Below are 72,089 nucleotides of genomic sequence, written 5' to 3'. Positions count from 1 at the left end.
ATTAAAAAATAGGCACCATTCAAATAGAGATTCCATATGTAGGCACACACCCAAATTGTGGCTTGGCAGTGTGTTACCAAATCACAATGTGGGTTTGGTACACGCCAAAATGTCTTTTTAAGTTGCAAAATGTCAGATTTGCAATACAGATCCTTGGTGACAGGAAAATGCCTTAGTACTTCTGGCCCAGTGTTCTGTGCCGCACCACCCTGTGCAAATGAAAAGACAAAATTCCAATTGTCTGTCCCACCTGCATGGTATACGCTCATTGAACATGTGTGTTTCTCTGCCACATTGCCTGGTTGCTGCCTGTCTGGAGCCAGATCAGTAACTGCCAAGACTCTGCACATTACTGTTGTTGTCACATGTCCTAGTGCTGAACAATCTTCCCAATAACATGCTGTCAATAATTTGACATAGCTCAGAAAAATCTATTAAAAGGAGAAACAGGTGGCCCTTTTTTACTAGTACCGCCATCAACATTTGATAGCTATTACTAATACACTGTTGAGTGGTATAAATGTGATTCACAATAAAACACTAATGCTGCCATCTGCCATTCCCCAACAATATATCTAAACACTGGTACATTTGTTAGATATTTGTGTCCTGTGATCAATCATGAACTTTAACACCTGCCCAAAGTATGGTGAGGATGAATTACAGATCTTAGTACATTTATGTTATTGGAAATACACCAGCTCACAATTCACCCACTAGGTCTAAAGCCAGCCTGCTTTTCTAAGCCTTTTTGGGCAAAAGTTTGGCGATGACATTCATTTTTTTGGTACATAACTGAGACTGGTATGAGCAATTGATGATAGACTTTATTTTGAATTGTTATACATGCAATATTTATTAGGAAGGATGATAGCTAAGGAATGTTTACAAAAAGAAAGATATATCGCCTTAAGTGACTGGATAAAATATAGTGAAATAAAACAAAATATCCGAAAGCGAATTTTGTTCCCCTTTGACATTTCGCTTTTATTGCCTATTGGCTGCTAATCCAGTACCTGCGTATGAAAATTTTATTTCTTATCACAATTTTCTTTCGCTATTGATCAAGCACAAAGGGGCATATTACCAACCAATAGAGATAGTTTTTGTCTCTAACTTGTTTAGAGACAAAAATTATTGCCGCAAATCGGCGATTTTTATCGCAGATAAACTTTGCTATTAGCAAGGTTTATCGCAAATGCGATAAAAAACGGCCGCAATGCATGAATATTGCTGAAAAGTCAGTGATATTCATGCATTATCGAGCAAATGCTCTTAGCCATGTTATCCACCTCCCATTGGATAACATGGCTAAGAACTGCTCCTGGGCAAGTGTTAGCTTTTGGAGATATTCGCGCTTAGCGCGAATATCTCCAAAAGTTGGTAATAGGAGATAGCGATGTTAGCGACTGTTTTCAGTCGCTAACATCTTGGCACGCCCACTTTGCATGTCATTAGTGATAAATATCACTGACATGCAAAGCGGGGCCCAAGATGATCACTATCTCCTATTAGCTGTCGCTAACTGGTGTTAGCGACAGCTTGGTAATAGGGAGATAATTTTATCTCCGCTTTCTTGGCTTTTAAAGCCAAAAAAGCGGAGATAAAGCCCCTTGATAATATGCCCCAAAGAGTTCAATCTTGGTTGTAGCACATTGGTTTGCCACTCTTGTCTTTATCGATGTTTTTTGCAAGCAGCACTATCTGCTTGCCACAGTTACATGCCAGACTTTATTGGCCTCCTGTACATTCGCAATCCCTCTGAACTGGTAAATTAAAGGCCAATTAAAGGCTTTGCAAAAGCTGGTACCTTTTTTTCCTACATACTAAAATCTTTTAAGTGCTTTTGAATCACTAAATATGTTTAGAAAAGGAAGATAAATAGGTATTTAGAAGGGGCATGTTGTACTCGTCCTTCCAAATACTGAAACACTGTGCTATGTATCAATATTTTCAACTTAAATCGGATGCTAAAACACTGAAGAGTTACTGAGACCTCAAAGGAAGTAGTAACCCATTGATTTTCAGACAAACATAAAAAAGTAAACTTAAATTTCTAAACACAATTATGTTTCAATTACCGAAAACAGGCTGCTTTATTTACCATAGACGGTGGTTTGATTGATGACCCCAGCAGGCCACCACCTATATGTCTGTGTCCAAACCATCCTACCAAGAGCATACCAACAGCCCGCACCAGGTGTGGTGCAGTCCCTTTGGGGACTTTGGTGCTCCCCAAATGGACCCTTCACTAACTCTGTAATCTCAATTCTATAGTAGCGATTGTGACATTCTAGGTAAGAATGGCAGACACGGTCAATATGTTAAGGTTTTTATATAAAGAATTATCAAGCAAAATACATGAAATATATAAATAAACATGGTTAGCAGTAAAGAATACAGATCAAAGTACAGAGAACTCTGGGGCATATTATCAAGGGGGTGCGATAATATCGCAAATCGCGCTTAGCGCATCTTTTTCTATCGCTGAATCTTATCGCGGAGATGGCACGCTATTAGCAACGTTTTTCTCCAATGCGATAAAAGATCCAGCAATATCGGCGAAATCCACCAAAAACATAAGTAAAACAGCAATAAAACTTTTATCGCTACCATAAACCTTGATAATAGGCAGGGGAGGATTCAGCCTTAGAATCCACCTCCCATTGAGAATAATGGCTAAGTCAGGATTTTAGGAGGTGTAAAAATACCTGCGATAACCCCAGTTAGCGCGACTTTGTACATCACTAACCGGGGCAGGGGCCGCATTGCTAATAGGCGTTAGGTCTATTAGTGACTGTTTCCGTGGTCTTTTAGTCGGGTACACCTACTTTGCATGTCATTAGCGATAGGTATCGCTGACATGCAAAGCGGCCCCCAAAACGGTTGCTTTTGCTAGAAAGCTGTGGCTAACAGCTGTTAGCGACAACTTGCTGATAGGGTGAGAAAAATGTTGCCGCTTTAGTGGCAAAAAGTGTTGCTAAAGCGGTGATATTGCCCTTGCTGATATGCCCCCCAGTAAAGGTCAAAGCAAAATCCAGCAAAGATTCGTTTTACAAGAGTGGACATGAGGATCCAGATTACAGAGAAAATAACGGCCTTTTACAGGACTTGAAACAAAGGATTTCATACATTACTCAGCAGCCGCATGTTTCTCAGGATATGCACCAATGAGGAACAGGTAAGAAGAAATGTTTTACTATAGAATACATACATGGATTCTCTCATAATACTATGCATTGAATTCACTTGCTCTCACAGTTTAATAAAGCACAATAATTGACACATTTTATAAACAATAGACTAAGAGAGTTGGGATGCCCTTAGTTAGGTCAGCGTGTTGAGAACTGTTTTTTAATGCAAACCTTGCAATTCTTTATTTGCAGCTGGGAAACAACAACATCACCTGAAATGCTGCAACATCAATTCATGATGGAGCAAAGCTTAAGCTCGGTTGATGTTAGTGCAAGTCCAATTTCTAGTACATTTAAAGCTACAAGAAGAAACAGTTCTCACACACATAAAACCTCCAATCGGAAATGAGTAGCAATTTGTGATCTATTTCATTAATAATCATGAGGTAAGTCCAATTGCAATCCACTTTAATTCCTTATTTTTTGATTCTTACTATTCATAAATAGGTTGCCACACACAGTCATTTAGTAGTCACAAAACGTCAGTATCCAAATTGTGATGCTTTTTGCAACCACATTAATTATGCATGTGGACCTTCAATACTTAGAAATTCAACTGACAATTAGATTTAAACTAAAGCTTAGCAGGGGATCCATGATTTTGGAGAACACATTTTGTATTTGATCTTAAATTCATGTGTAGCACTTGCTATTACTTTATTCCGACATGTGTAGCGCTTGCAGTACCTTTATTTCAACATGTGTAGAGCTTGCTGTTCCTAAATGGCAAATGTTTTTCTAGGTGAAAATAGAAAATGTTTAGGACTGTTCCTTGTGGTTGGAAGGGTATGTTCCCCATTAAAATGCTCCATGTGGCAACTCGGCTGAGAGATCACACTCTTTCCATGATTACAAGCAGTGACATGGCTACACACTATTCCTATGTAGTTCCAAGACCTTCCTTTCTATTTGATCCAGAGGGGCAGATTTAACCGTTGGTGGTCTTTACTTTGTCTGTCCAGGTGGCCGAGAAGTATATGTCCACCACTCTGATGAAACATCAGAAGGCGACCCAGCTCTGATATCGCGTGCTCACAGGAGCTGCAGTTACGGCATGTTTCTCTCGTCTCTTTTGGGTTTCAGAAACACTTTCCCAAAGTGAGGGCTTGTTTCAGAAAAACCAAAAGTAAAAAATAATTGCCCTCACTTCAAAAGGACAGGAAAAATTGATATCAGACTGTGTGATTTAACGTGGGATGGCGGTCTGATGCCCTTACTCCGACAGACAGCCTCTATGCTGTCAGGCCTTCTGAGCAAGCTTTTTGATAGCAAACCCAGCATGGGCATCTCCATTGGAAAACTGATGGTCCACCCACCACAAAATAGAGCAGTGAGACCGGGAGTTTAAAAAGTCTAAATCAGTCTTGGAGTCTCTAAGAATAATGTATTGTCTCTGACATTATACTAGCATGGGTTAGAAAGAATTTTAAATTCTGTAATTAATTTGTATTTTTAATGAATTAAGAATTTTGTTTTAATTTATCCATATAAGAAATAAAATGCAATTTCAGTAGGATACTTTTTAAAGATAAGGATCTGTGGGTGAAAAGTGTAAGGAGCATCAAACTAAATATGAGTTAAAATCTGCATGGGCTAACAAAAAGCATTCACTACAGTCTAGTTTAGGAGAAATTGTAGAAATGGGCAACCTTCACAAGAGCATTAGATGATGCTAAGAAAACACAATGACATTACTTAAAATTAGACAATAAACTATACTTGCAAACTAGAGGGAAAAATAGGGTACTGTAAATATCATAGACAACAGGTAGCCCAAGTAAACTGAAATTAAATCATAGCTTTAGCCTTCTCTCTTCCCACCAGAATTACCAGTTGCTACAGTATACTATTACGGGTTTTTTTCCGGGTCTGGTGGCTCAGCGGACAAATGTATCATACAATGCAGTGGTCTCTGTTTCACCTCATGGACACAGGTTCAAATCTCGATGGGTTCCCTCAGTTTTTTATCCATCTGAGGTGGATAAAATGAGTACCATTGAGTTGGTACCAAAAAACATATGTTATTCAGCAGCAAGATGCGTACAGGTGAACGTGAGCTTTACAAATACACATGTTATGTTATTTAGGTCTTGCACTTCTTATCCTAGGTAATTTGGGTACTTATGTGATGTCATGGTGTTCTTCAGAAATATTTCACCTTGTCTCTTTGAATGTCAGAATATCTATTGAACAGAGGGCTTGAAATCCACACATCTGTAATGTGTGTGTGTTTACTAGTAATTCGCAGGCAGCTATTTATACCAGTGGAACTTTGCTCAGAGTAGAGGTAGTTCAGGAGAAGATTATTAGTAAAGCAGGACCTGGAATTAGCATTGATGATGCTTGGTGCAACAATCTTTGTTGTGCCCCCCCATGAAATTCTTCTACATAGATTCCTTCACTACCACCCATCAACTTTGGCCCTTATCTCACCTTAGCCCACTCTGCCAATTCTGTGATTTCTTTCATAGCTCCGCTCATGCAAGCAAATCAAGTTTCACATCTTTAGGTGAAAGGAATAACCTCAAATCACACACACCCACACATTTATGCGCACACACATACACACACAACATAAAATCCTCAACACAAACCAAGAGGAGGAAGCAAGTACACCATTTTGGGAGAGTTCACATATTTTTCAGGCAAGACAGAAATAGGCCCTCTCCATTTTAAGGGAAGGTACAAGCTCATACCGCATTGAAGTTTCGTCCACACTTGCAGATACATAAGTATGCCAATCTGTTGACTTGGTTTGTGGGTCAATCTTTACCCTATGATTTATACCATTAACCTATTAGGATTCATTGAATTCCTTATAACTCAAGCAAGTTGTTAATAATTATCTCTAATAAGTTCTTTTCTTGTAAGAGTGAAACATACTGGCTGTAATTTTTTTGATTGATTACTAATCCATGTAAAATAAAAATTAGATGAAAGGGACTTTGACATCACGAATAATCTTTTCAAGACCCTACAAACTAACACTTATGTACCTAGATCTAGAACCCACAAACACACTAACCTTTATCAAATCCATTGACTTGTGTGAGGAGGGAGAAGCCACTCTCAAGAATAGGATCACACTTTGGGTTCACCCCCAGGAAAACTAAGTCTATCCTCTATTATTGAATGTCCAATCAAAACACCTTTTTTATTCAAAAAGCTCTGTTCTCCCATGCACCTTGGGTGAACGCACCTTGGGTGAACACTCAGATTGCGAATTTCACTGGGAAACATGTAGACAATGGCATGGAAATACCATTTTTTCTCACACTTTGGTTTGTCTGAGAATAGCCTGCTATGGACAGTTTTTTGTTTACTGCCTTGAAAATTGTGAGGTTTTCAATTTTGATGCTGCGCTGAAATAACGTTTGACAGTATAATGGATGTATGCATCTCCTCAACAGACTGAAAATGTTATGAGTTATTTTTTATTTCTTCCACCAATCCTGAATCCATTTTTTATTTCTTAGATAGCACAGTCTTGACTCTTTCTCCTTCCTCACACCTACGTATCCCTCACTCTGACACACAATCCTATGGCAGTTGCTCCTCTTTTTTTCTTGCACCTGACTTCTCTTACCCACTCCTTCCAGGGTACCCAGCCTAGCATCCAGATGAAGGATGTGCTACGGTGTTTTCCCTGAGTATCCATGTTATGGCCTGCCAGGACCTTAAGCCTGAATCCCTTTCTTACCAACCTAATTTGCTAACGGTAATAACACTTCAGTCACTCCTACTGTTATCTTGAAATTAAAAATCTTCTACATGAGATTATTGATTGATGTTTAGTCACTGGATTCCCTATTTCTGTCTTTGGGTCACTGTGCTTCTGGGTAGACCCATAGATCCATTAGTACAGAGTCTCTGGATTTCCTTGAGTTCTGTCTCCACTACACATGGGTGGACCTCTTACACCTGCTACTGTGGTGATATTCCTACCTCCACTGCTGAAAGATTGATGCCATAGGCATCCTACTCTGGTGGCTGTTATATCTTTGGGTTATGTCACCATCACACCTGAGAACCTACAGGTCCACTACTGTGTTGACTGTGGTATTTCTTAGGTCTGTCTCCAGTGTTCCTTATTTGACCTCCTGCCCTTCTACAGTGCTTTTTATGGCATTTCTTTGGGTTCCTCCTACGCATCTCTTGGGTGGTAAAACTGACCCTCTTTGAGGTGTTCCTGATATTCCTTGAGTTCTGTATCTACAGCTTCAGCTGCTTCCGTAGTCATTGATAACAGCGGGCCAAACCACTGTCAGTTGACCCCAGGCATGTTCATTTAAGGCTACATTGTCCTTGAAGAGGGAACATTTTGTATGGTAATTATGGTGTGCATATGCAAAATCATCACCACAGATGCCCTATTGTGGTGACTTTGATATTCCTTGTTTCTTACACCTACTAGTATAGTGTATGATATATTTCTTGCTTTCTGTCTCCACTTCTGGTGGATACAATCAAACCACAACTCTTGTGGTAGTGGTATTTCCTTGGGTCCTGTCTCTACTGCTCATGGATGACTACTCCATGATTTACTGCTATGGGGACTACTGTATGCAGTGGGTTATGTCTTGGAATTTGTCTGCCCCGCTCTAAGGTGAGCTTCATAGAGCTGCTACTGTTGTTATAATAGTATTAATTAGGTTCCATTTCAACTGCTCCTGGATGGACCATAATAAATCTATGAATGATGTAAAAGTAGTTGGTTTCCAGTGAATACTTTCAGAGTTTTCACTTTTGTACCCCATGTTTAGGGCCACTGCTGTGACATGGGAGCCCCTAATGAAGTATCTCTCACTAAGAATAATGATACTCTTGTGAAAACGTTTCAGCTCTAATTTCCACTGACCACTTTTTACAATGAGGTCAGCTACTGTGAAGCAATGGTATGAGGTTCTGGTAGATTGGCGTAAACATGTGCGCTCACATATGTTCACACATGTAGGCTGGGCATGGAATACTGTTATCTAACATGGCTTCTGCACACAGGTGGCAGATGGGGCACAAACTCAAATTAGTACAACTGGGACTGCACAATCTAATTTTAGTTATAGTATAATTTTTTGTACTGGGCACTATCTGTATAAATTGTGTTATAATGTAATAACAGATTAGCAAATGATACAAGGAACCGAGTAACTGCCTTGCATGCAAATTGCTGAGCAGCCTTAGCTGGCAGATCAAAGTCTCTTCCAGGGAGATTATTTAAGACCACTCCTTCTGGTAGAAGGGGCAGGGTTGGTACCTGTTTAGCTGTCAGCAGCAACTCCTAGTAAATTTGTTTAGCAAATGTACCCACAGGTGACAAAGGAAGAACAGGCAGAACTCTGACTTCAGTCACTGCAGGTGTTTTTTTTTAGGAATTGGAGAGAAAAACTTAGTTCGGAGTTGGCTGAGCTTTCAGAGGGTGAACATCTTGAAACCTTACTAGAGTTCAGTAAAGGCATTGAAATGATAGTCGGCCAATACCTGCCAGTGAAACTAAGGGATAGATTGATGGTGTGGCTCCAAGAGGTTGGGTAGATGCTGCACAAACATAGGAAACTTTGCCTACATTTTCAAGTCCCTCCATAGTCTCCGAGTCTGCCAGACAGGTACAATCCCAGCCTTGCTTACACACACATAACATAAAAGTGGAGAAATCTTGTTTGAACTTTGGACTTTATGATCTCTCTCCATGGCTGGTTGCACCAGCTCTGTGTCTCCATCCCAGACCCAGTAGAGGGTGAATACAAAGATGGCTCTGTGAAGAATGGCTTTTTGACTACTGTGGATTGGGCTTGTTATGGGTGCCCTGGTGAGTTGGTACTGAAAAGTCCTTCTGAATACACCGTCACACTGCAAGTGGCGGTATAACTGGCTGGCTTGTAGTGCAGGCAAGTAGAGTGAATCACCACTGAGCACCTTAGAGACTGCTGCCAGAAAGACCCCAGTTCAGGCAACTACCAGATCGGACAGGAAAGCATGGCTATACCCATAAAATGGTGCTTTTGTAAAAGAGGAGAAAGGAGCAATAATAGAGGCTGTGGTGGTTGTTATAAATTCTTGCTATGAAATTTGGGGCACAGTAGGCTTCAATAGACTGCTTGTAGTGGCTAGCTTGAACGACCAGAAGCAGAACCCCACTCAAATTGATAGAGAGGTGGTCTGAGTTAGCATCATTCTTTTTTACTCATTCATCCTCTCATGTACAGCTGTGAAGCCTTCCTTGTGAGCTCCCTTCTTTCAGTTCTATTATCTTTCACCTCTCTCTGTTCCAACCGCAGGAATGCACGTGTCTGGTGCCACAAACTGAACTAGGTGAAACGGGTGGGCATGAGCAATAAAAGATGACTGGACAGCTTCAAGCAAACCACTTAGAAGTTTTGTACCAGGTGCTAGACAAGCCACAGGGAAGGTACACTACACATTATGGGCCTGATTCACAAAAGTGAACGTATACGTTTGTGCAAGTTTACTCTTTTTCGGTATACACAAAACTACAATAAAATGGTAAGTTTACGACTGTGGAGACTCCACCGTCAGGCAGATAACTCCACGTATAAAAATATAGGACAGGCCTATCATTTGATACAAACATGTGGGGGACGTGGTTTGACACCGGACAGGAGTGCAGTGCCAGCTGAAGTTCCTAGATCCGGAGCATGGAGTGGCGGTACGGAGGTAGTTTTCCTCACAGGAAATGCTTCAGCTTTCAACATAGGAAGCTTAAAATGGGTAGCTGGCCCTTTTACCACAAAGCTTTGTTTCAATGAAGCTCTTCTGCACCACACATGTGGCTGCCATTTTGTAAGTGAGAGGTGAGTGATGAGCAAAACTACCTCATTTTGAATGGAGTACATTTCAGCCTTATTTAAATGGTCACCGAATGAAGTATAATAGGTGGAGGTAACTACTGTGCCTATTTTGAAGAATTATTTTTGTTTTTTCCACTAAATGTGTGACATTGTTTTACCAAGCTGTGAGGATGTATTAATATCCTCTCCTGGTGCACTCCTTCTCGCCACAGCTGACTGACTCTATATTGTTATACTGACTTCCTTGCAATATAATGGTGTGTGCTCAAAAACTAATTTGCTCTGCTTTTTATTCCAGTGAATGAGCAGACTAAGGAATCTTAAACATCCCCTCAAGCCCCCTGCGGGCAGATTTTTCAAGCTCCCTCCTGGGTCTTTAACATATCTTAAAAAGAAGGATTCTCCATCACATAAAATATCTGCTTCCTCTAGTTTCTCAGCCGCACCCCCCAATTCTTCACAATACAAACCTGGCAAGACATCAATAAAAAGACTTAAGAAGGACCTACCACCCCCCACAAAATCTCCTCCTAATGCTTTATTGGACTTACTATTGGAGGAAATTAGGGTCCTATGACCCTTTATGGAGGAAACTAATGACAGGTTGTAGAACCTCAGTGATACATGGTCTCATATGGAAGTGCGATTATCTAATGTGAAGCAGCAAATTTCCAACTTCAACTAAAATTCTTCCAAAGTGAATTTTCTTCAAGAGCAGGTAGTCACCTTACACAAACAGGTTGAGGACCTGGAAAATTGCAATATAAGAAACAATCTTCAAATGTATGGTCTACCTGAAGGCACAGAAGGGGGTGAATCCTCTTTCATTCTTCAAAATCATTTTGCCTTGGATATTGAAGCTAATTGAGGGCCCTTCACCCCAAAATCTAGCGGGCATATAGATTGGGTCATCCTTCTAAGGTTCTGACCACTTCTAAAATGCCCAGAGGAGTCATTCTGCATTTTTTGGAGTACAGTAAATTAATGCATGTTAGCTCAGCGAGTATATCCTGGTGTGGTCGTACTTTATTTTTCTCCCACGACTATGCTAAAAGTACTACAGACTGATGAAGGGATTTCTTAAACATGCGACCGATGCTTCACTTTCTCTATTTTGGGCTCTTTCTCTTTAAAGTCACATATAACAATAAGATGACAACTTATGAGGATCCATCTCATTTACAAGCTTTTCTTGCAACATGTAGACCGGAGAATATGGACATCACCACGCCAGCTAATTCGTCAAAATATTTTTTATGTTTTTTATTCTTATTTGTTCCATATCAGAAGCAAATAGGCTATACAGGATTGTTATGTTGCTGTTCATGCTTTTTCGTTTGACTTTACAATGTAGCAATGTTGAATGATATTACACAATATTTAAGCTAACTTACCATAATGTTATTCTTATTGCAGGAGGGCTTTCTTGTCCAATATTCCTGTCTCCAGTTTCGTGTTATACTGCCCTTCATGGGCCTTCTTCCCCTCTGAGGTTTGGATGTCCCGTCTTTTCCATGTGGTCCCCCTTTCTAATCAAAGTATTTGTAGGTATGTTTTCTTTTTTTGTTACCCTTTTTGTTCTTTCCCTTTCTTTTCCATCTCACCATACTTTATTTCTTTCCTCTTGCCTCACTTTTTTGACTCTATTTTCTTCTTCCCTATTTATTTCTTCCATTGTACCGGACTAACTGCTGTGTCACACGCTTTTTGTGATGATGTTTTTTCTATCACTTGTCAGACTCTTTTTTTTTTTACCTTATCTTTTTCAAAAGTATGTCTGATTGTATTCTCCATTTTGTTTCTTCTAAATGGTTTTAACATTAGCATCTTGGTACCTCAAGGGTTTGAACTCCCCAATCAAAAGACTAAGGGCCAGATGTAGGTGGCCGTTTCAGGCCATTTACCGACCGGTAACGGCCGATTTTGGCCGATACCGATCGGTAAATGGGTGACAGGTATGTAGGGGGCATTTTTTTACCGATTCGGTAAAATTACCTAATCGGTAATTTTACCGATTCGGTAAAATAAAAATTCGGTAAATTTACCAAATCTGAGGCACCCAGATGTAGGTGGGACTCTTCTGAGTCCCAGAGGCCTTACCGAATCGGTATTTTACCATCAAATCCAATTTGATAGTAAAATACCGATTCCGGTGTGCATGCACATGTGTGCATGCACACCTATGCCATGTGACAGGCAGACCTGCCCTTAGGGCATGTATGCCTGCCAGATGGCACCCGAGCCTGTTTTGGGGGGCCAGAGGGTGTCAAAGTGACACCCCCTGCACCCTTGTGAAAATCGGTATTTACCGATTCAGTAAATACTGAATCGGTAATGCCCATTCATTCCTATACCGAATTTTTCCGATTCGTTATTCCAGCACATCTGGAATACCTACATATCCACCCCTCAGATTTACCGATTCTTAATTACGGAATCGGTAAAATTCGGTAATTTTCGGTAATTAAGAATCGGTAAATCTATTTGACCTACATCTGGCCCTAAGAGTCTTAAAATACTTGCCAAAACGTAATGCTTATATTGCTTTCTTGCAAGAATCCCACCTCACAGAGAATGAATCTATGAAATTACGTAAAGTATGGGTGGGTGAAGAGCTTTTCTCTCTGAGTAATTGTAAAATGAAATTAAGTTATGATTCTATGTCACAAATCTTGACATGTTCAACTGATATCTCTAGAAACAGATGCAGAGGGGAGATGGCTATTACATAAATTCTGTATTGATAAGGTTCCAATTGCTCTTTTTAATGTTTATGGTCCCAACATTTCTGATTTGTCAGTTTTGTTCTAATATCTCTCAGAAAGTCCTACTACACTCTGATGATAGCCTAGTTTTAGCGGGTGATTGACACTAGTTTGTTGATCCCTTTCTGGATAGGTACTTATCATCTCAGTACATCCCAAACAAATCACAAAAAAATGTGCACATGCTATTAAGCAACATCATTTTACAGAGCTTGGCGATTGTGCAACTCCACCCTAAGGGAGTATACATACTTTTCTCTTGTACACCACACACAATCTCGGATAGATCATATTTTCATTTCACACCCTCTCACTCAATCTTTATATGCAGCAAATATTGGTTCCATCCTAATCTCTGACCATGCTCTGATCTCTGTTTATCTAGATCTTATACCTAAACACGTCTCTTCCAAAAGATGGAGGTTTATTAACTCCTTGTTTTTAGGCACCACTTTTACTTCTTTCTTTCACAAATAATTTCATTTTAATCATACCAATAATACCCCTTTTCAAATTATATGGGATGCTTTCAAGGCCTCCCCTTGTGAATTTATTATTAATTATGAAGCTAAGAAATGTAAACTTTATCAGGCCCAGTCCAAACAAATATTTGAAGAGATCAAGCTCATCGAACACTATTATTACACCTCACATACACAACACTTATTACAACAACTCATCAATGCTAAGCTACAATTCATCAAGGTCTCTACTGAAATGTGTCATCCTAACTCCTTAAATCTAATGCCAGTTGTTATGTAGGCCAAAACAAATCTTGGAAAGTATGAGCAAAATACCTCAGAATTAAGCATAAAAAAAAAATACTCATAGAATCAATTACATTGAATTCAAGAATTTTACACTGATTTCTACATGCTAGAGCATGTACGATCAATCAGATCCTAAACTCTTATAATACATGTCCTCTGTTCAAAAACCCAACTTCTCCCAAATAGTTTTCTGATCCTTAAAAAAATGAATATTTTGCTTAGAAAGTTACATCTTGCAATACTTTCCCTTAAAAAGGACAAAGCTCCAGAAGGCATTACAGCTGAATTTTTCATTCACCTTTCCAAACTCCTTCTTCCCAAATAATGTACTCTTTTTCACTCCTTCATTGATTCTCTCACCCGATCTGCTTCTTTTCTAGATACACTCCTTTGCCTTATCCTGAAAGATGGGAAAGATTCCCATTATTGCTGGAATTATAGATCTATTTCTCTTGTTAACTTATTATAGGAATTTCTCTAAAGCAGTTGCTTCTATGTTAGAATTCTTTCTTCTGGATCTTTTAGAAAAGGAGCAACCTGGCTTTGTGAAAGACAGATACCTCTTAGACAACACCCACCTGTTTACTGACATTATTTCCAAAACTGCTAGCATGTCTCAATCCCTGACAGCCATTAACTTGGATGCCAAGAAGGCTTTTGATTGGGTAAATTGGTAATTCTTATTTCACACCATCAATTGGTTTGGCTTTCACCCTTAAATCACCACTTACTATTTCTCTTTTATACTCCTCTCCTCAAGCTGCCATTTGTGCTAATAGTGACCTCCTCATACTTTACCCTTGTTAGGGAAGTACATCAATGTTGTCCCCTTTCTCCGTTTCTTTTTAACCTGGTTCTTGAACCATTCCTGTCTAGGATCAGGCAAAACACACACATACATGGCTTCTTGCATAACACCCTACACGGTAAATTAGCCGCATACACTGATTATATTTTGTTATTTATATCAAAATCTCATTCTTCACATCCTGATTTTTTGCAGAAGTTGTGTCTTAAGCTTTTTTTCTGGCTATGAATTGAACCATGAACCAATACACCTTGCATGTTTTTATTTAAACTAAAGTGTGATTTTCCTGAGTTCGCTAAATACTATAAAGCCTTCATATCAAAATAATCTCTGAATTGGATTTCACCTTCCTAACCATACACCCATTATGGGTAGATCTGGAGCATGTGTACTTCTCGCCTATTTCATTTAGTGAATTCTTAACTTTCATGCGAAAGGCCCAAAAACTTTCAATCCAACCCTATCTTCAGGAATACTTCTAAATGACTGGCTTCCATTAGTTCATATTCCCTGGCAGACTTGAGATCCTTTTTAGACTTTACCATCTGGCATAATCACTATACAAATAGAAAATAGACCTATTTTTTGGTCAGCTTGGAGGAACAAAAGGCTAGTTTGGATTAATCAATGATATACCTAAGAATCTAGCATGGAAAGGTGATCTCTCTATCACTTTAATTATTTCAACCTGTAAACAGACTTTGATCTAAATCAGGAAATCCTCCCAAGCAGCAAAACAGAACAATAACACTTTTTTCATATACAATAATATTTTTCTAATACCTACTTTCCTACATAAGATTAACCCAGACACTCCGGATACTTGCTGGACATGTTTTACACAACAAGCTGACCTGAAGAACTTGCCATTTACATGCCCTCTTGCTTCCTTTTTTTGGATACAAGTGTGGGATCAAACTAATTTTATATTTAGTTCCAGCATACCTTACTCTATTTTCAATGTGTTTTTTCGAAGAATATCTGATGTATGGGCAAACGTTTCATTTAATTGTGAAAATACTGGATCCCTTGTTAGCAATTTCTATTCAGGAAATAACTCGACCCTGGAAGGATGTTACGCAATTGCCATCTTAGGCAAGGTGGAATGCAGTCTGCTATTATCATAGATTGAATACTTCTTAGATGTATCCTATATCTCTCTTTTAAAACGAAAAGACCTTTGGGTGCCAATTATGCAGTTCCTTGATAACACTGCAAATGTGCCATTTACCCATTTGCCTATTGCTCAAAATGTCCTATTCTGGTTGCATTATTTTCTCTATCTATTATGTACCACTTGTTAAATATTTTTATTATTGTTATATATTATTGTTTATCGTCTACGTGCAAACAACACTTGTTTGTTTTACATGATTAATGCACATACTCTCCACTTTCTTTTCTCCTCCAATACTTAATTGCATTTTGTTAATCAAATGTACTACTTCTTAAGTTTCCTATGATCGTATCATTTATTAAATAAAATTCGAATTCTTTAAAATGCAAAAACAAAAAATTACACCAACATGTTTGTTTACCTTTGTGAACGAGGCCCTTAATAGTAACTGGAAAAAACAATGGCTAAAGGTACGTTATAGTCAGGTGAAAATGTTAGTTAAAGCATACCATTTTAAAAGTAGAAATGACTAGAACTCAGGTGCCAAAGTAACTATAACTCGCTCCCGACGATGCGCAGTGTCATAAATGAAATCATTTCAGATGTTGCAGTGATATTTTCAATGATACCATAGAACATGTCATGAATGATGTAATATGGGAGGTAATTAGCAGTGTATGGCGAGGGCACCAGTTATAGTTACTTAAGGCAAAAGTTATATTTATTTGAGATAACTGTAACTGGTGAATTTCAGTGGCTTTGTTAAAGTGGTATGTTTTAACTGACACTTTCACCTAACTATAATGCCCCATTAACCTTTGTTTTTTCAGTGAATTTCTGAAGTTTATTTAATGGGTAGTAAGACATTATTATAATTACTACCGATAACATCACTTTAACCTTTATTTTCAGAGTGAATTAAATTTAAAAAAAGGCAGAACCAACAATTATTTTCCTATGTAAACATGGTCCTAACTATAACTACACAGTGGCGACCGCCATTGGGTAATATATATATATATATATATATATATATATATATATATATATATATATATATTTCTGCTCAAATTCCTCCGTTTGCAAACAAAGAATTCTCTGCACTCCCGGGGCATATTTTCAAAAGGTTGCTTTATTCAGACAAGACACATATATATATATATATTTTTTTTTTTTGACGAAGCTAGTATAGCGAAATGCGTCTGTCTGGGGTGAAGGGGGGTTTGCAATAAACAATCTTTGAAGTCGGAAACCAGTGTGCTTGCCATTTTTCAACTTGAAGGAGCTGATCTGTGCTGCGATAAATATCTATACTACTATTATAAAGAGAGAACACAAACCTTTGAGCCAGGTAAACTAGAAAAGTAATGCACCAATCACTACACACAATACACCATTTGAAAGGGGAGATGTAGCAGAAGGACATAGGCTATAGATGAAAAACAATATACATTTAAAAAAGCAAAAATGCTAAAAGTGGAAAAGTAGTCCATTGCGGGCGTGGTCCAGTGTAAGAACGTGGCCGTGGGCGTCGCAAAGAACAAATGTGGCCAAATACAAAGCAATGCCAATTGCTAATAACAAACAGCGTCCAAGGTAAAGAACAACACAGATACATATGCCCAGACAGCGTCCAAGGTAAAGAACAACACCAATACATATGTCCAGATATAGCGGAAATGCGCTTAATATGCAGAAAACGGAAACGTAATTTAGGACGCACATTTAAAAAAAAATAAAAAAAAGCAGAAATAGCATTTAGGACGCACATTTTGAAATAAAAAAACATACAGCAGAAATTGCCTTAAAACTCACGAGGTGCGCGAAAACTCACAACGTGGGCGCTATAACAATAAGAAATATACATAAAGGAGTTACCCAGACAACATTCAACAGCGGCCGTGACTTGCATTTGCATCTACAATGACTGCCTTCCATTGAGACGCAAAAGACGTCACACAGAAGTCTTCCATTCACACGCAAAAGACGTCACACAGGGGGCAGGATTAAACGGGCAGAACACCAATGGCAACGCTAATAAAGAAATAAACACACAACTTCGGCAAAAACACATCACAAGTCTTCAACCATTGGACAACGACGTCATGGGGGGTAAACAGGAACAAAAGAAGGCACATTTTATTCACGGACAAATGCGAACTGGGGCGAAATCTACAGACTATCCTCAAAGAACAAACTAATACTTACTAAATTAATATAAACAAACAACTGGGAAAAATCACACTAGCAGGGCCAGGACGTGCACACAGAAGACAGGAAACGATTCAGAAAGTGAAACGCGATCAGGTGACACAGAATTAGCAAAAAAGGATTAGGAAAGTTTAGACAACAGAAAGGGCTTGCACACAAATCACAAATAAAACACAGTTTATGAAAACGAAGACCAAGGAAACAGCCTTACAGAGCCAAGACAACTAGGCATATTCACACGAGCAAGGCCAACACTTGCACACAGAATTAACAAAAAAGGATTAGGAAAGTTTAGACAACACAAAGGGCTTGCACACAAATCACAAATAAAACACAGTTTATGAAAACGAAGACCAAGGAAACAGCCTTACAGAGACAGAACAAATTCAATTCAACAGTGCAAGGGCTTGCAGAGACAATTAACAAAACGAAATGGACAATTTCTGGAAGGCATACCAAGCATACAACAAGGAAAAACACTTCGAAAGCCTCAAATTAATCAATTTAACAGTGAAAGGGATTGGCCAAAAAATTAAAATAAAAAAAAGACACATTATTAAAAGCAGGAAACACACTTTAAGCGCCACAAAACAAGGCGCCATTTCTTCAGAGAGAAACGCTATCAATGATTGATTTATGCGTTTTTACATAGCGCGGAAATTACACGAAGGCGTCTTTATATAGCGCCGACACGTTCATACATAGCACTGAACTTAGCCAAAGGCGTCTTTATAGAGCGCCGACCTTACCCAAAGGTGTCAGAGCGCATCACAGAACTCAAACATAAGGAGCACATTACACGAGAAGAGATTACAAAAGCTCACTTTAACATACATAAGGGAAACATTACAATTGTGACCAAACAAAATACATTAGGTAGCAAAAACTGACAGGAGGAAACACTGACAAGTGTGCAGGTTACAATTGTGACAAAACAAAATACATGAGGTAGCAAAAACTGACAGGAGGAAACACTGACAAGTGTGCAGGTTACTACACAAAAAAAAGTACAATTAGAGGTATAATACTGCAATATATGCTACACACTCAGGCACAAGAATAAATGTTACGTAGCCAATGGTGGCACTTGTGCAAGTATCAATAGCAAACAAAATGTGACAGGTAGCATACTGTCTGTTACAAGGGAAAAGTGGTGTGTGCAACTAACAGGATTAAAACATAAGGAGCACATACTGTGTGTTACAAGGAAAAACTGGTGTGTGCAAATAACAGAACTGAAACATAAGGAGCACATTACACGGGAACAGATTCTTCACAGAGAAACGCTATCAATGATTGGTTTAAGCGTTTTTAAATAGCACAGAAATTACACGAAGGCGTGTTTATATAGCACAGACACGCTCATACATAGCGCTGAACTTTGCCAAAGGCGTCTTTATAGAGCGCCGACCTTACCCAAAGGCGTCAGAGCGCATCACAGAACTCAAACATAAGGAGCACATTATACGTGAAGAGATTACAAAAGCTGACTTTTACATTCATAAGGGAAACATTACAATTGTGACCAAACAAAATACATGAGGTAGCAAAAACTGACTGGAGGAAACACTAACAAGTGTGCAGGTTACTACACAAAACAAAGTACAATTAGAGGTATAATACTGCAATATATGCTACACACTCGGGCACAAGAATAAACGGTACGTAGCCAATGGTGGCACTTGTGCAAATATCAACAGCAAACAAAATGTGACAGGTAGCATACTGTCTGTTACAAGGGAAAAGTGGTGTGTGCAACTAGCATGATTAAAACATAAGGAGCACATACTGTGTGTTACAAGGGAAAAGTGGTGTGTGCAACTAACAGAACTGAAACATAAGGAGCACATTACACGGGAACAGATTACAAAAACAAACGTTAAAATACATGAGGGAAAAGTGACAATTGTGACCAAACAAAATACATGAGGTAGCAAAAACTGCCAGGAGGAAACAGTGACAAGTGTGCAGGTTACAAGATAAAACAATGTACAATTAGAGGTATAATACTGCAGTATATGCTACACACTCAGGCACACAAATAAACGTTACGTAGGCAATGGTGGCACACACATTACTACGCAAAAACAATTAGGGAAAGCAACAGTGAACATCAACGTAAATACATTACTCTCTCTTTTGTAAATACTTAAAACACATACATTTCAATATGGTGAAGAGGAAAACACATCTTTCACGGACTACATATAAAAAACGCGCAAACACAAACAAGCGCATAAGACTAACAAACACAAATAATGAGGAAACATTACATAACATCGATGCACCATCAACCTCACATCTTCCACAAACAAACAATATAACACATTCACAACGGCATCATAACAGTACTCCACAGCCAACAACCTCTAATATCACACACGCTAACAACACTAACAAAACCAACAAAGACAACACTCACATACAAAAACAGCAAACTTTACTAACTCCAAATATGCAATCGCAACAAGAAGAACATACAGTACAACACACACACACTCTCAGATCTGCATTCAACTACAACCCACTTCATGACTACTGCAACAGTGCACATGTCAAAATTGGAGACATGGACAATGTCTGTACTCACTGCAACACACTTAAATGGAAGGCAGAACCTAAAGGCCTTTGCTGCTCATCAGGAAAAGTAACAACATTCAAGATCCACCGCCACTCATTAGACAACTACTAGATGGCACTCACACACTTTCAAATCATTTCTTAACAAACACACGCCGTTACAATACTCTATTCCAAATGACATCCTTTGGTGCAAATGAAGTTAGGGAAGGAAATTTTATGCCAACATTTAAAATACAGGGACAGTTATACCACTTGATTGGAAGTATGCTTCCAATGGAAGGGAAAACGCCACAGTTCCTACAAATATATTTCCTATCTGAACAACAGCAAATAGACGCACGCTCACACATTGTGCCAAATTTGAACAAAGACCTTATACAACTAATACAAGACACATTGCACCATCATAACACATACATTCGTTCACTAAAGTACAACTATGAAATAAATTCACAAGAGGAAGATTTGCGCATTATTATACACGCTGATAAACGGCCAACAAATACACATGCAGGAAGATATAATGCACCAACTACCGATGAAGTTGCAGTTCTTTTAGTCAACGAGGACAAGGGACCACGCGACATTGTATTACATACCCGAGAGGGAGTACTACGCAAAGTATCTGAATTACATAGATCCTATGATCCTTTACAATACCCCATCCTATTCCCTAAAGGTGAAGATGGTTATTGTCTCAATATACCACAAAGAAACTCTGCAACAAACAAAACTGTTACATGCATGCAGTACTATGCCTATACTCTTATGGTTAGAAATACAACTTTTAATACCTTGCATTGGTTCCGCAATCTCTTCAATCAAAACATTGTAGATATGATGGCCAAAATTATCACAGAAAGACTCGACTTTATCAGGCACAATCAAAAAGAACTACGCGCAGACAACTACATCAATTTAAAAGATGCTGTCAATCAAGATCACAAGGTACAAGCTCAAGACATTGGACAGCACGTTATTTTACCAGCAACCTTCACTGGATTACCAAGGTACATGCACGAAAAAACACAAGATGCTATGACATACGTCAGGCACTACGGCAGACTAGACTTATTCATTACATTCACTTGCAATCCAGACTGGCAAGAAATTAAAGATCAACTGTTCCCAAAACAGAAACCATGCGATAGACATGACATAGTTGCACGGGTCTTCAATTTAAAAGTTAAAACACTAATGAAACTATTAACACAACAGGGTATATTTGGATCTGCTAAAGCTTACGTATTTACTATTGAATGGCAAAAGAGAGGACTACCTCATGTACACATACTATTATGGCTTGAACCAAAAATTAATGCCGATGACGTTGATCTCATTATCTCCGCAGAGCTGCCTGATCCTATTAACGATCCACAACTATTTCTTATTGTCAAAAAAAACATGATACATGGTCCTTGTGGTGAACACAACATTCTTTCACCGTGTATGAAAAACGGGATTTGCACCAAAAAATACCCACGCCCTCTCATTAATGAGACAGAAACTGGGGTTAACGCCTACGCCATTTATCGTAGGAGGAACACCGAACATGGTGGACATACTGTCACAATGACGGTTAGAGGACAGGAAGTCACTGTCAATAATCAGTGGGTTGTTCCATATTCACCACTACTCTGTCGCACTTTCAATGCTCACATTAATATTGAATACTGCCAATCTGTTAAATCTATCAAATATATTTGCAAATATATTAACAAAGGCTCGGATCAAGCAACTTCTGCTATTGAAAACAAACACAATGAAATAGACACATATCTAAATGGACGGTATATTAGCACTTCCGAAGCAGTGTGGCGCATTCTAGAGTTTCACATTCATGAACGCCATCCCACTGTCACACATCTAGCTGTGCATCTTGAAAATGGTCAAAGAGTCTATTTCAATGACAAGAACATTCTAAATGTAGCACAGAACCCAACGCCCACAACGCTTACTGCCTTCTTCCAATTGTGTGCCAACGACAATTTTGCAAAAACATTGCTATACCAAGAAGTACCACAATATTATACATGGTCAAAATCAAGTTTTAAACGGCGAAAACGTGGACAGCAAGTATTAGGACACCCTGGTGTAAAAAAAGACTCAGCTCTTGGTAGAATGTACACTATTCACCCAAACCAATCGGAGTGTTTCCACTTACGCATTCTTTTACAACATGTTCGCGGACCTACAGGCTTTGACACTCTTTTAACGGTTAACTGACAACTAATGCCTACCTATCAAGCAGCGTGTAAAGAACTTGGACTCATTGAAGACGACCAACATTGGAAACATACATTAGGTGATGCTGCACTTTCACATTCCCCATCTAAGCTACGTGAATTGTTTGTTACTATTCTGCTGTTTTGTAACCCATCTGATCCTCTCACTTTATGGGACCAATACAAAGAAGATTTGTGTGAAGATATACTACACAATAGGCGTCAAGAAACAAATAATGAATCAATACCAATGAGTAATGACATATTTAACCAGGGTCTCATACTAATTGAAGACTCGGTGTATGTACTAAGTGAAAAAACTTTTAAAGATTTTAAACTGCCGCAAACAAATAGAACTATACATACACCATACAACCATACTGATTTTGAAAACTCTACAGAGAACCTACTGCAATACGTTGCACAACATTTGCCAAACTTAGTGCCCGATCAAACAATTGCTTACAACACCATTGTTGAAAGTGGGGAAACAAAAGATGGAAAAATATTCTTCTTAGACGCACCAGGAGGGACTGGGAAAACTTACTTAATCAATCTAATACTTGCCAAAATACGCTTTTTAGGACTATTGGCTCTGGCAGTTGCATCTTCTGGAAGAGCTGACACTTTGCTAACTGGAGGTAAAACAGCACACTCCACGTTTAAACTACCTTTAACTGTTTCCATTGAAAATGAATCCACTTGCTCAGTAAGCAAAAACGGACCCTTAGGCACCCTGCTTCAAAAAGTGTCTCTTATTATGTGGGACGAATGTACTATGACACACCGCGCACATATAGACGCCGTACACAGAACTCTACAAGACATTAAAAATTGTCCTACAATCATGGGTGGGGTCACTTTTGTCTTTGCAGGTGACTTCCGTCAGACTCTTCCTGTTGTCCCAAGAGGAACACGGGCTGATATACTAAAAGCATGCTTAAAAGCATCATACCTATGGGACTCCGTACAAACTCTTACCTTACGCACTAACATGAGAACACATTTAGGAGGTGGAGATAATCTCTTTGCTGATCTTCTACTACAAGTTGGTAATGGAGATTTACACAACACAAATCATACAGTTAATATTGAAAATTTAGGGACGGCTGTCTCGAACTTACAGGAACTCATACAATATGTATACCCAAACGTTCACAATATTATTAACAAAGACTACCAATGGATTTGTGAAAGAGCTATAGTTGCACCCAGAAACACAAGTGTCAACCATATCAATGAACACATACTACTTCAAATCCCAGGGGAAACAAAAGTATATAAATCCATTGACACAGTATTAGATACTGAAGACGCAGTACATTATCCTCAAGAATTCCTAAACTCACTAAACCCTTCGGAACTTCCACCTCATGTACTCCAAATAAAAGTTGGCATTCCAATCATCTTATTGCGAAACCTACATCCGCCAAATCTATGCATTGGAACCCGACTACAAGTTAAAAGTCTTTTACCTTATGTCATTAAAGCAACTATTCTATCTGGCCCTGCTGCAGGCCAGTTAGCTCACATTCCATGCATACCCATAATACCTACAGATCTACCATTTCAATTTAAACGTTTGCAATTCCCGATTAACATTGCCTTTGCTTCTACCATTAACAAATCGCAAGGTCAAACATATAAAGTTATAGGCATCGACTTACGAGAAGAGTGCTTCACTCATGGCCAGTTATATGTTGCACTCTCTCGCACCGGGAATGTGCAAAATCTATTTATTCTACATCCTCATTTAAATGAAACTAAAAATGTAGTTTACCGCGAAATCTTACAATAATGACATACTTCATCTGTAACAACATTACACACTTTACTTTTCATCCCCGGACAACGTCGGGACGGGCTGCTAGTATATAAGTTTTTTTGCTTGAAAACGTTTCTTAGTCTCAAAACAGAAGGGGCCTTTGTTGTTGGAGCCTTTCAGGGGGCACATCTGAAATTGAATCCCACGCTGTGGAACTATCAATCAGGTAATTTTCACTGTAGTTCCCCTTGGCTCTGTAGCAAACGTTTTCAAAAGTTTCCAAACTTTTTCCTGATGCACAAGCAACCAATCAAGAACACTTCTAAGCTCCCAAGGACCTCAGGGGAGTCACCTAGAAACTTTCAGGGTAACTAGCAAAGGCCAGAAAATGGGAAGGAGCAAACTTGCACGGTGGTTCCACCATGCACTCATTTTCAGACACAGAAGTAGAGGGCTTGATCAGGATTGGCTACAACAGACTTACACAATGTCTCCATATGACGTTGATATCAGACAGTTGAACTGAGGGCATGAGCTCTGTGTCCCTTTAAAAGACTAGCAATCAAGCCTCCCTGCATCATCTGAGTGTTTGAAGGCATATTCAACACCAGCTATCCCTGGATAACATGAATAGATATCATGCGAAAGGATTATTTTAAGCCACTGCGTTTTGGTGCGGTAACCAGTTACATTACCAAATGTTTCTTGATCTGTTTAAAATGAGGTACATCAAACACCGTTATCACGCAATAGTGGTATGAGCTAATATCACTTGATGAGCTGATTGGGTGGCTATCCTTTTGCTAGGGACAATATGCCTGAACTAGAGGGGGAATCTTTCTGACTAATATTGGTGACAAAGTAAATATGGTATTTATCGAGTATCTGCATCCCATAACAATTATATGAGTAAATACCCCTTGAAGTGTTTAGTACTGCATTTGCCAGGGGAAACACACCATAACTATTCTTGCACAACTATTGAATGAGTGACTGTGGGATTTACCGAGAATATTTGTCTTGCAGTTTCTGACTATAGGGAGATGCTACCCTGCAGCCCACCAGTTGAGAAATTGCCTAAAATATTCAGGGGAAACTTTCTGAAAAGGGAAATATGTTTTTTCCTCCACTTGTTTTTTTTTCACATTCATGTGCAGTGCCTCACTGTGTACTATGATTTGCATAGATATGCATGAAAGGAGATCCTTAGGCAAAGAACTATGGGCCCGATGTAGGTCGGTCGGTAACGGCCGAAAATCGGTATTTTCGGCCGTTACCGATCGGAATACAGACAACGGGATGTAGGAGGCCGAAATCCAGCGAAATCGGCGATTTTACCGAATCGGAAAGTCACCGAGTCGGTCGGATTCCGAATCGGAAAAAAGTAGTAATCGGAAAAAATCTCCGATTCGGTAGATTACCTATTCGGATTTTTCCGATTCCTACTTTTTCCCGAATCGGAATCCGACCGACTCGGTGACTTTCCGATTCGGTAAAATCGCCGAATTGGTATATATTCCGATTCGGTGAAAATCCGATTCCATGCAAAAACCCTAAGATGATTTTGCTCCAAATTCGGTATTTCAGAGTCGGAAATTACCATGGATTGGAATCAGGTGGTAACCAGGTGCAACCTATAAAAAAGGACCCAAAATGCAGTTCTACTTGCAACATGGCAGCTTTCTATGTCATAGCTAGACGGCTACGGCTACAGCAGGAAGGAGAGAGGGAATGGCAGAGAGAGGAGCAGGTGTACAGGCAGAGGGTGACCCTGTGCATGCTGACAGATCCAGAGATCCTACAGAGGTACAGGCTGGAGGCAGACACCATCAGAGACCTCATCAGGGACCTCCAACCCCTGTTGCAGCACCCCACCCCAAGGGCACATGCAATCCCTGTGCAGGTGCAGGTGCTATGCTGCCTACACCTGCTGGCGTCTGGCAGCTATCAAAGTGTAGTTGCTGTGGCAGGAGGGGTGACCCAGAGCAGCCTGTCAAGGTTCTTCCACAAGTTCCTTGATGCCATGATCCAGAGGATGGCCCACTACATTTCCTTCCCTTCCACCCATGCAGAACTGGCACAGACAAAAGCTGAATTTTATCAGATGGCAAGATTCCCCCACATCATTGGCTGCATAGATGGCACACACATACCGATTTGCCCCCCTGCTGACACCGAATACGTATACCGCAATCGGAAGTCACGGCACACCATAAATGTGCAAGTGATATGCAATGCCAAGTGTGTGATCACTGACCTGGTTGCAAAGTTTCCGGGGAGTACCCATGACTCCTATATCTTCCAGAGTAGCGGAATTTATGCACGGCTGATGGCAGGGGAATTTGGCGAAGGATACCTCCTAGGTAAGACACAGTGTCAGACCCCCATAACCAAAATTGCAGTGTGAAATACATGTATGCATGTGAGTAATGTTACCCCTTCTCCTTCTAGGCGACAGTGCATATGCCCTACGCTCTTTCATTCTCACACCTTACCTCAACCCCTCAACACCCAGCCAAAGGAGGTACAACCGTGCCCACAAAAGCACGAGGAACGTAGTGGAAAGGACCTTTGGCATCTGGAAGAGCAGGTTCAGATGTCTGCACAAGAGCGGAGGTGCAAGGCAATATACCCCCATCACCTGCTGCAAGATTATTGCTGTCTGTGCAATGTTGCACAACCTTGCAGTCAGGAAAGGCACTGAGGTAGAGTTATCCGACTATGAGGACCCTGACGATGACAATGCTGTCCCACTACCACTACCTGCTGGAGTCTCTGCACCATCTGACGGCAGATACAGGCGTCAGGAGATCACAGACAACTATTTCTGAGTGAGTACAGATGCACAAACAGGTCAATGTATGTGTTCAGAAATTAAATGTAATAATGTTGCATCAACGTTACTGCACTGATGTGCAACAAAAGAAAAATTAAACAACAAGGGGTAGGAATGTCCAATGTCCGGGTTGCCTCACCCGCTGTGGCAGTCCTATTTTTTGCTGCGCTTAGCAGGCCCACTGGGATGAACCTCACCCCCTTCAGAATGCCCTGCAGCCTCAGCTGAGCGCCTGCTGCTCTGGCGCGGCTCTGACGCAGCGCTGGCCGGGCTGCTGCGGCTGCTGCTGTCCCCAGCCTCGCCCAGGACGGGATTCACTACGGTGTTGGAGATGAGTAGTGTCTCCATGGCTGTTGTTATACGGCCCATGCCCCTAGTGACCTCGGACATGTTCTGTGTGAGGCTGGCCTCCATGTTTGCCCCACGTTGGCATAGCTGGGCAGTCGCAGCCGCAAGGCGGTTGAGTGACCTGTTCGTGACTCTTGCATCCCTGCGACGACTCAGCTCATGGTCATCCAACCTGTTGCAGAGCTGGGTGATGGCAGTGGTCATTCGGCCAATTGATGTTGCTATTTCCTTGTTGCTGTCAACGAAGGTCTTGAAGCCCTGTGTCATCTCACCCATCTGCAGGTTGTGCAGGCGCAACTGGCGATGGCAGGCCAGGATGGATTTCGCCTGCATCCTCTGTATTGTGACCATGCTGGTCTCCAGCCCTGCGAAGACGCTGCCTCCCGGTGCTGGTATTGGGCTGCTGGTAGCACGTGGCCTACGTGGAATTCTGCTGCCCTGCTGTGTGTGCTCTGGTGTCGCTGGTGTCACGGGGTCTTGTGCAGGAGCCTGACCCGCTGCCCCCTCCATGATGACTAATGGAGCTACTATTCTCCTCCGGGCCGGGGAAGTGGCAGGTGCAGGGTGGCTCAGTGGTGGTGTGTTCTCCGGGGAGAATACCAATGAGGGCGACTGAGACAGGCGGGGGGAGTGTGGAGTTGTGAGGGAATGTCCTGTGTCCTCCTCATTTGCCAGGGCACAGCTGTTGTCCTCCTCCTCCTGTGCTGCTGCACTGGTGCTTGCCACCGCCGCACTGGCTGTTGGTGCTGGAGCTGGTGCTGGAGCTGATGCTGCTCCCCCGCCTGATGGTGCCCCTAGGTACAAAGAAGCATTTGTCAAGTGGGTGCTAATGTGTTCCAGTCACAACTATTAAAGCATTGCACGTCTCATTACAAACACGTTGATGCTGTATTACAGTTATTTATCTCATGCTTCTGCTGTGGCATTTTTGGTAACTTTTGCTGAGTACATTTAGCTAGATGCATTGCTCATGTCTGTTGCTAGCAGTACTGGCCTGGGGTTTGGTTGTGCATTGGGTCTGTATGGGAGGTGTCTGGTATGGTGTGTCAAGTTGCGCATGCTTCTTACCTGTAGCTGTAGCTCGGGATGAGCTATCCAGGTCCCCAATTCCCACGACACTGGCCCTCTCGATGGTGGTCGCCACTAGTTCCTCCAGCTGAGTGAGGGGTGGCGCACGGTTTGTTCCTCCTCCAGTGAGTCCAGCCTGCTTGTGCAGGTCGGCCAGTTTGCGCTTGGTCACGCCACGGATGTCATAAAACCTCTTCTTGAGGTCGTCTAGGCTCCTGTGGGTGACACCAACTGCATTCACTTTCTCCCCAATGTCGATCCACAGCCTCCTCTTGGTGCTCTCCGGGACAGTCAGGGACTGCCTGCCATATAGCTGGGTGTGCACCCTCACCACCTCCTCCACCAAAGTTTGTAGCTCCATGGTGCTGAATTTAGGATTGCGCTTACGCCCTGCCTTCTGGCTCTCTGTGCTGGTGTCCATGTCTCTCAGGGATCCTGCTCACAATGCTGCTCTCTCTGTGTTTGCTCAGCTCAGGCAGCTTTCCAGAAAGTTCTGATGAGTTGCACCTGCCTGGGTTGCCACACCCTGTGGGGGAGGGTGCTTACAGCTCATTGGCTGATGTCTTCAGTGTCACTCAACCTGCTCGGCAAAACGGCATTCTCCGATTCGGTATTTTCCGATTCGGTATTTTCCGAATGTGTTCAGTAAATACCGATTCGGAATGTATAATGCCTTCCTATTGGCCTTTCGGCCCATGGGGCGTATTTATTATTCCGATTCGGCGTTTACCGATTCGGTTGGTTCCGCATTTTTTTTTTCCGATTCGGACTTGTCCGACCCGGCCTATACCGAATCGGTAGTTGGCGATTCGGTACGTATCGACTCTCGATACCGAATGCTGCCGAATCGGTATTTTTCCGATGATTATTTCCTACATATCATTTTCCGATTTTGAAATACCGATTCGGTACGGATCGGTATTTTAAAATCGGTAAATGCGTTTTACCTACATCGGGCCCTATATGATTATATTGGTAATTTTTGTCTTTTAATTTTGCTTTATCTACTGAAAAGTCCAATAAGGAAGTTACAAGTGAGTATTTTTCATTAACTTGTGTGTCTTTACGTCTGTCCAAAAAAGGGACATGGCTAATAAAGGGATCTATAATTGCTGGTGAAAGCTACTGAATAGGTTGGGGACAAGCGATTGGTCGAAACATGTCTACTAAAAGCATATTTCAGAGTTGTGGGCCAATCCTAACCCATTGCCAAACTGTAGAGTTTATTTTTTAACTCTTTCAGGGCAGCCAAAAATAAATGTATGGTGTGGCTTATGCCATAGGTAGTTTAGACTATAGACATTCCTGAAACTTTCCGATCCCTAATTATAATGTCTCAAGCTCTTCAAATAAATTTTGAGCCCATACGTTTTGAACCCGTCCAATTACAAGAACGTGTCTAGGATATGGAAATGCCTGACAAGGAAGTAGCCATAAAATTGAAATACCCTCCCACTTTGAATTATACCTCGAATACCATTGGTGAGCATCAATCCATCTATCTTTTGATGCTTCCATCCATCCTTTCACCACTCCATCCAACCTTACTTTACCAATCTGTCTATCCAACCTTTCATCATTACACTCTTCTTTTCAACCATCTTTCCATCTACTCACACATCCAACCATTCATCCATCAGTTTCTCATCCATACATCCTTTCATTGTTATCCATGCATCATTTCACTCGCCTATAATCAATGTACCCATCCATCCTGACTTTTCCATCCATCCACTCTCCAATCCAGCCTTTCATCCTTCTTGCTAATCTTTCTTTCAACCACCCATGCAAATGCTTTTTTTACACTTCATCCATCAGTCCTTTCACCTTTGAATTCATCATGTAACGCTTTTGGCCCTTCCTTCTTGTCAAAAATGATTTCTTTTTTTCATACGTCCTTCGTTTCAATCTTCCTTTAAGTCCTCACTATCAGTTGCTTATGGAGTGTAATGTGGACCACATGCAAGGAATTAAATGGGCCCGGCTGATATGTGGATTATAAGATACAGCAGTGGACAGAATTGGTGGGAACCTCGGGCTTCTGGGCTCTTCTGCCAATTAACCTGTTACACCAATCGAATATACATTCCTCCACACTCTTTCCTTCTCTTTCTCTCATCATCTTACCTTTTAGGCCTTCTTAACTATGAATGGCTTCACATTTCTGACCTCTGTTATGGTTTTCCCCTTCTTTGTATTTTGGTGTTTTTCAGAGCTTTTATTTGCAGAGTTGCAGTTAGAACAGACTCATAAATAATTGTGTATAAACAGCACTCGACATAGGTTGTGCAAGTGGAGTGTTCACAACAACACTGAAGCCGGATGATGAAGCATGCTCAAGATGTGGGCTTCTGTCTACAAAAATGGCAACTCCTTTGCATCATAGTAATATATAATGTAGTTCTTCCAGGTGCTCGCTATACCATTTGGGTGATGTTTACCCAGCTCATTGTCTGAATTGAAGTCCCTACGTGAGTTAATGAGGGTGCAACTAAATAACATAACGAGATTTAAAGGAGCAAAACAAAAAGCATGCAATGACCAAAATGAGATCATTGCAAAGAGAGGTTGTCTCCCCAGTTTGCAGAGAATGTGGCAGGTAAAGGTTAAGAGTATGTGAATGATATAGGGACAGATATGTTAATGGTGCTAGTAGGATATGGGACATGCTTCTAAAAAGTAAACATTGCTCTTATGGGCCTTCAAATCTATCCAGACATACGGGTCTCTATGTGTTTTATATAAACAGATTGAGAAACATTGCTAATAAATACATTGTTGAGTTAAAACGTACCTCTGTTGTGAGATAGCATGTGTGTGCAAACTCTATAAGAGTTTGGTGGGTGAAATATCTGCTATGTACGATGTGCGAGTAACATGCAGGTAAGAGGTTCCACTGCCAATGTGATCTTTTGGTGGGTTGATGCATCTGGTATATATGTTGTGCTGCTATATAAATATGTGTGTGTGTGTGCATTTAACATGGTTCCTTTATTAAAGATATGTGAAACGTCATGAACCTAAATCCAAGGCACAGAACAGAGCTTTCCAGAGATAGTCTTAGGTCATCAAGGACATTTGAACCATAAGGTGCTGTATAGACAGCAGTATTGTGTACTTGTGGTCTGCTTGAAACTAGATTACGAGAAAAAGAATGTGATGAGAAAGAGGGAAACAGGACCATGTTATTGGAGCATTGCTAGGCAGCACACACTTTATGGTACATTTTGTATTCTACACATGTTTATTTAATCTTATTTAGTAATTGAAGGTCAGAGAGATGAAGCTATTTCCTTATAATCACTCCATTATTGGTCTCAAAGTGAAAGTCAGAGTATAACCCTGGTTCACAAGTTTCAAGGACAGCTTTAGTACGGATGGATATAGTAATATTTAAAAGCTGTTTTCCGAGTCTGGAGATGGGGCACAGGGGCAGACGGGTAACTATTGTGCTGCATGTTCCATTACTTAACTCTCCATAAAAACGTAAGATGCATTCCAACCTTCAGCAGCATTGATTGTAAGTAGAAAAAGGCTTAAAACATATGTGCAATGGCAAAACATATACCTGAAAATGTAGGGTCATCCTGCTAATGAGGGACAGCCGGTAAGCAGGAACAGGAGCTCTAATCTAGTTACATTCTTCTCCAAATAAAAAAACAAATATCCAGAGAGCTATGCCATCTAGTTTAACCGTGCAGGCACTCTCCATCTCCCTGCATGGGTCCAAAAGGATAAGAGCTGCTAAACAGAAACGAGTTTCCCCTGGGGTACCATGTCTCGTCAGCTTTGCATTTGTCTCCTGATTCTCCAGTGTTAAGTCCAACTATTCACTCACAGACTTACTGTTAGCTGCCACTGCTGGTACCTTCTGCTTACCAGTATCCACCTCCCTTGGAAGATAGGCCATACGACTCCATCTATCTCACCCACACTGCTGGTGCACTGAGTGGCATAACAAAACTTGAGGGGGGCCCCCTGCAAGGTACAATGAGGCTCTCCGCTCCGGATTTAATCAGGAGCTCTCGGGTCAGAGTACTGAGCTGAGGGGGTCCACGCACCGCAGGGGCTGCGGGGGCCTGTGTTACACCACTGGGTGCACTCTCTGCAGACCCAAAAGAAGTGGTGAACATCAGACTGCAAACACATATTATAGGAAAATATCAGTCTCAAAGCAGGATTTGGAGAAAATGGCAGAATAAAGGGAGCGACCATTTTTGCCTAGCATGCCAGACAACACATAGCCCCCTCTCCCTCCACACTGTACCCTTGCTGACCCACTTCAGGAAAGGACTCAAGACCTGGCTCTTCAACTAATATCTGCAGCACAGTGCCTGGATACCCCCCTGGGTGATTCATTGCGCTATACAAGTACTACTTGATTGATTGCCCTAGATGTTTGATTTTATTAAATGTAGAGTGCCAACACACAGTTCAACAACTGCTTCCTAATTTTACCTCGACAGGCAAACCTATTCTTTATACATATTATCAGACTGCCAAGGCATCCACATGAGTACTATCTTTTAAAGATTCTGTTTGAACAAAAATATTACCCAGCCATAACATCCCTGGCAGACAGTCTGCAGTTCTTATAGAAAAAAATATATTTTTTTGTAACTAAGCATACATCAAAAGAGCAAAAACATTCAACAAATTCACTGCAAACACTGATATCCTTCTGAATCCAGAACAGACATCATTAGAGTTGCAGAGTGCCATGGAGTGCAAAATGATCTGATCTTAAAATTCATGCAGAACAAGGAATATAATGTACCTTGGAGTCATTGACTGAAAAGCTAAATAAAACTAAATGGAGAAAACACAAGAAGTTGGCAACTGCGGAATGCCAACTAGGGAGCCAGCCAAGTATCTGTCAGGCTGGGGAGATGTGATTTGTTTCCTACTTCACAAGAAATGCAATTGCTTTATTTTGTACTTTCTGTAGATGCTTAGTGACTTTGCCCTAAAGAGCTAAGGACACAGAGCACATAATAGCAGGCAACATTTAACAATCACTACTATGGGCCGGATTCTCAAACTACACTTTCTAGTACATTTTGTAGTTCTACAAAAATACTACAAAGTGTAATTCACAAACTATGGGCAGAATTTTACGTCTTGGCACTCCCTATAGATATGTGCAGAGTTCTCTGTCCGACTGCGGTGTCTCTAGCAGTGGGGGCCGGATCAGGTAAGTGCGATGCGGCGGGGCAGAGCGGGGTGAGAGCGGGTAGAAGTCAACAGACAGAAAAGGTATAATTAAATAAAAAATAATACCTATTCCATCGTCTGTCGACTTTTCCCTTCCTTGCCCCGCCCCACTGCACTTACCTGAGCCGGACGCCTTTCTTCTCCAGGTGCGTAGAAATGCACACTCATAAGCATGGAGAATGAGTCAGCAAACTCTGCATGTAGTTTGTGAATACTGAAAATGTGTAAACTTACCACAATGCACAGGTTCACCCCTCAGAGTCGGAGTTCCTTTATTGTTTCAGCCAAATTAGCCATACAATAAAAACATAGAATATAATTAATTAAGTGCAAATAGTGGTGGCACTGTCGCAAATGCATGCACATAAAATCTATTCAGCACAATTCATAAAACATCAGGTAAAACAGTCTTAAAAAACCAAGTTCATTTTATGCCCTCATGATGGACAAAACACTGTGGCGTTAAAACAATACTGATAATTTAACTGTGCCATTTGTAATTTTCTCAGAGAAGCCACCAAGGAAGAAACAGTTTATACCCTGCAGCAGAGAGGTAATCCTGGTTCATCTCAGCTGAGGTCTTGTTATTTTCCATGCTGAGTAAATGTATGTCCAACTGCAAGGTATATTTCCCTTGATTCAGTCCCATTGCAGAGTTCAATGGCTTCCTCGCAGCACTGTGTGTTGTATTTTGAAACAAAGGATTTAAAAAGTGCCTTCTGTGCTGCAAGGTGTTGGTAAACAAAAGCATGAAGTCAGCGATTGTGTCTGGACCAACCAAAGCGCAGTTAAAGGTGTCTGAAATGTAGTCCACAGTCTCCGACCACTTTTTAGTGAAGGACAGTACCTGCAGAGTGCCAAGTCTGAATTTGATATATAGAGATCTTTTTTACGCAGGAAAGGTCCCATCAATTAATATAAGGTTAAAAGCCAGGCTCTAATTCATGATATTGTAAAGAGATTTTTTTTCCTAGCCACATCCTCTAGCTTTGCATGGTCCCAAAATTGTATTTTTACCATTATTAGGGAATCCTTTTACATCTGCTCAGGTTTCAACCATAGATGTTCACAACCAACGGCAGTGAGAATGTTCTTACTGTGCTCAAACCATGGTAGGGAGGCAGGCTCTCTGCGTCTTTGTACATCCTAGAAAGCTTTCTGGGACACTGTCAGGATGGGGTTGGTCCACACCTGAATCCAGTAACAAATTGGTTTTGGGGCTATGTGATCTTCTAGTTTGACCATGCCCAGTTGTAATCTCAATAATGCCAATTGCATTCATTGGCCAAAACAGATCATTCATCTCAAAACTGATTTCTCAGTGGTTTGTAAGGCCACCGTCTTCTAATAGCCCTATATTTCCGCAACACACATACTTGGTGTCGCTGCTTTTCAATTATATGTGGTTAGTGCCGGCTTGACCAGTGTTAATTAGAATTTTTAAAATTGCACCTCCGTGTTGGATCAGGGTTACTTTGCTTTTTCTTAATTCGTCCGCCCAGTTAAGGTGATGGTCTACAAGGTGGATATAACCGCCTCAGAGTCAGGCCCTATGTGTGTAAGACAATTAAGTCTATTTAAATACAGGCAAGCCAATTGCTTTGGAGTATAGAATACAAACAATGAATAAAGTAGAAGCATGTGTATCCAATTCAATATGCAATCTTAGCAAAATAAGTTGAAAAAAGCAACTGTACATTTTTCTTCTCCCCAGCTCATTGCTTTAGGGCCCTTGTCACACATTCCTCCGAACACTTGCTGAGGGAGATGTGAAAAACAATAAATATATGCTGTTTGGTTATTGCTTTAATTACTATACAATTAACATCATAATCTATGTCATTTCGTTTAGGCCTGGGCAGTGAACTCCACTCCATTTGCGGAGTTTTCAGAGTCTTCTGCCCTTGGTGGTCTGCGGAACTTGCGGAGTGCAGAAAACTCCACTCCGCTTAGTGCAGCTGATTGTTTTCCCCACCTGCGCTCGCGAACGGTAATTTAGTGAGCGCAAGCTGACACTCAGGTTGAATTTCTAACCGGGCTGCAGGAAAAAGTTTGCACTGCACTCCGTCACTTGCAGAACCCCACATAGATTGTGTGTCACTTTGTGGAGTTCCACGTAGAAAAAATATGCAAATTGCTCACAGGCCTGATTTCGAATAGGGACAGAGTGTGTGAAGCAGGGGAACCATTGTTTCATCTACTATAAACGTAGGCCCTCAATCCACTATAGATAGTAACTGGAGGGGGAGATACCATGTCCTTAATTACTTATTGCAGACAATTTGCCCACCTCAGTTAATGATTATCTTCAGTTTTTGGGATGTAATGGGAAGTTGACTCTCTGATTACTGCATGATGTTCCCCAATTCTGGCCTTTTTCTTTGCACATTTGGCACCTCTTTTGAACATGTAGAAAAAGGTGCAGAAAAGCATTAGGTTTTATAAAGTGCCTTCCCACACCTCATAGCACGTGTATTTGTGTGGGGTGGTTCCTCCTGTGTAGTTACCACTCCACAGAACTTAGAATAAGGGACTTAATAGTAGAATTGCCAGATTGGGTCATTGTTCTTGCTGTACCTACAAGTGTGTCCTTCCCACTTGCTTCCTTTTTTGACTGTTGCCAGCAGTAGATGGCGTCTGTGTCTTGTGCTGGGGCTGAGCTGCGACTGGTGATCTTGGAGACCTAGGGATTTGTGTGTTTTCTATGGCAAATAATCCATGTTATTGGTAGATGGTCAAATGCAGTGTGATTGATTGGAATTGCTTGGTATTTGTATAAACTCAGCACTTTGATGAAACTGAGAAGGCACAAATGGATGCGTTGTGCCCTAAGAGCTTTATGTGCAAAGATATTTTGTGGTCATATGCTTTGCAAGTCATCAAATCACAGCGTTTGTGGATGCAAAAACCTATTTACTATTTCAAAAATCCTTTTATGAGAGTCCGAAAAATCTTTGACTTTGCGTGAAAGGGTGGCCCTACTCCTAGCTGAAATTCAGAGAGAAATGTATAAATGGTGTTGACCTCAATTGCAGTCACAAACCACTGAACAGAAACTAACTCCTCAAAGGGGTTGAAATCTGATTTCCAAAGGGGAAGATGTCCTCATAGAACATCTTCTTTGGGAATCAGGATGTCATCCTCAGGGGAAAATGGCATTGTTCTGGGGAACCAACGCAGGCTGTCCTCAGGCCTCCATCTCTGCATTTTCAGCCAATCACAAGGAGGTGCAAACTATGAACTACCTAATTAATAGTCACCATGCAGGTTATTTTGAGACAATCTTCAATTCACAATGTGCTGGCCGACCAAGGCCCAAATGTTGCCACCATCCACTGTGGAAAATAAAGGAAAATAGGTGTTATTAGGCATAGTCGTGACCTTCGTAGGGAATTCTGTAAAACTCAACATTACGGGAACCATGCAAGCTGCACCAGTCTGCATTTCAGGCTGCCTCACACTTCAGAAATACCGCAAGATTGTAAAGTTCTTTGGGTACCAGTTGACTCTGTCCGAACACTGAAGCGATTCTCCATGGCATGTGAGAGGGAATGGGTCGATTTTTTTAAAGTATAGTTTTGACATTCTCCAAGTATTTTGGGTTAGGCTACAAGCTGGCATCCACCTAAAAACTCTGATTCACTTAAGTGCCTGGTTTTCAGGAATGCCCAAGGTTGGTAAGGATTAGTTGGTAGCAACCAACCTAGAAATCAAATAGTGCGTGTGAAGTGAGAGAAAATTGGGCAACTTAGGGATCGCTGCTCATCGGGTTCATCTCTGAGCCTTATCACAGACAATGGCCTTCAGATGTGCTAATACTGTATATTGGAAACATAACCTGTACACAAGTCATGTACTGTGGAATTTACTGCAAAGGCCACACAAATCTGAAGACAGGCGCACAGTAGAATTGGATCTGGGACCAGACCTTCTCTACTGGCCATTCCTTGTGGCCGACTGTGCATAGCAGGAGTCGTAGGCTTGCTGGGTACAGGCATACTCCTGATTGGGCATGGCCAAAGTCCAGGTAGTGCAGGGATTGGCTGCACATTGGACAGGGCACAGATGTACCACAGTTCTGGCTCTTTGACCAACCCTTGCCTTAAATGGCTAAAGTACATGCACAATAGAGTTTTAGCACACAGGAGGCTTCCACATGGACTGACCATAGTGCAAGTCCACCTTCCAACCCCTATGGCACATGGCCAAAGGCTTGTTGTTTATAATAAAGTAGTACTCTATCTCAAAATGAAACTAGAAGGTCTTTATCTCTTATATTTTATGAAATGATTAATTTGAGTAAATATATCTGACAGATTTAATATTATTTGAATTATGGTAATATTGATTTTTATTTCGGAAGTTTATCTCAAATATTAAGGTCCAATTACATATATATCAGTCAAAAGCTGTCAGTAGTACAAACCCAACTATGAAAATGATAAGTCAATATATTCTAAGCAGAATGGATTCCTTGGTTTAGCCAACCGATCATGATTTAAAAATAGGGAAATACTGCAGTGAGTTGCCCTTCTTAAAGAACATAAAAACTCCTATACAAGGCCTATGTCTCCACTTATGAAGATCTATGGTTCAAAAATTTTACCCTCAGTTTTGTATGGAGCAGAGCTATGGGGTTTTAGTAATTTAGACCCTTTAAAAATGGCCCAAAATAAACTACTCAGGGCGGCAGTAGGACTACCGCAATCCACACCACGTATACCCCTTCTCTATGATCTAGGGTGCCAACCAGTGGAGGATATAGCTAGATACAGACCTATAGCGTTCTGGCGCCGTTTGTGGACGACGCCAGAACTTTCGCTCTATGCGAAAGCTTGTCTGGAAGTAAAGGATCTTCAAGGCTCCAATAAGATTGGATGGTTGAGAGACCTAAGAAATACCCTATATGATATGGGGCTGGGGGACTTGTGGTCCAACCCAGACACAGCTACTTTTCCCACAAAAAAATGCATTGAGAGGCATGTACTGGGAGAGGATTGTTTGTAAGAGGCATTCTATAATGACAGACGGTTCCCTCACAGCGTCCTTTGTGGTAGTGAAGGATGCCAGCCATTTGGAAAACTATTGGGATGTTATAACTAGACCTATGGACCGTAAGCTATTCCACCAATTTAGAGTAGGGTCACTTCCTCTTAGGGGCCTAACCAGGTCCTGGGGTCATGACGGGTTTGGTCACTGTCCACTGTGTCCAGAGTTGGGCAAAACAGTAGATCACTTTCTCTTTGTGTGCCCTTTGTATCGCGCACCAAGGACAAAGTGGTTACGCCCAGTTTGTAGAATACTGGGCACACGCTCAGCTAAAACAGCCAGAAGAATTTTAAAAACAGATACATCAACACTGGTTGTAATCGGGGTTGCAAAATTTCTGGGCTGGGCATGGATCCTACGGGCAAGGTTGATCAAGGCCCCTTTGACTGCTGTGTAAATTGTCAGCTGGAATAGTAGCCTGCTGTGCCAATGAATGAAATGTTTTTATTGGATTGGTTTTATAATTGTTCTTAATGTGTAATGAAGTCTTGACGATGTGATTTAATACTATTCTTAGTTGTTTTTAACTATATATTAACTTATTGTCTTAACATATTGCTCACATCTCTCTCATGTAACTATTTTTATTGTAATTTGGTACCTACTGGTTATGTAAGTTGTGTAGCATGTCTTTTATGATGAAATATCGAATAAAGACTTCTTTGACTTTGACTTTGACTTCTTACTGCAGTGAGTTTCTTCAAGGCTAGAGCCACATATTTAATGGCAAGATTGTCACCTTAAATCCTAATATTCATAGAGGATCGTGGCATCATAAGCATTGCATGGTTCTATCACGTTTAAAGTTCCCTAATAAAAAAAAGAAAATTAGGGGGTTGCTACAATCTGAAGTAGGAAGGAAGGCTGCAGGAAGGTGTTTCATGGTAGAATACAGTTCAGAATGTAAAAATATCATGCAACTGCTCTGAATTGCAGTGTTGATGAAAAGGAAGGACATTATTGGCTTATGACAATCAAGAGTCAGGACCACATGGGCTTCTTTGATCATACCCCAAAGAGAATCAGCACTTATTGCAATGAAGTGTCTAGATTAGACCATCATATTCAATGGATAGTCCCTTAAACTGCAGGTATGCAATGATTCATATATTATGTCCTTTAAGAACAGAATTCTCTTTAACAAACCAGAAAAGTCGAATTAAAGTGGAGTCCATTGTGATTGAAGTTTTCTAAGCTATCTCTTCAGAACTAACATGCATTATCTAACAATAAATCTCCTGAACTGTTCATAAAACGCTATTAATTCCAGGTAGATAAAGAACATGAAAGCGATCTCTTTTAATATGGTTTCATGATTTCATTTTATAATCTGGAATTGTTTGGAGTAGGAAGTTAACGGGGAAAATGTTAGGAGGATTGTAAATGTGTTTACGAAATATAGACTTGGGGGCAGATGTATCAACATATCCCAAATGAGGAATCACTGTTTAGAAATCGCAAAATGGGATGTATGTAAGAAATCGCAATTTTTTAGCGATTTCTTAATCTTCCTTATTTGCGAATTCGCAATTTGCGAATTCGCAATTAAGGAATAATTTCCCATTCATTCCTATGGGCCAGAAGGCCCATAGGAATGATTGTGAAATTAATCTCAAGTTGCGATTCGCAATTTGCTAATCGCAAATTGAGATTAATTTCAAGGGTGCAGGGGTGTCTCAAGGACACCCTGCTGCACCCCTGAAATGTACCTGTGTGTGCATATGGCGCACATACATGCCCTATGGGCATGTGTGTGCGTCACATGCCACTTTCAAAAATGCCAAATTGTGCTTTTTTTAAAGAATTCACAAATTACCATCAACTACAAGTTGGTGGTAATTTGCGATTTCTTAACCAAAATTCGCAATTCAAAAATGCTACATACATAGCATTTAAGGAATCGCAAAATTGCGATTCCTTAAATGCTATGGCAAAATAAGGGCCTAGATGTATCAAGCCTTTTGCGAATCGCAATTTTGGCCTTTGCGAATTGCAAACGGTCTATTTGCATGTTTTGGCATGCATCAAAAATTCGCAAATTAAGGAATCTTTAAAATTTGCAATTCCTTATTTTGCCATAGCATTTAAGGAATCGCAATTTTGCGATTCCTTAAATGCTATGTATGTAGCATTTTTGAATTGTGAATTTTGGTTAAGAAATCGCAAATTACCACCAACTTGTAGTTGATGGTAATTTGCGAATTCTTTAAAAAATGCACAATTTGGCATTTTTGAAGGTGGCATGTGACGCACACACATGCCCATAGGGCATGTATATGCGCCATATGCACACACATGTTCATTTCAGGGGTGCAGCAGGGTGTCCTTGAGACACCCCTGCACCCTTGAAATTAATCTCAATTTGCGATTAGCAAATTGCGAATCGCAAATTGAGATTAATGTCACAATCATTCCTATGGGCCTCCTGGCCCATAGGAATGAATGGGAAATTATTCCTTAATTGCGAATTCGCAAATTGCGAATTCGCAAATAAGGAAGATTAAGAAATCGCTAAAAAAATAGCGATTTCTTACATACATCCCATTTTGCGATTTCTAAATAGCGATTCCTTAAAAATCGCTATTTAGAAATCGCAAAGGGGTATGTTGATACATCTGCCCCAAGGAATAGCAAATCTTATAGATTCCTTATTGAGAATTTTTGATGCATGCCAAAACATACAAATAGACCGTTTGCGATTCGCAAAGGCCGAAATTCTACGAATTTCGGCCTTTGCGATTCGCAAAAGGCTTGATACATCTAGGCCTTAGTTTTAGCTTCCAGTACCTGGGTTACAAATATGTGTGCCACACATTGTGAGAATGACTTAATTGTAACAGAGTAGAAACATTATTTGAGAATTTTCATTAAAAGCGGAAGAAACCCACTCGAGCCACCAGAGTTAACAATAAAAGCCAGTATGGGGAGGAGGGTTGGAGGGTGGGATACAGTGGAGGGTATGTGGGAGTGGCAGAATAAACAGACCCATTATAGGCTGAACCTTTTGGAAGACACCAACCTATTCACATTGAGGGCCAGATAAGTCCTTTACTGTAGTCAACCGCAAAATTATATGTTGCCCTGAAAACAAAATCAATTCACTTGTTGACCTCTGTATGTTATGATCCTTTAATCAATTCAAAGAGGATAACAGTATATCATATTCTAATTCATTCATTTTGTAGAGTAAAGTTTTTAAATCACATCACAAATGCTTAATGAGCTATATCTGTGCTTGGCACATGGTAGTGGTCTGGTCTTGGTTATATTGAGTGTAAAAGTTTCAGGCTAATTTTATGTTTTGCTTTTACTCTTTTTTACCCAGGATGGTTGATGTCCAATCAGTGTAAGTCTGCTGTATTCACTTCGCTCATTTGTGTTGGATAAATGGCACAGATTTCATTATTTGTAAACCATGAGTTCTCTAGACTTTCTGGTCAGTGCAGGACCTTGTCTCCATCAACCAGCAGAGTATCGCCCGACACATTCAGAGATCATGCTTTCCTCAGTTGCGTAACATAGGGCTCCACAGCCCTTGCAATGCGGGCGCCCGAGCTCCAGGGAGACCTCTCAGCATAGTACTCTGGCCTGAGAGATCCTGATTGAGTCTAGAGGGGGGCGCCTCCATGTACCTTCCAGAGGGGCCCGTCAAGTTTTGATATGCCACTAGCTTGCCTAGCGGGGATTTTGTTTGCTAAATGTGCATTTAGCAGTGGGGCAGATGCACTTGGAACAAAGCTGAATATTGAGAGGGTTACCAAACTGGTGCAACTCTAAATATCCCCCAGTCCCTGAATCAATGTACTTTTTATTGCATCCTATAAATAATGATACCCTGGAATACATTATTTATCAGGTGTAATTACATACAGATTTTGGTGCTTACCACACCAACATCCACATGGTATGGTACATATCATACACTTCCCCCTGTTAATGTCCGGCAGCCTTAACCTGCTGAAATGTATTGAAGTGTGGGATTTTTAATCCACATGGAAATTACTGGATATGGTAAATCCCACTCAACTTCTAATTCCAACCCCTGTGTGCATGTATAGCGACAGCTTTTCATAGTACATGTCTTCAAATTTCGGCAGCAGTAAAAACAGGTTTTGGATAACTTCAGGATTCAGTCAAGCACCTAGATGTGATCATCGATGTCACTGGCCATGCCATGAGTGATGTAATATGTGAGGTCATAAGCAGTGTAGTACAGGGGCGCAGGTTAAACTTAGCTCAGTTAACTATAACTGGGGAATTTCTCTGGTTTTGTACGAGTGAAATGTCAGCCTAACTATAATGTCTCTGAAACCTTTGTTTTTTCAGAGAATTTCTAAGGTTTTATTTTATTCCATTTCCTAACTATAACGTCCCTGTAACTTTTGTATTTTTCAATGACCGTCTAAGGATTTTTAAATGCTAATTTCTAACTATAATGTCCCATTTAACCTTTGTGTTTTTTCTGTGAATTTCCATGTTTTTTAAAGTAGTAGTCACACTTGCAGAGTGGTGGAGAAAAGGGACGGGCCTCCAAACAGCTCTCAGGAATTACACTGTGTAGGATTTACAGGAGGTCCCAGGAGGGCTTCTTGGCCCCCAAGATCCCTCAGGAGTAAAGTGGACTTAATCCCCCAACCAGTAGTGCGCCAAGAGCTGTGTTTGCAGTGTATTGGAAAAAGGGAACATGTCTTCCGAACACCTCTTAGCAATCCTGCTGTGTGGGACTTACTGTAGGTAACAGGAGGGGTAGTTGGCCCCAAGGATGTCCTTGAGGGGCAACTACCACTCCTGTTACCTCTAGTAAGTCAGACCCCCCAGGATATAGCGGCATGAACTAGTAAATTCAGCGGCACAAATCAGGACATTTAGCAGCACAAATCTGGGAATTTAGCGGCATTTTATTTTGGGTTTTTTTCGACAGCAAACACAGATATCTTATTGTTTGAGTTATTTTACAACATGGAGTTATGTATATTTTGTTTATTTACAATTCAGGCCATTTGTTTTGGTTAATAGACTACATATAGGACATAACTTGTTACTGAATAAATGGCCACGGAACATGTATGCTTGGCATGTTAATCTTGGCCATGTACGTCAAGTTCTTCTGAGCACTCCAAATCTAGCCCAGTATTGTGCTGCTGGTTATAATGCAAAAACAATAATGCCCGGATGGATTGCTCTGAAAGGGACTGTCGTCTGGATGACAGAATAATTTTGTAGATGCTGTTGCTCCTTTCAGCTTTTGCAGAACTGGTCACACAGTCCTTGTACACAGCTGCACGTTGGGAAAGAGCTGGAATGCGGTCAGCCAGCCCACACCAAAAGAGGTCCGTGTCAATCACTCAAGAAACAGATGCCTGCACTGCTTCTGGGCCTACATTTTCAAAGTAGAGGCGAAGCTCCTGAATGGGAACTTCGCTCAAACCAGGGATGGCTGAATATGCACTCTTCTCATTAGGCAGGATGCAGAGTCGCGCAGGATTGAAAAGGCGCACTTGTTCCAAGAATTGTATGCCTGGCTGGGCCTCCCCTATGTATTTGCCCACCTTTTCCAGTGAATGTTTAAAAGCTTCATTAAGCTGGGCTGTTATCTTTTTTTTCTGTGCCAGACTTAATTTTGCCCCTGCAGTGGTCTGTAGAAATGGTTGTAGTGACTCCACAGTGAGGACTAAATTGTTTGTTAGGTTCATGTGGAGGTCCTGCAAATAATCATATACCTTCATGGTCACTGGTGTCTGACTCTGGAATAACTCCAGCAGGTTTAAAATGCTTTGGCATTTTTCTGCCACAATGTCCAATTGGACTTTAATGCAGTTTCTTTGGTCGCTGTTCAAAATCTTCTGTAGATTTTCAAGGGAATCTGGGGGAGACTTGCTGAGTTTCATCTCAGACTCAACAAACCCAGCATAAGCCTCAAAGTGCTTGCAGTGGTACTGGACAGCAGCAAACCAAGAATTTCAGCGGGTACTGCAAGGGTCAGGTGCCACCCGTGCTTTCATCCCATGGTTCTCAGCAAGATGGTGCAGGTACCTTCTCTTTCTGCTACCGGCCATGTAAAAGATGCGCGAGAAGTACAGAAGGAAAGCATTTAGCTCCACAAAAGGCTTCCTAAATGACTCTCCAACAAGATTCATTATAATAATAATAATAATAAGGGAGTTTTCTAGAGTGCGCGGTTACGCCTAGCTAGCGTGTCCCTGCGCTAAGACAGAAAAAAAATACCTCATGCAGGCAGGCCGCAGAGTCAGCTAAAGTTATCGTGTGTAGAGATGTGTTTTAGCTTCTTCCTGAAGTCGGTTTCAGACAATTCTAGACGAAGGTCCAAGGGTAAAGCGTTCCAGCCCTTCGCCACCAAGTAGCGAAAGGATCTGCCTCCTGTGCGAGCCTTTCTTGTCCTAGGGACCTTTAGTAGGCCACCATGGGAGGAACGCAGCGCTCGCGTAGGTTCGTATCTGGAGACCAGACTCTGGAGTGGTGCTGGTGCCCTCCCATTAAGGATACGGTGGCAGGTACAGAGGGCCTTAAACTCGACCCTGCTCTTCACTGGAAGCCAGTGAAGAGTCTGAAGGGCTACTTTGGAGGCCGATCTTTTAGGAAGCTTCAGAATGAGGTGAGCTGCCGCATTCTGCAGTACCTGGAGACGATTTAATACCTTACTGGTTGCTCCTAGGTACAGTAGGTTGCCGTAGTCCATGCGCGATGTGACGAGGGCATGTACCAGCATCCAGCGGGCAGACATGGGAAGTAGATCTAAGACCTTCCGCAAACTTTTTAGGACGCTGAAACAGACACCCACCACACGGCCTATCTGAGGTCCAAAAGACAGATCAGCATCAAGCCAAACTCCAAGATTCTTGGTTTCCCCACAGGGGGTTGGAACCTCGCCTAGGCAAGAGGGCCACCACGCCGACGACCACACAGATGGACTCCCCCCACCACGAGCACCTCGGTCTTATTGCCATTCAATTTGAGGCAATTGGTGGACATCCAGGTTGCCACCTCCTGCATACAGGTTCTGAATTGGTCCACCGCAAGACCGGGTGCGCGCGATAGGGAGATAGCCAGCTGCGTATCGTCAGCGTAGGATACTATGTGCAGGCCATGACCCTCCACTATAGAGGCCACTGGGGAGACATATAGATTAAACAGGGTGGGGCTCAGGGACGAGCCCTGGGGCACGCCTTGTCCCAAACAGATCTCCCCGGAATAGCATTCACCCTGGCGGACCTGGAAGCCTCTCCCCGTCAGGAAGGACTGGAACCATCTAAGTGCAGTACCCGATATTCCTCCATTATTCAGATACTGTAGCAAGGTGGTATGTGCTACAGTGTCGAATGCCGCACTTAGGTCCAGTAGGATGAGGGCCATGGTCTGCCCTTCAACCACCCCCTGGCGTAGGGTCTCCACTGCCATCAGGAGCGCAGATTCAGTAGAGTGGCGGGGACAGAAACCAAACTGGGTGTCATGCAGGAGGACAGCCTCCTCCACGAAATCCATCAGTTGTATGTTAATCGCTTTTTCTGCCACTTTAGCCAGGTAGGGCAGAAGGGAAGGGTTCTCTAATTTTTCGAAACTGATATTTTATTTCTTCCTCAAGGGTAAAACCACCGCCTGCTTCCAGTCTCTAGGCACTATCCCAGTCTTAAATGACAGGTCTAGCAGGTGCCTGATGTAAGGTTCCAACACTGGCAAGCTATTGGCTAGCCGTTTAGGCATGGTGGGGTCCCGAGGGGATCCGGACTTCATAGATTTACATATCTTTAGGAGGTCCTCCAGGGGTGGGGTAACGAAGTTAGTCAATCTGTGTCTGTTTCCCCAATCCCTCGGGATTTCCACGAACTCAGTCCCTGTCATAGGGTGACTAGAAAATGACGAGTAGATTTTAGCTACCTTTTCGGCAAAAAAGTTTGCGATCCTATCACAAGATCCTGCTGAACACTCATCCAGGGCAGTAGCTGGTATCCCACACGAGAGAGATTTATACAGCCGAAAAAGCTCCCTCGTGGAGTTGCCAGCCTCACTGATTCTGGTGGCATAGTGTACAGCTTTGGACTTTCTAATTAGTCCATGATAGAGTCGCCTCTCAGTTAGATAAATCTCCCTGGTTTCCGTTGAAAAGGCCACTCACCATTGCCTTTCTACTCGCTTCAATGCTGCCTTTGCAGCCCGCTGCTCATCACTGTACCACGGGGCAGTTTTCTGAGTGCGACCACCTACTTTAGCACAAGAGAGTGGAGCCGTACAGTCAAGTGCCTCGGTGATACGTTTGCAGAGATTGGAGTTAGCAGTGTCCGCATCATCCCCCCCCGGACTTCCTCCTCTGATGAGTGCCGCACCGAACTCTACCTGGGAGAAGTTTGCCCATCTCCGCCTAGAGTGGTATAGTGGTGCTGGCACCAATGATCTTGTCCCGGGAATGTGTACGGAGAATGGTACCAAGCAGGTGATGTGTATGGAGTTTGTATACAGATTCCTCAACACCGTGTTGTATGCCTTGAGCATGTATGCCGCGTTGTCAGTGTTAAATGAAATAACGTTCTGGAAGTCTATGCTGTACTCTGTGAGCACCTTTACAACAGCTTGCGCTACAGTCCCATGGTTGCACTGTGATAGGAAGACTGTGTCTACCAGGTGGGTATGGATATGACCGGCACCCTGCGGAGAGACTACTGCAAATAACACATTCAATACACACCGCCCTTCGACATCTGGTGTTTCATCAAATATAACACTGATCTTCTGATCTTTCAATAGTTCTTTCAGCTCGTTCTTGGCTCCTATATATCTCTCTGGGAGATAACGTTCTTGAAGCTGAGGACTTCCAGGTATCGCTCCACCATTCCGTACTCGCTCGTGGAGAAACTTGCGCAACACAGGGTGGTCGGTTTTGCGCAGCGGAATGTTCAGCGCTGTGCAGACATTAACCCACTCACTTATAATTTCATGGTTTGAGGCACCTGCAGCTGTGCTCTTTGTGAATAGCGAGTTCACAGTCATCTGACGTGCACGTTTTGGTGAAGATTGAGGGTCAGAAGCATCTGAGCAGCGCTTCAAGTGCTTTTGGGACCGCACATGCATATCCACAGTGTGTTTCCGGATGTGGTCCACCGCCACATTGCACACACTGCAAAGCAGCACGCCACCATCAGCATGCATCACGGTACTGTAGTCTCTGGCCCGATCTGCTGCGATTATCTGGGTAGGCAGATGTGATCGGTGCTTCACAGGCTGCAGAAACTTCTCCATCCTGCTTTTGTTGTGGTGGCTTGTTGCTCCCTTGGAATACAGAAGATCTTGGGGTTGTGGCGCAGTCAGTTAGCTCACCTACAAATATATTTGGTGTTACTAGATGCATTTCAAGGGGGGGAAAGGCAATTGTTGAATGGTAAGTTAAGAAAGCACCGGGGATCAATGATTAAAAATGAATGCAACAATGAAGCACTACACATGGCCAAAAATTGGAAAACTTTTTTGGCCGCAACTGCAATGGGAAATGCCGAACAGCGTTGAGCAAACAGTGTTAAAACAGCAAGGTTAGTCGCCTACAATTATATTTGGTGTTAGATGTGTTTCAAAGGGGAAAAAGGCATTGCAATTGTCGAAAAAACCTAAGGCAAAAATGTTTTCCGCAAAACAAGCAATCCTGGCCCTAAGTGCTTGCAAATAAAAAATACTATGACAAAGGTTGCATGGCTGGAGAAAATGGACCAAAAAGAGCACGATCAGCTACCTGCAAAGAAAGTCAAACCTAAGCGCCGAAAACCAATTTGTACAAGTGTGTTTTGTAGGAGCACATAAGCTAGGCGTTGACACTCAGGGGAGGAGAAGTATAGGACCAGTCAAGTGCTATCTGGTATCTACGGAAAATCCTACAATTGTCCAAAACCAAAATAAAGAATTATGAAAGTCCCCAGAAGTGTACAGAACCCCAAACTTACCAGCGCTGTGCAGCAGGCTGCCCAATTATGGCTCTTGAAACAGCAGATTTTTTCCTCCGAGACTCTGCAAAAGAACCAAAATAAAGATTTATGAAGGTCGCCAGAAGTGTACAGAACCCCAAACTTACCCGCGCTGTGCAGCAGGCGGCCCAATTCTGGCGCTTGAAACAGCAGTTCCTTTCCCCATAGATGCTACAAAAGACCCAAAACCAAAATAAAGAATTATGAAAGTCCCCAGAAGTGTACAGAACCCCAAACTTACCCGCGCTGTGCAGCAGGCGGCCCAATTGTGGCGCTTGAAACAGCAGTTCCTTTCCCCATAGACACTACAAAAGACCCAAAACCAAAATAAAGAATTATGAAAGTTCCCAGAAGTGTACAGAACCCCAAACTTACCAGCGCTGTGCAGCAGGCGGCCCAATTCTGGCTCTTGAAACAGCAGATTTTTTCCTCCGAGACTCTGCAAAAGAACCAAAATAAAGATTTATGCAAGTCTCCAAAAGTGTACAGAACGCCAAACTTACCTGTGCTGTGCAGCAGGCGGCCCAATTCTGGCGCTTGAAACAGCAGTTCCTTTCCCCATAGACACTACAAAAGACCCAAAACCAAAATAAAGAATTATGAAAGTCCCCAGAAGTGTACAGAACTCCAAACTTACCAGCGCTGTGCAGCAGGCGGCCCAATTCTGGCTCTTGAAACAGCAGATATTTTCCGCCGAGACTCTGCAAAAGAACCAAAATAAAGATTCATGCAAGTCCCCAGAAGTGTACAGAACCCCAAACTTACCCGAGCTGTGCAGCAGGCATCCTAATTCTGGCGCTTGAAACAGCAGTTCCTTTCCCAATAGACACTACAAAGACCCAAAACCAAAATAAAGAATTATGAAAGTCCCCAGAAGTGTACAGAACCCCAAATGTACCCGCGCTGTGCAGCAGGCGGCCCAGTTCTGGCGCTGAAAACAGCAGTTCCTTTCCCCATAGACACTACAAAAGACCCAAAACCAAAATAAAGAATTATGAAAGTCCCCAGAAGTGTAGCGAACCCCAAACTTACCAGCGCTGTGCAGCAGGTGGCCAAATTTGGCTCTTGAAACAGCAGATTTTTTCCTCCGAGACTCTGCAAAAGAACCAAAATAAACATTTATGCAAGTCCCCAGAAGTGTACAGAACCCCAAACTTACCCACGCTGTGCAGCAGGCGGCCCAATTCTGGCGCTTGACACAGCAGTTCCTTTCCCCATAGACACTACAAAAGACCCAAACCCAAAATAAAGAATTATGAAACTCCCCAGAAGTGTACAGAACCCCAAACTTACCAGCTAGGAAGTGTGAGAGTGATCCCCCCCAACAGTATACATAAAAAAAAATAATGACCCCCCCCCGGGCCCGCCTCACACCGGGCACGCGGCGGGACCCAAGGACCAATACTTTTTTTTTGTATTGCCCCCGGGGCCCGCCGCGTGCCCCATGTGCGGCGGGCCCCCACAGAATGTGGCCCCTGGGCCCGCCGCACACCGGGCACGCGGCGGGACCCAAGGCCCAATACTTTTTTTAAAAAAATGTGCCCCAGGGGACCGCTGCGTGCCCCATGTGCGGCGGGCCCCCACAGAATGTGGACCCCGGGCCCGCCGCACACAGGGCACGCGGCGGGACCCAAGGCCCAATACTTTTCTTTAAAAAAATGCCCCTGGGCCCGCCGCGTGCCCCATGTGCGGCGGGCCCCCACAGAATGTGGCCCCTGGGCCCGCCGCACACCGGGCACGCGGCGGGACCCAAGGCCCAATACTTTTTTTTTTAAATGTGCCCCAGGGACCCCACAGAATGTGGCCCCTGGGTCCACCGCACACCGGGCACGTGGCCGGACCCGAGGACCAATACTTTTTTTTTTTTAAATGTGCCGCCGGGACCCGCCGCGTGTCCCATGTGCGGCGGGCCCCCACAGAATGTGGCCCCTGGGTCCACCACACACCGGGCACGTGCGGGACCCGAGCACCAATACTTAAAAAAAAAATGCCCCAAGGGCCGCCGCGTGCCCCATGTGTGGCGGGCCCCCACGGCATGTGGCCCCTGGGCCCGCCGCACACCAGGCACGCGGCGGGAACCGAGGGCCAATACTTTTTTTTTTTTAAATGCCCCCGGGGCCCGCCTGCGTGCCCCATGTGCGGCGGGCCCCGACAGAATGAGGCCCCTGGCCCGCCGCACACCGATCACGCGGCGTGACCCAAGGCCCAATACTTTATTTTTAAAAATGTGCCCCCGGGGCCTGCCGCGTGCCCCATGTGCTGCGGGCCCCCACAGAATGTGGCCCCTGGGCCCGCCGCACTTCGTACACGCGGCGGGACCCAAGGCCCAATACTTTTTTTTTTAAATGTGCCCCCGGGGCCTGCCGCGTGCACCATGTGAGGCGGGCCCCCACAGAATGTGGCCCCTGGGCTCGTCGCACACCGGGCACGCGGCGGGACCCAAGGACCAATACTTTATTTTTTTTAAATGCCCCCGGGGCCCGCCGCATGCCCCATGTGCGGCGGACCCCCACAGAATGTGGCCCCTGGGCCCGCCGCACACCGGGCACGCGGCGGGACCCGAGGACCAATACTTTTTTTTTTTTAAATGCCCCCGGGGCCCGCCGCGTGCCCCATGTGCGGCGGGTCCCCACAGAATGTGGCCCCTGGGCCCGCCGCACACCGGGCACGCGGCGGGACCCGAGGACCAATGCTTTTTTTTTTTTTAAATGCCCCAGCTGATAAGTTGTCAGAGGCCACGCCCCCTTTCACCACCAATCTCCTTGGCTCCAGAGGGTTCTTGAGGGCCAAAAAGCCCTCTTGTTACCTCCAGCAAGTCCCACAGAGTTTGCTGAGAGGTGTTTGATGGCCATGCCCCCTTTCTCCACCACTCTGCTAACACGCTTGCTGGTGCACTACTGCTTGGGGGATGATGTCCCCTTGGCTCTTCAGGGTCCTAGGGGGTCAACTAGCTCCCCTGTTACCTCCAGTAAGACCCACACAGTTACATTGCTGATAGGTCAACAGAGGTCACGCACCTTTCTCCACCACTCTGCAAATGCAGCACCTGGCACATTACTGCTTCGGGGATGAAGTCCATTTTAGTCCTGAAGCCCTCAGGAGGTAAGGGGACCTCATCCCCCACCAGCAGTGTTCCTAAAGGTGCATTTGCAGAGTGGTGGAGAAAGGGGGCGTGGCCTCCAACCACCTCTCAGCAATCCCACTGTGTGGGGCATATTGGAGATAACAGGAGGTCTTGTTGGCTGCTAAGGACCCTCAGCAGCCAAGAGGACCTCATCCCCCGACCAAGAGCATGCCAGGAGGTGCATTTGCAGAGTAGTGGAGAAAGAGGGCAGGGCCATGTGAAAGTTGGCACTTTTTTGTTGCTTTTTTCTTAGAAGTGGGTCCATGTGGCTCCCTCTTCCCAGGACCAATTTGGGCCCCGGGGATACCTGATGCCTGATCTGTTTTTCTATTTTTTTTAATAAAAAAAATGGGGCCCTGTCTTTCTTTATGTTCTTTTCTATATTTTAAAGGGAGGGGGGCAGGGCGGCCTCCCTCCTGACCGATTTTGGCCCGGGAACCCCATCAACCGGGGTAAATGGTTTTCTTTATAAAAAAAGAAAGAGGGCCACAAGTCCATCCTTCCGAGGCCAATTTCGGCCCCAGTGAGCCCATCACCGGGACCAGGCCTTCATATTTTTTTTAGGTGGGCCGCATGGCCCTCCTCCCCAGGCCTATTTTGGGTCCCGGGAAACACATACCCTGGGGCCAGGCCTTCATAGATTTTTGAATGGGGAGGGGGGCCAATATGACCCCCCTCCCTCGGCCAATATTGCCCCAGGAACCCCATCCCCTGCGGCCAGGCCTCTTCATTGAGGACCAGGGGGGAGCCGCAAGAACCCCCCCGGTTCCTGCCGCCTCCCCACCTCCTGCAGGAACCAGCATTGCTTTTGGACAGAGGGAGCTTCTAACCTGCATCTCCCTCTGTCCAAAAGCAATTCCCCTCATCTTCATGGAATCAAGAGCATTTATAATGCTCTCGCTTTCACGAAGCAGAGCAGTATTTGCTATAATTTCGCAGGAGCAGTGCACCAGCCAAGCTATAGCAAACTGTAATGTCCCAGGGGTGGGCACCCCGGCACATTGCTGGAGTTGGCCCTGGGGGGTGGGGGTCCGCAGGGCCATGTAGGGATCCTGGAAGGGGGCTGCACCGCCCCCTCCTTTATTCAAATTTGTCTAGGGGAGGCAGTGGTCACCAGGGGGTCCGCAACTAAACCCCTCAATTGTTGTAACTGTGCCCTAGGGAGGTGGCAGTCCTCAAGGCTGTGTGGGGGGACCGAAGTCTCCCTATGTATTATTTTTTCATAGAGCTGCATGACGTTATTCTGTCCAGCAGCTAGGGCTAAAGGTTCGACAACGCGTTCTTATGGGAACTACTATTATAAAAGCACCCTTATTTCTCAGTCCTCACTGCACGGATTACGCCCAAACTTTTCATGACACATAGAACATACTTTGACACTTTGCTTGGAAAATTAACTGACGATTGGTCAAACAACACCAAAATTCTAGTCAAGTCAAAAAATGCTTTTCTTTAGAAAGTAGGTCCTAACTATAACTCTCTATTGGCAACCACTAGTAGGTGATATATATATATATATATATATATATATATATATATATATATATATATATATATATATATGAGGTAGCAAGTGAGCCCTTGAGCTTTTAAGAAGGCACACCGCGTTGCTTGGCTCTCCAGCCTATTTGGCCCCAGCACAGCTCTCACATCCTTCCTCCTTGTAATTTCCATATCCAACGCGTTTCGAGGCCATGAACGCCTCTTCTTCATGGGATGTGCAAACAAAGGATGCCGAATCACCTTCAAGATTCAAATGTGGTTTAATTTATTTGAATTGCTCCTCCCTTAGTGGGTGTGGCTATTAGTTTCGCCGATCAGCATTCTGGTAGGCGTAGTCCGCGAAGGTGATGTAAATCGCCCTTGAGTAGGTGCATTCCTTTGTGTGCCAATTAGAGTCCATTAAAACCTTGAGTAGGCAGGAGGGCGGCGGTGTAGAACTGCCGATTCAGAAAGCAGCGCCCTGCTCGGCCAGGGAATCGTTCCGCGGCGCAGCTCCCACCACCTGCACTGATTTTATCCGCATGTGTGGAATGGTGCTCTTCTTCACGGCAAAGGCCAGCCGTGTAGATATGTGAGGTAGCAAGTGAGCCTTTGAGCTTTTAAGAAGGCACACCACGTTGCTTGGCTCTCCAGCCTATTTGGCCCCAGCGCAGATCTCACATCCTTCCTCCTTGTAATTTTCCATATCCGACGCATTTCGAGGCCATGAACGCCTCTTCTTCATGGGATGTGCAAACAAAGGATGCCGAATCGCCTTCAAGATTCAAATGTGGTTTAATTTATTTGAATCGCTCCTCCCTTAGTGGGTGAGGCTATTAGTTTCGCCCATCAGCATTCTGGTAGGCGTAGTCCGTGAAGGTGATGTAAATCGTCCTTGAGTAGGTGCATTGCTTTGTGTGCCGATTAAAGTCCATTAAAACATCACCTTCACGGACTAAGCCTACCAGAATGCTGATGGGCGAAACTAAGTAGTATATATGTATATATGTATATATATATATATATATGTACATATATATATATATGTATATATATATATATATATATATATATATATATATACATAGGTGTGCTAAAACATTTGGGGAGGGGCATTTTAGGCACGCTTACTTACAGCAGCAGTATTGGGCCAATAGGATGCAGGACTCCACGCAGTACAGGGCGCTGAGGAAGGCAAGATGCCGAAATGCATTCACGTGATCAAGGCTTCGGGGAAGCCGAAACATGTTGTAGGTGTTAATAAACACCCTTGGATTCTTGCTGGCCACGCGTTGTGTTTGTGTCTCTGAGAGCGTGCTGTACCGCTTTTGAACCTTGGGGCATATTACCAACGATTAGCGATATTTAACGCTAACGAGGCTTAGCAACAAATTTTTTAACGCTAAGCATCGCCGGAAATTATCGCAGAGATAATTTGCTATTAGCAAGGTTTATCTCAGAGGTGATAAAAATCCTCACGCTAACTGCCAAATGAGAGACTATCACTGGAAAACCAACGATAATCTCTCGAAGTTTGGAGTTAGCTTGATGATAGGGGCTCACAAACTTAGCCATGATATCCACCTTCCATAGGATATCATGGCTAAGTCAGGAAAATAGCAGGTGTAAAAAAGCAGTGCTAACCGCGGTTAGCACTGCTTTTTTTATCACTAACCGGGTTAGCGAAATCCTTGATAATAGGAGAAATGTCGCTTAACAACATTTCTCCTATTATTTTTCTCTGGAACGCCCCCTTTGCATCTCATTAGAGATGCATGGGGAAGCGTAGAGAAAAAGGGTGCTAACATGCGAATTTGCGTGTTAGCACCCTGTTGCTGATAGGGAGATAATTTTATCTCCGCTTTCTTGGCTTTTAAAGCCAAAAAAGCGGAGATAAATCCCTTGATAATATGCCCCCTTGTGTGTTAAATTGAATACCGGTGTGCTCGGCCGGTGTACACGCCACCTCCCTCGGGGCCACTGCAGCCCACGGAGCAACTTTCAGTATTGGATATATATAGATATATATATATATGTATGTGTGTGTGTGTGTGTGTGTGTATATATATATATATATATATATATATATATATATATATATATAGATATAGCTATAGATATAGATATATAGATAGATAACCTTATTATAGCCATACTTTAGAGATGTCAGCTGCTCATCTGCTTTCCCTGCCCTTTTCTCCCCAGTCAGTATGGCAATTTAACTTCCAATTTATTACTATTATAAGCAATGTTTATTTTTTACAGTCAGATGAGTATTCAAACTAAATTATTTTTCCCCTCACGTAACTTGGAACCTGACATTGTCTCATGTAGTATTATTCATTTGGCTGAGCGGGGGCACTACGTGTTGAAGCAGCTGTGTAAGCACCGGCTTATGTACTGCTTCCAACTCAAACCTCAGGTGCCCAAGGAACACTTGCCAGATGCATGTTGAGCGCTTTCGAGTGACCTGCAGCCATGGTGGAGGATTCGAACAAGAAAGTGAGATCCTGTAAGTGAGATCTTGGAGCACTGCTGTAGACTCAGTAGCATATCTGCTGCAGTTCCCACTGTGCCTGCATCTTCATCACCAGTTTCCAAGTTCCCAAATACAGTGCAGGAGGGCAGAAAATCAGATGATGGAACACAGAATTAGCCAGGATGAACATTTAAGGTCCCCCAATGAAGCACTTCAACTCCCATCTGACAGGTCCAGTGGTCCTATTTTCAGAGAACAACACGTACATTTAAGAAATCCTCTTGCAGAAGCCCAATCTTCATCCTCCACATCCCATTTTCACAATGTCTGTGTCTTGTGGCACCCTGCTTGTATCTGACTGTTCTCAAATGCCTATCATCTGTTATTCTTTCTCTTATCTTGTTTTCTCATAGAATAAAACCCTCATAACTAACAAGTCCGTACTCTATCACATAATGTTTCATGGATTCCTCAGATAACTTTCAGAAACTAAAAGCAATGTCTTTATGGTTCAGCTCTGTCACAGAAAATGAAGAAGACTTTCAGGGTGTCAGCATCCTTTAGGGAATGTGTGGCTCATGGAGTGTATGAGAAGCAATCATCTGGGCAAGGGTTTTTTCCTGTTGCTGTCACTCATCAGTGCTACTCGCTTGGCCACACTGGTCAGCATTGGCTTCTTGTGATGACACAGTTCCCACAAACAAGGCAGAAATGTTTTGCATCAAAATATGCAGAGCTCTCCCTTTGCTTTTAAGTTTGGAGGAAGGGCGAGATGTGTTAACCGTTTAATGTTAACAGTCACCCAAGCACCAAATGTATTAGGCTGTGAAATGCTATGTTAGGTCCAAACATGTTTTGAAAAAATATTAGGATGACTAAAATGAGCAGATATGGATTGCAGGCACAGAATACAATCAAGTCTAGCGTTTTAAGAAATAGAAACAAGGGTCTTTTTTTTTAATTTTGAAACAAGCAAGTTCGAAACGTGCATTTGCATTTTGGTTGGCTAAAATATTAATTGCTACAAAGTAAGAACTTGAACATTCTGAATTTTCAGAAACATTTCTTTCTGAAACAGAATTACTCTTTGATCCCCAAATCATCAGAGAAGGCGGCCAACTGGAACCAGGACAGAACAAGGTGCTGACATGTTCCCCATATTTTATGTAACAGTAATTTTGATGCCAGCCCCAGCAAGGTGCCTTGAAATCTACAATACCAGCTGGAAGAGGTCCAGCCAGGGGAGGGCAACATGTTGGCTTGGCAACAGTCTCTGCAGAGCAGCAATCACTCAATACCACAGAGAAACCTTGCTTGGAGCATGAAGACAGATCTGAGGGAGGCTATATTCAGTAGGGAAAGGAAATGTAGGTGGATTAGGTTCTGCATAAAATTGGAACCAGTGCATTGATTTGATTCACGTTTGATATAAATGCTGAATATAATCTGCATAACTTATCAGATACATTTTATAAATCAGGAAGAAACAAAGAGCAGGCTTTACATGCTTATATAAAAGTAAAATTTGATTGAGACGCTATATCATGTATCATATTAAGCAGTGCTTTACAACGTTTACTGAAACAAAGAAAAAGGCAATTGTTTTCTAAATTTGTTCTTTGCAGAAAACAAATGTGTAGCATATTTTTAAGGAACACTATTTTGCACACAATTAGTTCAAGACTAATCCAGCAGCGCTTTCTACGTGAGGTCAGGGGAGCGCAACCACCCTGCCCGCTGCGAGCCGTGCAGGAAAAAATAAAATGGCAATGAAAATAAGGACCCTGTGATGTAATGTTTTGTTTACTTATTGGTAATCTTCCTTATCCTTGCTTCTGTACTACCCGTCCTCCACACAGTCATTACTTTTGAGGTGTTCCCATCTCTAGACAAGAGAAAAAAAACTGAAAGCCTGCACTGAGCTGAGCCCCACCCACCTTGAAGGGTGCTATAAAGGGATAGCTTATCCAGCATTCTTCTTGACTGCACAAACCTATTTAAAATACAGCAGGATTGAGAGGGTGGGTGTGTCATAATGGTTTGATGATGGATATAAAGATTCGAGTGAGTAATTAAGCCATTACCCCAACATTCATCTTCCCACTCATTACATTTGACATCTACCAAAGCTGTATTGCACTTTGAAAACACAGAATGAGGGAATAAAACGTGCAAGAAACCATTAATACTGCAAATAAGAATGATTTATGAGTAATCCAAACCAAAGAAAGTACAAGAATATGCACATGATCATAAAGGAGACTATTGAAAACCCTTTGTCAAAAAGAGCAACATTTGGATCCTACAGTTTGAAAATGGTAATGGCTGACAAAGGTAAGAGAAGAAGCCCAAGTGTCTGTCCTACAAATTTCAGATAATGAGACTCCCTGAATTTTTGCTGAGGTAGCTTCTATACCTCTAGTAAGTAAGTTCCACCATGAATACCTTAAGAAAGAAATAGTCCCGTCAAGGAATAGGCAAGAGAAATCACAGACCGAATCCATCTAGTATTAGAAATAAATAATGTCATAGACTGTCGATGTCAAATGTGACAAAACACTGGTCTCATCCACAAGAAGGCTAGAGCTGTCTAAAGACAAGCATGCTCTCCTAACATCTGAGGGGTGTAAAAGGACTCATTCTTGAGAAGTCAAGAAGATCTGATAAGATTCCAGAACTTAAAGAGCATTCTCTGTCATAGGAACAAGAAGCAACCCATCACCCAGGTAGGGGAAAACATGCTTTCCTTGAAGAGGTAGTAGTAATATTTGGGTTAAAACCGTACAGCAAAATTGACCTCCATTGGTTTACTGGATCAGAGACATAGTTAAACCTCAATTTCATGAGGCAATGTGTCCCCACTCTTGGCACCTCCCCAAACATCAAATAACAAGGTAAAATCAGTTCATTAAATAATGGGGTCCACTCAATACTTGAATTCGAGAATAATGAAAACTTAAAGGGTTTTATTACAAAACGTTCAAAATAAGCAGTGCATAGCCAATGCCCTGAATGATCTCAAATGCAAAGTTATACAGAGTATGTAAAATCTGAAGACATTCTAAGTTACAACGGGCAGCAAAATCATAGGAAAATCAGGTAGCATCCCTAGCAGCGCAGGAAAGCTCAGGAACTCTCTGGCTCACCCCTAAAATCAAGGGGTCCTTAAGCACAATTCTTGCATAGTAAATTAGAAAAACTACAAAATCATAGTGCTGTGATCAAAAGTATCAGGTATTTAGCAAATGATAACACAAGAATGATATGCTTCAGGTCCTTAACACATAAGCACCGTCCCAATTCTAAGAAACTCATTCAACACCCCGTATGCTGTCACCCAGAGATCTTTGAACAAATAAAATAAATTACTTAGACAATAAAACGTTCCCCCAGTAAATGAACCCAGTGAATACATTGAATAAGGACAGATACTTGTTGCATCTTACATCTGAATATATCCCTTTACATCACATGCAAATTACAACGCGTTTGTTACAACGACCGCGTTGTTACATCGCAGTACCATTACAACGCAAGTCGTTACAATGAATGCTCTAGAGGGCGCACTGGAGTTAGGAATAGTATAATTTACTATTCCAACTCCAGTGTGTGCAACAGTAGGGAAGGTGTTGGAATAGTAAATTATACTATTCCTTAGTTTAGAGCGCCCCCTAGAGCAAGTTGTTGTAACAACGTGCGTTGTAATGGTACTGTGATGTAACAACGCGGTTGTTGTAACAACCGCGTTGTAATCACATTGGTTGTAACGCATGCGATGTGATGGCTGTTTCCCCTTACATCCGGACCATAGTAAGTTCAACACAAGCAAAGCAACTACTACAGTGGAAATAAACTGTTGTGGTTTCAGCTTAATGGTCCTCTGCAAGGCATGTGAGGAGAGGATGTGGGTGCAGGGGAGGAAGCAGGAGCGAGTAACAGAAATGGCATCCAACTTGTTCAGAATGGAGATTTATACACACATGGCCTAAGCAAAATTCATTAATAATTTCACTTCTGTACATCGAATGAAATTTGTTTCAATTGCAATTCTATTAATTCAGTCTATATATATAATCGCATATTATTCATTATTATTAGTGAACAAAACTATAAACTTGAAGGAAATCCCACACTACTAGAGGATCCATAACCATGGCAAATATTATTGGAGCATATCTAAAGCCAATACCTGGAAAGGAAAATGTTTCTTTAATAAGCAGAACCCAGTCAGAAGGTGGGACCACCTGCAAAGTATGACTAGGACAAGAGCTGTATGGATCACAAGAACTTTCTGCCACATACAGGTGCAGAGTGGCAGCCACTTAGCTGTTCTAGTTTTTAGTTTCAAGAGTTCCAACAGAGGTCTTCACAAGTCTCTAGTCAGAGACAATAGAGCAGGGGTGTAGTGCAAAACAAAAACATCAATCTACTGTGTAATGCCCTGTCCTATTAGATAGGACATCAGGCTGCTGTTCCACAATGAACTTTATTTGCAAAACATGTGAGAAAATTCACAGATCACAGTTCTGCTCAAAGTGTTAAATGTCCTAAATGCAGTCACCTATGCACATTGTAAAAAATGTACCCAGCCCTAGGAATGATGCGCTTAACTTATAAATACTTAAAATAATGCATGTTATGTTATGTTATTTTATTTTGTATTGCAGCTACCCAACAAGGGTTTCCCAGCGCAGGCCATAACAGAGCTAGAAGACAGGCGGAATCAGCAATGTAGGTTAAAAAACCAGGTTTTTAATTGTTTCCGAAAGACAGTAAACAGCTTCTCCCCCCTCATCGCATCAGGTAAGGAATTCCATAGGGTTGGCCCGAGAAGAGCAAAGGAGCGGCCTCCTATTTTCGACAGTTTAAACCTCGGGATTTCAAACAGTTCTCCTGATGACGAACGAAGCAGGCGTCGGGGGTGGTACTCATGAACCAGATCTTGTAAATATTTGGGGGCAGAGCCGATCTTTATTCTGAACATATAGCATAAGGCTTTAAGTTTTATGCGATGTTCTACCTTGAGCCAATGCAGTTCTCTCAGGGCATTTCCCATGTTGGACATCCTGGGAAGGCCGCAGAGCAATCTAGCAGCACAATTTTGCACCACCTGAAGCTTTCGTAGTACCTCTCTGTAAGACCCCAGAAAGAGAATGTTACCGTAGTCCAGGCGAGATGTTATTAAAGCCTGGACGACTGTTCTTTGGGTGTTTACAGGGAGCATCCAGATAATTTTTTTTAGCCATTTTAAGATGCTAAAACAGGTGGCTGCTGTCTGAACTGCCTGTTGTTTCATTGACAATTTATTGTCAATTATGAAGCCTAGATTGCGCGTCTGAGAGGAAGGTGTGGGTAAAGGTCCCATTTCCACTGGCCAATGTTTGGGGCCCCAGCGTTCATACTCTTTCCCAAAAATGAGTACTTCCGTCTTTTCCCCGTTAAGCTTGAGCAAATGTAATTGCATCCAATCTGCAATCCTGCGCAATCCTAGTTGCAAATTAGAAGGGTCCTGATTCCCTCCTGCTGTTAATGAAAAGATGATTTGTGTATCATCAGCGTAGGAAAACAATGCAAGCCCTGCCGCTTCCGCAATAATTGCTAGTGGTTGCACATAAATATTAAAAAACAACGGGCTCAAAATAGAGCCCTGTGGCACACCATACGGGGAGGAATAAGACTTAGACGTGGCCCTGGTGGAGTACACCTGGAATGTTCGTTCTGCTAGAAAGGAAGACACCCAACCAAGCGCCGTCCCAGCAATACCCAGTGCCTGTAAAGATTCAAGTAATACGGTATGAGAAACCGTATCAAAAGCGGCACTTAAATCTAATAAATTAAGTGCAACTGTGTCGCCAGCATCCAAGCGCTGGCGTAACATCTCAGTAACGCCCAGCAAAGTAGTCTCCGTGGAGAACCCTGCTCTAAATCCTGATTGCGAGTTGTGCAAAAATTGAGACGCTTCCACAAACAAGGATAACTGTCCATTAACGTGCTTCTGCATGACTCTATGGTCTTTGGAGCCCAGCACTCTATCTGGTCAGAGCTATGATGGACGAAATCCTGTGCCCCCCCTACCCCTGTGAAGTCAGTAAAGAACGTTGGAGTTCTCCTAAACACCTCCTTTAACTTCAGGCTGCAGGTAAATACAACCACGAGCAGCAGTTTTTTTCATTTTTTGGGCCCTCAATAAGATCTTCCCTTTATTCACTGATCATGTTGCGGTTAGACTACTGCCACGCTCTGTATCTCAACATCAATAGCTACTCCCTGAACAAACTTCAGATGGAGCAAAATGCATCTGTGCTTCTCATTCTCAGCACTTCAAAATGCCTTACAGTGAGAGAAGAAAACACAAAAATTGCCTAAACCATTCTCAATTTCAAAATCTCAATTTATCGATCAAACACAAATTCCTTTAGGTTGACCTGGTATTTTTATTTCTTTTTGTCCTCTCTTTTTCACATTTGTGCATAAAAAGGAAAAACTGTACATTGTATACATTTACATTAATATACAATACAATTTACAAAGACTTACTTACATTCCACATGATTTGCCCCAAGTTTGTAAATAAAACTTTATTGTTTTCTTACATCTTATACAGAAAAGTGACAAAGCCCTGATGAGAATCCGGGAACTGGTTTTCCCTGGATTTGAAACGCGTCGGCACATTTGAGGGAGCAAGTAACATCATTGACAGTGTAGACTAGCATCTGCTAGTTGCAAAATTGGTTTCCTTTTGGTCACTTCGCTCCTTTTTTGACTTTGTCTTTTACTTTTGGATATAGATTCACTCACTAGAATGCAAATGCATAAATATACATTGTTTGTTTGTACAAAGTATTTTGCCTATGATGTATGATGTTTATTTTTTCTTTAGTAATCATGTGGAATGTAAATAAGTCTTTGTAAATTGTATTGTATATTAATGTAAATGTATAAAATGTACAGTTTTTCCTTTTCATGCACAAATGTGAAAAAGAGAGGACAAAAAGAAGCATACATTTGAAAGGTATAAATAAAAATACCAGGTCAAACTAAAGGAATTTGTGTTGATCGATAAATAGAGATTTCGAAATTGAGAATGGTTTAGGAAATTTTTGTGTTTTCTGATATAATAAGGCCCAGCCTACTCCATGCCCCAGGGCCTAACTCCTTAGCTTTCTAAATTTCAGTGAGAGAAGGCCTTCAAAATCGTCACTGGCTTCCAGTGGGTGTTTTCTCAGGCTCTTAGCACAGTCCACCTAGCTCTACATGGCAAGTGTTCACTGGCCATCAGGTTATGCTTTCAGCTGTACAAGCCAACCAGGCTCTTAGGATAGTCTTTGTTATGTTATGTTATGTTATGTTATGTTAGGATCCTAGTTATCCTAATGTTAGGATAGTCTTTAAACTGTAAAGTTACTGTTCCTATATTTCAAAAGGCGAGTTGAGGCACACACTCCTTTTCTGTGGCAGTTGCCAAATTATAGATCACCGGGTCAAGCTACTTCGCTGAGATCTACTCCTTTGCCTCTTTTCCAAAATACTTAAAAACTTGGCTATTTTCTTCTTAGCTTTAAACCTCCCTGGTCTCTCAGATTACAGGATCATCTTGTCTTCTTTTCGCTTGTTTGAGCTGGGTGTTTTTTCTTTTTTTTTCTTTGCACTCTTTTGGGTCTGGTTTCTACTGGAGGGGTTTTGGAATTCTTGGAAGCAGTGCCTTAATACTGATGGGTTTAGAGAGCTTTCTAAGTCTTTTTTCATTTCATTTTAACGAACTGATTGTATGACTTCATACTTTGTTGTCCAATACAAAGACATGTATTGCTTGAAGAACAGATTAAATTCACTCACACACACAGTAGCTAACCTGAACCAAGTCAGAATTATCAGTTTGCCAGCATTCTCCTGTGAAGTTGACAACTCTGGAAATTGCCAACTTTATGAGTGGATAATTTTTGTCCCACAAAATGTTTTGCGTAGAATGTTCACACCAAACATATTTTGCAGCTGAAATCTCTCACAAACATATTATATGCAGACTTTTCCTTCAGCAGATCATACTTTATAACAAATTTTGTATCCATTACTATATAAAAAAAAGTTTATTGACGCTGATAGAAAAAAGCAACTTTGGACGCAACTGGAGGAGCAAGTTCAGATGCTACATTCAAATACCTACAAAAAGGGGGTGGTGATGGACAGAGTATCTGAGTTAATCAGAACACTCCTACCCAGTCAACAGATCAGGGCTTGATCCATCACCGTTATTTAGCTCACTGCACCATCCCAGTTCAGAACCTGGCTATATGCAAATTAGTCTGTCCCTGGCCCAGTGCATCATGGGAACAGGGCAGACCAAACTACCAAGCCAATTCTTCACTGGAAAGGAAACAAGCTTCCGGGGACCGGTTTCTGGCATTACAGCCGTCTTCGGCCCGGCTTGCTTGAATCCTGATGGTGCAATGAGCAAGGGACTCATGTCTGAGCATACCCTTCCACACTCATGGTGGCCAAAATAATTACAAAAAGGGGGTGGTGATGGACAGAGTATCTGAGTTAATCAGAACACTCCTACCCAGTCAACAGATCAGGGCTTGATCCATCACCGTTATTTAGCTCACTGCACCATCCCAGTTCAGAACCTGGCTATATGCAAATTAGTCTGTCCCTGGCCCAGTGCATCATGGGAACAGGGCAGACCAAACTACCAAGCCAATTCTTCACTGGAAAGGAAACAAGCTTCCGGGGACCGGTTTCTGGCATTACAGCCGTCTTCGGCCCGGCTTGCTTGAATCCTGATGGTGCAATGAGCAAGGGACTCATGTCTGAGCATACCCTTCCACACTCATGGTGGCCAAAATAATTCCAAAAAGGGGGTGGTGATGGACAGAGTATCTGAGTTAATCAGAACACTCCTACCCAGTCAACAGATCAGGGCTTGATCCATCACCGTTATTTAGCTCACTGCACCATCCCAGTTCAGAACCTGGCTATATGCAAATTAGTCTGTCCCTGGCCCAGTGCATCATGGGAACAGGGCAGACCAAACTACCAAGCCAATTCTTCACTGGAAAGGAAACAAGCTTCCGGGGACCGGTTTCTGGCATTACAGCCGTCTTCGGCCCGGCTTGCTTGAATCCTGATGGTGCAATGAGCAAGGGACTCATGTCTGAGCATACCCTTCCACACTCATGGTGGCCAAAATAATTACAAAAAGGGGGTGGTGATGGACAGAGTATCTGAGTTAATCAGAACACTCCTACCCAGTCAACAGATCAGGGCTTGATCCATCACCGTTATTTAGCTCACCACCCCCTTTTCTGAAACATTCAAATACCAACGGCAGACAATCATGCCTTATAAAGAAGGAAAAAACAATGCAAATATAACAATCATAATCAGAGATGGTTTAAGGCAAAGTGGGCAGTTGTCCAGGGAGGCCAGCTTCCAAGCGTCCCCTGGAAAAGTAAACTGTCTAATCTGTCTACTTTTATATCTAAAGCTTCCTCCTCCTGTCTCAGTACCTCTGACTCTACCTCTTTCTCTGTTTGCTCGTGGTCACTTTAAGGATTGTGAGCGGCCCCTGCAAGGCATACTTCTTTTTTCCTGAAAATTTTGTGTTGTCAATACTTTAAAACCTGAAAACATTTTCAAAAGCTATGTTTGACAGAATGCAGTCTTGAAGTGGCTAAAACTGGGTAAGAAAATTCAAAGTTGTTCCAAACACGGGCATCCAAAATATGTCTTTCCCGGGGCTCCATTCTACCTTAAAACGACACAGGAATCATTAAGTGAGAACTTAAAACACCTCGTTATGACTACAGACATATTGCTTGGAATATTAATATTACAATCTGTGCAGTGGTTTAAATCAAAATGAAATTAGCTTTTATTACTGACACATGGCTTTATACCACATGTATGTTGTTCCTATGTGCTGTAATTAAAAGATGTTACTATTAGCAGTTTATTATTAAGAGTTTAATAGTAATTTACAAAACTCAGAAGCATTAAATACTGATTTAGTCTTCTGGGATTCAAAAACATGGCCTACCGGTATTTGGGATTTGACATGTAGGTGGCCTGAATTGTACCGATTCGGTAAATTTACCGATTCGGTAAAATACCGAATCGGTAAAGTTACCGAATCTGTAAATCCAGATGTAGGTGGCACTTTAAACAGTGCCACAGGCCATTACCGATTCATAATTTACCACCAAATAATATTTGGTGGTAAATTATTAATTATGAATTATGATTGCCAGTTCTTAAATACCGAATCGGTATGATTCGGTATTTAAGAATCGGTAATCTGGGATTACCTACATCTGGCCCTAGGTCTCTAACCCCCTAAAATCAGACTCTACTGCACTTGTCACTGAAGCTCTGCCAGAAGAGCTGCTGTGCTGCTTAAAGGACTCAATTGGACTGCTGATCTGGATGGTCTGCTTTTCTGTTTGTTGCCCTGCTGCATGATGTTCTCTGAATCTGCTGCAGGAGACCTGGACTCGGCCTTTACTCCAAAGTGATCTTCAAGGGCTTGTTGGCTTGCCCCCTGTTCCGAAAGACTCAGGGCCATCAAAGACTTCATTCAACTCAGCTGCAGCTGCTGGACTCAGCCATCTGTGAGTCCTCCCTTGCCTTGGGTGCCAAATCCAGCCTTGGAAATTGAGTTAACATCTGTTTCTTGTTCAGAATCGGTGCAGTGACGACTTTGCGATGATTAGAACTGACTCACTGCCGTGGAGCTGATTGACGACATCGCCTCAAAGGACTGCTTGGCTTGATATCGACAGACAGCGCGGCTCGACCTTGATGCAGTGCCCGCATCGTAAAGGGGGTCAACACCAAAGCTTTGCTCAACTGCACGGATCGGCGCAATACTTCGCCTCCATCCACAGGATCAATGATGAAGCAGCGCACCTTCAACTTCACATAGAGTCTTCAACATTTGTCCCATCGAAGTTACTTTGTCAGTGGGACCTGCCTGAGTCTTGTAGCTGGCCTGCCCTCCATCGTGGTTGGCCTGAACTTTGAATTCACCCCCATCTAGCGCAACCAAAAGTAACCTTTTAGCAATACTTGCTTCAAAGTGGTTTACTGCATGTATTCCTTTAAAATTCAATATCTCAACTTCTATACATTGTTTTTTTGTCATTTTGGTTTTGTTTTCTTCAGAATATAATAATCTATTCTTCCAAACTGGTGTAGAGTCTTTTTTTATGTATTCATTGTGATTCTGTGTGAGTGTTTTGCACAAATACTTCACACATTGCCTCTTTAGATAAGCCTGACTGCTATGTGCCAAGCTACCAGAGGATGAGCACCTAGTGTGTATCTAGGTTACCCTGACTAGAGTGGTGGCTCCTGCCTGGCATGGGTGCATACCTCGGCCAACCAGGAATCCCATTTATAACACGCAACTAATGTGATGAGCTCACAAAATGGCAAATAGGGCCTCCAGGTGAGATTATGATGAGTAAATGTAGGTGTTTATAAATTAGTGCCTGTGCAATGCATCAGCAAACCCTGGCACAAATTAAAAAGTGCCTAGATTAGAGTTAATTACCCACAGGATGTTTCTTCATGTTTTTTTTTTACCCACAATTGTTCTTCATTGGCTAAATATTCAGGAAGAAAAACCACATTTTTCATTTAGCTGATTGGTGCAGAAATATTCACCTTTAGGGTCCTGTTAATACCGATGTCAGCAATCATTGTTTGACCAAATGAGACCTCTGCTTCAGCCATTTTATGCGGATAAACCGTGAAAAAGCAATCACGCCGTAGCAGGTTTCAACAGCTGAGAGAGAGCATTGCAGGAAATGCAATGGCCTCTAAGTATGCTGTTTGTCTTTCATTATGAAAAGTGTGCGTTTAATGTTATGGACCACTTGTCATCTCATAAACTGTGTTTTTTTCCCCATAAAACATTTGAGTCTGTGATCTTTGATGTGTGTTGTGACAAATTACTTTACAAAGAATGAGACTGCAGCATGCCAGAATCAATTATTATAAATGAACCTGGTTGAAGCTAATGTTTCATTTTTCCAGAACAAAATGACAACCTTGTCACTGGGTCTGTGAACAGCGTGATCTTGTAGTATTTACAGGAAAAGTTGCTGTAGATGCAAGATGTTTGTATTTGACAGCCGACAGATGGAAGTGATGGAAGCAAGGAGCGGCAGCAAATTGCACGTACAACAAATTAACACAATAATTTAGCAAAATAGTGAATTTACTATCACTTTTATTTCAACAAAATGAGATTGGTGCAATATTCTTCAATTATAGACAACTGAATGAAAACAGTATTTTGTTACCTCGTATATTACATTATGTTATGCCATACGCTTCTCGTTTAACAACTTAAAGTTAGTTTAGAAAGATTTAGGGATAAGCAAAAGTAAAATTTTGAGGGAAATGAGAATACTTGTGTTTTTAGAAATGGATTATAAAACAAGATCATTTCCAAAAGAAACAATACAGAACAAAGCATGTACACAGGAACCTCATTGGGTTGTGTGAATACACACATTGGGCCTTTTTTATGAGGCCTTACAACAATTTTGTGCTGCAGTTGTGTCACTTTTTGTGACACACCGGCGGCATGAAAAATGCACCATGTTGTTTACAAAGCAACACATCTAGCCAGACTCCTCACTTAGTAAAGCTCTGCGCTACATTATACCTGCGTAAGGTATAATGTATGCAGGGTGGGTGTACCCCTGCAAAAAGCCTTGTAGAAGTGGTACAGTGAAAGCTATCAGATTTCACTGCGCCACTTCTAGGACGCCACTGCATCAAAATCTTGCGCCTGACTCACAGCAGGTGTAAGACTGACGCAGGCACATTTAACATGCTCTTTCAAAGGCCTTACTCAAAAGAAGGAGCTTCTTGCAAAAGGCGCTGAGTGCCTTGTTAGCAGCGAGGGATGCAGTTGTGGACCCAGAGAATGAGAATGATGTTGTTTTGGAGGAGGAGGAACCAAGCTTGCATCTGGAGTGACTGAAGGATTCAGCATTGCATGTGTGCCGGGGTACCGGCCTGAATGGTGGAAGGTCATTCTCCAGAGCTGGCAGCAGGGTTTCCTCTAAAAGCCTTACTTAGCAGAGTTGGAGGACAGGTGGGAAGAAAGGAAGCTCAGGATGGAGCTTGCCAATCTCAAAATGGATTTGGAAAAAGATTAATCCAATGTAGGAAAAGAAGATGTTTTTAGCTTAGTAGCTGAGCTTGAAGGAGGTGGATTTTAAATTTAAAAAGGCTGAATCCAGCATAGATGGTGGCAGCAGTCTTCAGTTCACTCAGAGAGAAAGGTACACATACCCACAGTATTGTATCTGATTATGGAGTGGGGGAAGACATAGCTCAATTGTTTCAGGACTTTTAGGTTGCTTCGCAGATGCACATGACTCCTGAGAGGAATTAGGATGCAGGTTTATGGAAGCATTTTTCAGTAGAGGGGAGAGACGCCTTACTGGTCCTAGGGAAAGAGGATCAGACTAGGTATCTCGCCATAAAGGAGGCCCTGACCACGAGATGTGGTCTGACCCCAGAAAACTACAGGAACATGTTTAGGGAGTGTGTAAAGCTTGGTCCCCAGACATGGGTAGAATGTGTTGATTTATTTTGTAGAGCACTGGATGGTTGGATGAAGGGCAGTGAGGTAACAAATTACCAGGGACTGTACAAATTGATTGTGCGAGAGCACATGTTTAGTCTTTGTTATCCTGTGCTATGCCAGCACTTTATTGATAGTAGGCTTTCTGACCCTAGGAAGCTTGCTAAGGAGGCAGACGCTGGTTCAGCACCAGGGTCCATAAGAAGTTGTATGTGAAAGAATCAGCCAAGGGTGGGCAGGGTCCCCAACAGAAGAAGGAGGGGTGGGGATAAAAATATAGGTAAGGTGTTCTCTAAAGGGCCCCAAACTAGTCTCCAGGGTAAGGATTTTCAACCCCTTGGTGAGAAGATGTATTGGTTCTATTCAGGAAAGCATTCAGGGAAGGGACCTCTGAAGTATTTTGTATGAAATCAGGGAGGGCACTTCAAGGGGGATCCTGAGTGTCCTAAGTGGCCACATCCCCCCAAAATGTGGACAGCCAGTGTTGATCACTAGTGTCACACTTAGGGAGGAGTTGGCCCAAGTTAGTGGTGGAGAGCCAGCTGAGATAACCCTAGCTGCCCTTAGTGACAGCGAGATGGTCTAGAGAACACTCATGCCTGACAACACTAGGAACTACAGTCAGTGGTGTCCATCAATGGGAGGTGGATCTGAGAGACACAGGAGCCAGCATGGCAAGTCTCATCTGGTATCTGCAGAGCAGGTGGTCCCAAGTAGTTGCTGTAGACAACAATGAGCACCAATGATTGGTGGCTCAGGTTCCCTTTGAGTGGGGGGGGGTCTCAGGTTCCTTAAGGGTAGCTGTGAGTCCATCCAAGCCTGTGGATTGTCTGCTGGGCAATGACCTGCAGCATATCACCTGGATGAAGGTGGAGCTCAGGTCACACTTGGAGATGTTGGGATAGCCTAAGTGGGTGTGCCTGACCACACAGTCAATGGCAAGACATGAGGGTGATCAGAAGAGGAGCTGTGGCTTGCAGCTAATGAGACCGGCAGGAGGCACTGTCCTGCATGGTCTTTTCTGGCACCATCCTAACTTACTACAATGCACCAGGGGCCACCTAATTAGATCTAGGGGTTTGCAGAGCCCAGCCAAACTGCTTGCTGGTGGGAGCAGCTTGATAGGGGGCGTTACTTAGGTGATAGTGGGGCCACAGAGGCTGCCTTACAAGACACAAGATGGCGGCGATGGTGCATCAGCCTTAACAGGACAGCAAGCCTGACCACTGGCCTGAGCGGCTCCCCTCTAAGTAAGACGGTGAGCGGGGGAGTTTTGCCGGAGCAGCAAGGATAAAGAGCCCCAATAATTATGGTGGAGTCTGACTGGCCTTGATGGCTTGCAGTGACATGCCATGAACACCAGGACAGTGCAGTGGGGCTGGCCCGAGTGCTGGAGCAAAGCAGTGGGGCCCCTGAGAGCCCCCTCAGGTGGCAGCAAAGTTAACGCCCCCCTGGGTGCAGTAGAAACGGGTGGATGTGAAATAGGTTCACAGCGGGACCATTTTGTGCGGGGCTGGAGTCTGCTGACCCTGTGGGCCTTTGGGCAGTGGCGCAGCCCAAGACTTGGCCTGGCTACAGTGAGCTATTGAGCCCAGCAGATAAAGGCCGGTGGTGGTTCTGAGACCAGGGCCACGCTATGGACCAAAGCAGCATTCTAGATAGGGACCCGAGGACTGCCTGAGAGCCGGGCCTTTACAAACCACAACTAGAGCCGGTGGGGACCTCAAGCCATCATCGGTGCCTCTGGTGGAGGACTGCTCATTTAGTTGCAACAAGCTTAAGCCCGTAGCCCTCAGATTTGATGGGACTTTTAACTAGCTGGTGGTTGGTTGTGACCGCAACTCTAGCTGAGGAGCCTTGTGGTGTTATGGGGAGCCTTGATGATGATGATGTAATGCTACTGCAGAAATAGATTAAGACGTTCTGGCTGTATATGGTGAACATGGATATTGTGACACAGCATAAGAGAAGTGTCAGGGCATCGTTGTTTGGTTTGCTGTTATCCTGGCAGGTGCTTGGGCTTGCTGCCAGTGACTTGGTGACATTTGGACAATAGGGGCCCATTATATGCTCTACTGGTGAGGTTTCAAAGGTGTTTGTTGCCGTCCTCCTGGAGTCACTTGTTTGGCCCTGAGCTAGGTGGTCCACTGGGGCCATAGGAGAGGATCAAAACCTACTAAACTGTGGCTGTTATCTGCTATTGATATTGAGAAGATTTGTGGGTACGCTCTGTGGCACCTATATAGGGCAATTGGCGGCCTGGGACTTTGAGGCTTCTGTGGACCCTGACAGGTGCAAATGTAGTGTAGTTCCTATATTCCCAACAGGCTCTGCGCATTGGAAAAATATATCCTATAGATTTGACGCAGGACTGAGGTCGACTAGATCCCTATCGAATATATTAAACTTAATAGTGAATGCCAGCTAGCTCAGAGGTCACTAGAATCGTTCTCGAATTCACAAGAAGGGATTAGTTTCTGACAACCGCATAAACATGACAACTTTGTTTCCCAAGAATGAGAAATATATCTCTAGAGTCGCGGAAACAATAGATAAGTATTTCACTCAGTCAATCGTGAATGCTTTGTTTCAACAGAGGTGCAGAGAAATAGAGAGGCGGGCGTTTTCAATATAAAAGGTTTATTGGACAGTCTTCTTTCTCATGCCAGTAAAGTGA

The sequence above is a fragment of the Lissotriton helveticus genome, chromosome 11, assembly GCF_964261635.1.
Source record: "Lissotriton helveticus chromosome 11, aLisHel1.1, whole genome shotgun sequence".
Classification (NCBI taxonomy): domain Eukaryota; kingdom Metazoa; phylum Chordata; class Amphibia; order Caudata; family Salamandridae; genus Lissotriton; species Lissotriton helveticus.
This window is presented reverse-complemented; position numbering follows the sequence as displayed.